Source organism: Triticum aestivum, chromosome 6D (genome assembly GCF_018294505.1).
Source record: "Triticum aestivum cultivar Chinese Spring chromosome 6D, IWGSC CS RefSeq v2.1, whole genome shotgun sequence".
Lineage (NCBI taxonomy): Eukaryota > Viridiplantae > Streptophyta > Magnoliopsida > Poales > Poaceae > Triticum > Triticum aestivum.
In genome coordinates, this window is record NC_057811.1 from 485,453,069 (window position 1) to 485,525,157 (window position 72,089).

Consider the following 72,089-nt stretch of genomic DNA (forward strand, 5'->3'; position numbering starts at 1 on the left):
TCCCCTTCTTCATCTTCTTCCATTCTAACCCCTCTTTCTCCATGCTTGGTCCAACAATTATAGCTTCGCATGAAACCGCACCGAAGCAGGTGCATGTGAACCTCTCTTGAGGAGGAGTAACCCTTCAGATTCTTACAGACAGCACATGGACAGATAATAAAACCTCGCTGCTTGTTCGCATTTGCCACTACGAGGAAATCTTTCAAACCCGTAGTGAACTCGCCGGAGAGTCGGGGACCGTACATCCATTGCCGATTCATCTGCATTATTATTATATAAAGTATATAATTAACCATCATGCATTTGTTAAACTAACTAGCTAGAAATAATACAAATTAAACAATGAACTACACACATGCATATTTTATCAATGACACATGAAAGGTTCAAGTTGCTAACCGCGATCGCGGAGGAAAAATAAATGAGAAAGCTCAAGTGTGGCTCGGACACTTCAGATCATGTTTGTTTCAGGCTCTCGGGCATTTCATCGAACACCTTGTGTGCATAGGAGGAACCAAAAGCAAACCCACCACCCCCTTCTGAATATTGTGAAGTGAGCTGAGTGAAGTGAAGTGAGCTGAGTCCTATATATAGGGATGGGCCTTTAGTCCCGGTTGGCCTGGCCAACTGCGACTAAAGGCCTTCGGGGACCTTTAGTCCCGGTTGGCCAGGCCAACCGCGACTAAAGCCCCTCCCGTCCGCCAGCTGTCGACCGAGCGCGCTGGGCCCAGATAGTTGGTCGCGGGTCTCCTCCTGAACCGCGACTAAAGACCCCTTTTGTCGCGGTTCGATTATTTTAGGGATTAATGGGGGCGTATGGAAGCCTCTTTTTCTACTAGTGTATGGGCTGGTATGCGTGTGCTGCTGCATGGCTCATGCAGTCATGCATGTGTCCACCTTTGCATGTTTGGAGTTCCATATTTGCACACATTTATGTTTTGGGTCCTTCTTTGCTTGTCTATAAGTAGCTCTTTTTTAATAGCACGTGTAAACTTGACGTGTGTGATGCATGGTAATACCTTCGATCATACTCCCTTCGTTTCAAAATAGATGACCCAACTTTATACTATCTTTGTACTAAAATTAGTATAAAGTTGAGTTATCTATTTCAGAACGGAGGGAGTATCTCTTTATCCACCTCGGGCCTGCAGCATTTTTCAGGTATGCTTTCTTAAGCGGTTGGCAATTTGACTGGGCCTTCTGGGTTGTTCGTGTCATGTCCTGCGAGTTCGTAGATATTTTCCTTGTGTCTCTCGAAGCCTCGAGTCCAATCCCGTGACACCGCTGCACCGCCCTTTCCGGATATAAAAGGCATCCAGACGGACTCTCGCCTCATCTCTCGGTGCCCCGCTCCTGCCGCGTCCCCATCCCCATCCCCTCTTCTTTGCGGATGCGCCCGCCCAGGCCGCTGGTTACCCTCACCATTGGATCTTCCACCATGTCGTCGGAGGAGGGAGTTTTCGCCTTGTCTAGGCTAGCATCGTGCCGAGGCATGGAGGCGCCCCACCTCCCCATCTCCCCACCTCAGCGATGGAGAGGTGCGAGATGGATGTGGGGAGGAGCGGGCATGGTGCAGTGGCCGAAGGAGGTGTTGGCGTGGTGGCGGCGTCGGGAGTGGTTGGAGGTCGGGCATCCATTCGTCACGGCAGGGGGCGATGTGGTTGCTCAAGGTCTGGTTCATCTTGGATGTCACGGAGGTAACTCATATCTGAGCAGTACTTCACTCCAATCGCATGACACGCTGCTCCCACCTGTGAGGCCAAATCCCCATATTATCCAACCAAATCTGTCGTGTTCTCCAAATGATGTGCTGTGAGTTTTAGGGATGGATGAGTGATGTGACTGATTTGTTTCTGAAAATTCCAAGGTTCCAATGTGGATTCAGTGAAATTCGTTGATCAAGATAAGTTTGATTGATCTGATGATTTTGTTGTTTCTTACTGTCAAGAAAAGGTTATCTCATGTTATTTACTTTGAAGTACATTGGATTTATTTTGCAGGATGGAATTTTGCTGTGGACAGAGTGGTAAGAACTGACAATTAATCGAATTAATTAGTTATATATTTAGTGTTTGCATCATACATCAGTTCAGTTTTTATGCAAAACTAGCAAAATTCCCGTGCATTGCACGGAACACCAAGATGTATATTTTTACAAAACACATGTTGTGATTGATCCATGAGGGAGTAATCCCATGTATAAAAACTAATGATATCTCGAGAAAGAGGAGAGATAAGGTGAGGAGGAGTGGGGCGTGGTGGTGATTTGTGGTCGGACTGAGCGGAGGCACGGGGATGGACGACACCGGCAGCGGCCATCATGCCAGATTGTTCTAGAGACTTTCTTTTTTAATTGCGCAACAATGAGGTTGTGGGAGATAAGGATGAATGAGGGAAGGCCTTGTCTACAAATGTGGAGAAAGGTGTGGGTATCTTTTTATAAAATTGCTATAGTTTGCTTGCTTTCTGTCAGATATAGATCAAGCGGTCTATATTGCAAGATGCCAGGCACACTATTATCACCAACTCGGTTTTTTATAAGAGTAAAGATATCCATTTTATAAGAGTAAAGATATCCATTGCACATGTGTTCATCTGCTCCTCTGACCACTCCACGTCATGCTTACGTGCAATCCTTGCCTCATTGGACATGTTCACGTTCATGGCGAGCCTCGCTGGCCTGGGGCTGATGGTGTGCCTGGTCGGTGCCGTCCGGTGCAAGCAGGCCTTGACAGGGCGGATGGCGGCCTTGTACGCTGGTTTTTGCCTGCTCTGTCAGAATTTCCATAATAAGTTTTCATGAGTTCTTACGACGAGGATACCACAATACCAAGACGTGGGAGGTAACTCAATGGCTAGTCTCGGTAGGCAAGTAACACAAAATTGGCTGGAGTTAATAATGCACTGGCAAGGATACCACAATACCAAGATGATATAGAGGTTGTCATCCTTGCTTACGGCGAGGAGTGTCAAAATGGTGAATGGTCGATGTCGAGCCCTTGCCAAAATGAGTGGCGGTGTCGTCGATGTCGTACTGTCCCTAGTTAGCCGAAACACCCTAGGAATCAGAAAACCACAACTCAAATTCACAAAGACAATCGGTCAAAATCGATGGGTTTGCGGAAAGCTATGGTGTGTATTCGGAGGTGGCAATTCGGAATTGGTGGTAGCGACGCTGCTAGTGTGGCACACGGTCTTCAGTACGTTGGCGAAGATGTCGTTGCACGAGGTCGGAGATGAAACAGCTCGATAGAAAAACCAAACGCAGTGAAAAAGTCTCTGTCAAGGCTGGAAGTTCTGGTGGAGAACAGAGTTTCTGGGGGGGGGGGGGGGGGAAGGTCCGGGCTATGGCCGGAAGTTCCGATGGTCGGGGAAATCAGGAATAGAGAATTTTAAGGTCGGATATTTGGGTGGAGAAATTGAAGGAAAAGCCCAAAATTAGACAGGGAAAAGACTAATTGGGAGGTATTTGAGGGTGGGGAAGCTAGATCCACTCATAACACTCGAAATCCATGAATCAAAATCATCAAAACATCATCAACCCAACAGATCACAAAAAAATTGGTATGGCTATTTTTGTGGGGATTTTTGAATTAGGTCAAAACAAAGCAAAATTAGGCTAGAAAGACAGTCTGCAGACCCCGAAATTGTGATCAACGTGGCTCATGATTCCAAGATGATGTAGGGTGGAACTCTAGACGGTCGGTCTTTCACGATTGGAGTGGATTCCTATGATGAACATGAAGAACATGAGGGTGGCGAGAGGAAACACTCGAATCAACGAGATCCAGCCACACATGCGCTAAATCCACATAACACAAAGAGGTACACGGATCCAAATTCAACACGAGAATGATACATAGGTAGCTAGTTCTTCCCAATCCTTGAAGGAGTTGAGATGTTGATATCCGGATGTGGATCTTCCCTTTCGGAGTCTTGAATCCCTAGGATCTTCTCACATGGAGGTCTTGATATCCATGGCAGTAGTCTCTCTCGCAAGAGGAGAGGATACAAGGAGCAAAGCTCTCTATCAAATGAGCCAACACTTTGCTAACCCTAAAACGGAGGTGGAAGACGAGTATATATAGTCTAGGGGCGAAGGGGTACATGGCCTACGGCCCAAGTCACTTCATGCAGGCAGGCTGGAAGTGTCGAGCAAGGCCGGAAGTTCCGGTCCGAGGTCCGGGAAGGGATTAGGCTTGGCCGAAAGTGTGCACGTGCTCAGGTGGTATGTGTGTCGATGGCCCGAAGGTCCGAGCAGGCCGAAGGTTTCGGGCCAGGTTCCAGGTAGGTTCCGGGCTGGACGGAGAGTTGGCACGCCTTGGTGGTCGACTTGATGTAGGAGGCCGGAAGTTCTGGGCCGGTCAGAAGTTCCATGCGTCGGATGTTCTGGACAGGTTTCGGGCTAGAAAGAAAGTTTGCACTCTTCTTGATGTTGTCCGGTTTGCTCCTTTATCCTCCGTTGCTCGTACTTGCTCCTTAGTTTCTCCATGGCTATCTCCCATGTAACTGAGTACGCATAGTGTCCTTGTTTGAGGTAGTAGCCATGTCTCACATGAACCATAGGGAAGTTGGGCAAAGAGTGATGTCACCTCGGTTTCGATAGCTCTTTCACGTGAGCGTGTGATAGGTCCACTTGACACTTGGGAAGACAGATGTAGGTTCATGGGGATGACCGTAGGATGCTCCACATCAGGAGTCCTAGTCTTGATCACCAAGTCTTGTGGAATCTTCCTCGAATATGTCATGGGCTACCCGAATGGGCCCATTAGTGAACCGCCATGGGGGTCCTCGGCCTGGCCCTCCTGATTGGGAGACAGTGTGGTGAGTGCCCGCTAGTCTAGGACACCGTCACTGCCTCTCGCCAGCGCCGCCACAGGTCCGCCTCGTCCCCGGTTGCCCTAGGGGGCGCGGTGAATCCTGGCAAGGGCCGACGGGACGACTCAATTTTTAGTCGTTTCGTTAAGTTCTGTTAGGTTTTGTGTTCTGTTTAAGAAGGCGAGATGGTGGCGGCAAACAGAAGGCGAGATGGTGGTGGCTCCCTAAAGATGGAATAAAGGTCTCACCGCATAGCCCCTATTTCGGCGGTGCATCTAGCATTGTTCGTGTTTGTGGAGGTGTGTCTCCGATGGATCCATCTTTGGTGGATTTGCTCAGATCTCGTCGTTGTTGACTTCCCAACTGTTTACTACCACTACAAGAAATATATCAACTAGTGACCTTCTGTCAGTGACCCTGGAAGAATTGGTCATAGATCTATGACCATTTGAGACCAATTGGTCAAAAGCTGTTCGGGGGGCTCCAAACCCTAAACTATAACGACCATTTTGGTCAGAAAGGTCGTAATTTCCTTACACGAAATGGTCATAAAGCAGATAGCACTGGTCCGCTGCCTTATTTCTAGTTGATCATGACCAATATAGATGGTCATAACCTTGTAAATTGTGGTGGGTTGCTATGACTAGGTGCCACCTTATCAGTTTTGCCTATGTGTCATGTCCATGTGGCAGTTTTTGCCCCAGGTTGTGAAGCAACCTATATTTCTGTCATTCTCAAAATTCCCAAAAAAATCTCATAAATTCTTTGGGTCATATCTTCGTCAAATATGTAAAAAAACTTCCTTGCCTAGTTCAAAAATAATTCAAAAATATTCATTTTCCTATTCTGTTCAGAAAAACACTTTGTGAAGGAAGTACCACTTTGGCATGTCCAAATGGTATCCATTTTCTACAGTGCTTTCCTGTGCCCAAATAACCATCCTCCCCCAAATGCCAGCTCAATCCATTCATTATTTTGAGCCCAGCTTCAACATTCGTATTTATGTCCAGTGTGGTACTTTGCAAAGCAAGTACCACCTAGGCTCCTCCTTTTGAGCTGAAAATTTGTGAAGACGGTCTTCTTAGTAACTAATCATGCTCAGCCAAAACTCACGCCCATTAGCCATGTGCATTTCCCGTACCGCTAATCAAACACTTGGCTGCTTATTCATGTTTGAGCATCGATCGGTCTCCTCGTGAGAATCTTATGTTGTGAGTTTCTTCCTAGCACCTACCTGGGGAGTGCCCAACCCACTAGACATGCCTAGGCCTCCCAGAACACATGGCAACGCCACGGTCACGGGGTGACCAAGCGGCGGGCATGCGAGTTTACGCGTTCTAGAGTTGGGGCCCTGGGCCACCATCCAAACCTCGACGTATCGCCACCAAACCATGTATTTATGATTAAATAGGTACTTATTTAACTAGAAATGATTTTTGGAAAAAATAAAGAGCAAACTATGAGGCACCTACAGTTCAAATTTGACCCGCTTCCTGCTGAATCGGCGGGAATTTGTGTTTTTCACCAGAGGTGGATCAAAACTTTTGACACCCTACCATTTTGTCAGTTCTGCATTATATATGGCCTAGTATTTTATAAAATTGATTAGCTCAAATTTTGCAACAAATATATGGTAGGTCCTTCACAAAAAAACTCATTTTGGGCACTTGAAAAAATGGAAAATGAATTTTTCGTCCAAAGAAAATGAAAACTACCTTAGAAAATGAAAACTATGCGATGAATGTGGCCATAAAATTGATCATTTGGCTTGAAAGCCATGAATCTTCACACATGATAGCTCATTTCTGAAAACACTTTTTAAAAATAATTACCGTATTACAAGTTTATTATTTTTTCTGAAAACTTGGTCACATATGATGACACAATGCGAAGGTTTTCCAATTTTTTGATTTTTTTTGAACTTTTTATGCCAGTTTCGAAATGCGGTCAAAACGGCGGGAATGACCGTTCCTAACTAGTCGTTGAATCTTGGATTTTTTGGTGTTTCTCTGATTAAATAGATACTTATGTACCTATAAATAATTTCTGTAAAAAATAAAGAGCAAACTACAAGGTAGCTGCAGTTCAAATTTGACCCGCTTCCTTCTGAATTGGCGGGAATTTGTCTTTTTCACCAGAGGTGGATCAAACCTTTTGACACCCAACCATTTTGTCAATTGTGCATTAAATATGTCCTAGTATTTTAGAAAATTGATTTGGTCCAATTTTGCAACAAATATATGGTAGGTCCTTCACAAAAAAAACTCATTTCGGACACTGGGAAAATGGAAAATGAATTTTCTATGCAAAGAAAAGGAAAACTCCCTTAGGCAACATTGTTTGGAATTCCAAGATGCACCCTTGTGCACAATATGAGATCATTTGAACAAACTATGCCATGAATGTGGCCATAAGATTGATCGTTTGGCTTGAAAGCCATGAATCTTCATGCATGATAGCTTATTTCTGAGAACACTTTTTTAAAATAATTGCCGTATTACAAGTTTATTATTTTTCTTGGTAACTTGGTGACATATAATGACACAATGCGAAGGTTTTCCTTTTTTTTGATTTTTTTTGAATTTTTTATGCCCGTTTCAAAATGCGGCCAAAACGGCGGGAATGACCGTTCCTAGCTAGTGGTTGAATCTTGGATTTTTTTGGTGTTTCTCTGATTAAATAGATACTTATGTACCTATAAATGATTTTTGTAAAAAATAAAGAGCAAACTACAAGGTAGCTGCAGTTCAAATTTGACTCGCTTCCTGCTGAATCGGCGGGAATTTGTCTTTTTCACCAACCAAAAGGTCTTACATTTAGAAACAGCGGTAGTACTGATAATAGCTATGACTGATGTTGGTAAAATTTAAAACCTTCTGATGCTTGACAGCTGTAAATAAATGGTGTGCTTAAGTTCTACTCTTGATGATGCTTCCTTTCAGTTGATCTACGTTTGATCCATGACACTGCTGGTATATTCAAGGGAAACTAGCAGGCAATCTTAAGATAAAAGCTTCAAGGTTGGTGATTCTGGCTACAGTTCATCTATATCTATGATACTGCTCCTCTAGAAGGGTAGGGGTGTTAAAGTTTCAGCGATTGATTAGTTAAAGATTCTTTCGTAAAAGAAAAGAATAAGTAAGCACTGTAAATAAATTAGAAAAAAGAAATTACCTGTAGAACAATGGGCACCCAGGTTAGTAGCGGTTGAAAATTGATCTCCGGGCAGAATTGAAAAAGAAGAAAGATAATTCCCGTCCGGCGGGTGGATAGATGTTGGAGCGGCCGGCAATCGACGCGCCCTGAGTTGAAATCTTCCCGCCGACGCCTCCCCCGTGCGCTTGATCCATGTTGCCGCCGCCGGCGAGCGGCAGCCTCAGACTTCATGGAGGATCCACTCGCGCCCTAGGAGGGCGTGGGACGGGCCTCGCCCGTGGAACGGATGGCCTTGCCGCTGACGAGCACCACGCGCGCCCCGGGAGGCGGGCGCGGGTTCTCGCCGGCGGCTTCTTGGTCTTGATCCGGGAGATGTAGAGCGCGGCGGAGGTAGCTACCTTGGAGGATCTCCTTCTTCGGATCTTCGGGCGGCCTTCTTCTCCGATTGGCCTTCTTCTCCGGTTGGCCTTCTTCTCCGATTGGCCTCCTGCCGGTGGTGTGGTGGCGGCGGCTCGGATCTAGGGTTCCGAATCAGGGCAAGGGAAACGCCTAACTTGATTTATGAGGCTGGATGCATCCCGAATATATTGGGCCTCAGTTGGGTTGGCCCATTAGAGCAGGAAACAGCTCTATTCCGCTCCTTCTTTTTGTTTTTTTCCTTTGTTTTAGGGTTTTTTCCTCCGTTCAGAAATACTTGTCGAAAAAATAGATGGACGGAGGGAGTGTAAAAAAAAATATTTATATTAGTCCTTATCCTTATCCTTACCTAATATTAAAGGGAGGATTGTTTCTCCAGGTTCTTTCGTTTACGGTAATTTTTTGTTCGTCCCGGGTGTTTCCTCGTGCGGGCGTTTTCTCATTCTCCCGATTCATTTCGGTCAAAAAAAATCACAGGACGCGCGGGGCCACAATCGGCCGGCCCATTAGCGTACAAACAACCCGCGCCAGTAAAAACAATGCGCGGCCAGGAACCGAACCCAGCCGCTCACGCTAGAGGGCTCAGAATGCTAGCCACTAGAATCAACAAGACTTGATGTTTAATTAGCAGCACCGAATTTTAAATTAAGCTCGGAGTCGCGCCAGATACTGACACGAAAATATTTTTTTAAGTGAATATATTTTAGGACGAGAAATTTTTGCATAGTTTTTAATAAAAAATTAAGCCCAAACATTTCTTAAAAAATAACAATATTTCTCTCTCTTTTTGAAACCTGAGTATTTTTTAAACTATTTTTAAAATTACGAGGTACTGTTGTGATTATTTTTCTAATTTGCACACATTTCAAAAACATAAAAAAATTGAACTTTAAATTTGAAAAGGCTAACATTTTCTTAAAACATGATTTTTTTAACACTGAGAGGTACTATAGCTAAATTGTTTTAATCTATGCCTATTAATAAAACTAGGCAAATTTTTGAAATATGCCCACCTCATGCATTGTTTTAGTTCAATTTATTAAACTAGGGATATGGAAGTAATCTTTTTCTCATTCGCGTCTTCACGTACGACCGGTCTCGCTCGGTCCAGTGGTTCCCATCAAAATGCATGAGGAGTCCAGCTAAGGTTTCATGGTTTATCCGCCACAAACTACTCAATTTACATGACGACACCGACATATATTATGGGTGGTGCTTTTCCCTATTATATGAGCTAGATGATTAAAAAAAATGTTCAACGCTCTTGATCTCCGCCGGACACAAAGGCCGCTCAACAATCCAGCTATTGGACCTAGCCAACCTTGGTTAGTGACAACTGGTACTGCGACCACCGGCGACGATGACGGCAAAGACCACAAGCAGAAACATATGTCTGGTTTTATCTTGAGATGGAGGATGTCGACCTAAGGATGAGGTATTAGTCATGTTTATTATGTTATGGGCATGAGAGTGAGATCTTTAGCCATGCTCCGTTAGTAAGGGCGTGTGAAGGTTGTTTTCTCCCGTTGCGATGCACGGGCATGTTTGCTAGTATTATAATATATACATTAATTAATTAGCAAAAACCAATAGGGAAAACCCAAAAAAAGAGCCATTATGGGAAAGAATACCATAACTTTACCTCTACACGTATTAAATGTTCATCTCCCATGTGTTGCAACTGGAGAATAAACCCAGTTTCTATGAATCATTGTTGGCCGAGTCGAGAAGTTGTCTCGTGGGATAGTCAATACCTAATTTAGGAATAATAGCCTAACATCGAAGGGAAGTTTATGAATAAGTTGATGTTTAGACATTTCATCAAAAATCCGAAAGAAAACAAGCAAATATGAATCAACTATCTTCAAATAAATTTATGTCTCCTTTTTTTACTAACGCTAGATATATTACTATTCAGGTTGAGCCTAACTTCCAATACCTATCTTTGGAACATTGAACAACGAGCTATCCTCCACAATTTGTACTTAAAAGTTCTAGGATTGGGCTGAAACTTTCTGGTGATTTTTTTGGAACAAAAGAGACCCCGAAACTTCGTGGGCGTTCTTGAATATAACAGACGACCCACGAGGACGCGACAAGCTCAGGGCGTGCGCCCTCCCCCCTGGGAAGAGGAGACCAAGCTTGGTCGCTCCCTCGTGGACCCCCTTGACGTGAGACTGACGCCAAAAATTTCTACAAATATAGAAACACCCAGAGATAAACCTAGAACTTCCGCTCCGCCGCCGCAAGGCTCCATTCCGAAGCGACCTCATCCAAAGCCCTTTTTCGGCAACCTGTCGGAGGAGGAAATCATTACCGAAGGCCATCTTCATCATCCCGGTGGTAGTTCACCCTCTGGGCTAAGGGTTGATACGTCTCCGTCGTATCTAACTTTTTTATTGTTTCATGCCAACATTCTACAACATTTATATGTACTTTTGGCAACATTTTATATTAGTTTTGTGACTAACATATTGATCCAGTGCCCAGTGTCAGTTCCTTATTTTTGCATGTTTTTGTTTTGCAGAAAATCAATATCAAACGAAGTCCAAAAACGAATTTTTTACGGAGATTTACTTTGGAATACATATGATTTTTGGGAGTTGGAATATGTGCAAACAGGGGCCCAATGCCTCCACTGGGCACCTGGGCGCGCCCATACCCCGTAGCCGCTCCAAGGTACCTAGTGGGCACCTGGTAGGTCGGTTGGGGTCTTTTTCGGCTGCAAGAAAGCTTATATCCGGAAAAAATCATGTTAAAATTTCAGCCCAATCGGAGTTACGGATCTCCGGATATTTAAGAAACTATTTTCGGCCAGAAAACAGGACGCGAAATAGAAGAGGAGAGAGAGAGAGAGAGAGATCCAATCTCGGAGGGGCGAGTCCCTCCGCCGCCATGGAGGCCATGGACCAGAGGGGAAATCCTCCTCCCATCTAGGGGAGAGGCCAAAGAAGAAGAAGAAGGAGGAGGAGGGGAGCTCTCTCCCCCTATCTCCCGATGATGCCGGAGTGCCGCCGGGGAAACCATCATGACGGTGATCTACACCAACAACTTCGCCACCGTCAACACCAACTCTCTCCTCATCTATGCAGCGGTGTAACACCTCTTCTCCCTGTTGTAATCTCAACTTAAACATGGTGCTCAACGCTATATATTATTATCCAATGATGTGTGGGTATCCTATGATGTTTGAGTAGATTCGTTTTGTCCAATGGGTTGATTGATGATCGTGATTGGTTTGAGTTGCATGTTTTATTTTGGTGCTGTCCTATGGTGCCCTCCATGCCGCACAAGCATGTGGGATTACCACTGTAGGGTGTTGCAATACGTTTATGATTCTCTTATAGTGGGTGGCGTGAGTGACGGAAACACATACCCGAGTAAGGAGGTTGTTGCGTATGGGAGTAAAGAGGACTTGTTACTTAATGCTATGGTTGGGTTTTACCTTAATGATATTTAGTAGTTGTGGATGCTTGCTAGAGTTCCAATCACAAGTGCATATAATCCAAGTGTGAAAAGTATGTTAGCTCATGCCTCTCCCTCATATAAAATTGCAATAATGATTACCGGTCTAGTTATCGATTGCCTATGGACAAATCCTTCTCTTGTGTTACAAAAAGCTCTCTACTAAAAAAACTAACTTTATTATCTTGCAAATTACTCCTAGTTTTATTCTTGCTAAGTACTTCTAGTTTTATTCTTGCAAACTATACTATCACACCTACAAAATAGTTTCATACTTGTTCTACGTAAAGAGAACATCAAGTGTGCTTAGAGTTGTATCGATGGTCGATAGAACTTGAAGAGAATATAAATTGTACCTTTAGATCCTCACTGGGTTTGACACTTATTTATCCAAAAAGCTACAATTGATGCCTATGCTTGTGGGTATCAAGACCTTTTTCTGGTGCCGTTGCCGGGAGCAATAGCGTGGGGTGAATATTCTCGTGTGTGCTTGTTTGCTTTATCACTAAGTAGTTTTTATTTTCTGTTCAAGTTGTTCCCTATCTTTAGTTATGGATATGAAACACGAAATACTAAAAAAATTAGTTGTACTTGCAACTCATGGAGATGGGGAACCTCTTAAAACTCTTGATGCTCGTAATGTGGAAAATATTAAACACTACTTTGATAATCCTGATACATTCCCATTCAACTTGATAATGGCAGACACGTTGGATCAACGTGAACACTTTAGGGATTATCGCTTGTCTCAAAAAGGGAAACTCTTATGGGATCAAATTGATTGTTTGCAATGGTATGCTTGGAATTTATGCTTGACATATGATTATACTTGTTGTTCTAGGATGAAGGCTCCACACCATCCTTTTTCATGTGAATTTAATGATAATGAAACGTTGGCTTCTTATGTTAATGGTATATATGATTAACATGATATGGAACGAATAGAAGAATTTTTCGCTTTTAAGGGTGCTTATGAAATTGAATCTTTGTTTTAAAAGTGTGAAAATTGTGATGCTGTTGTTTACAGATCTAAAAATTATGCTATACTTAAATATTGCTATGATAATTATTAATACAATGCCAATATTGATGAATTTATTGAGAAAGTCTTCGATGTCCAAGAAGAGACTGATATTTTGCAGCAATATATGAAAAACGAAATTGATGACACCGTGAGCTCATTGGATGAAAAAGATGAGGAGGAGAGCGAAGAACAAAAGGAGGAAGAGCGGATTGATCACCCATGCCCACCTTCTAGTGAGAGTAACTCTTCAACTCACACATTTTTAATTTCTCTTCGTGCTTACCGAAGGATGAATACTATGATCCCTTGGATTCATTTGAAATATCCCTTTTTGATGATGCTTGCTATGCTTGTGGCCATGATGCCAATATGAATGATGCTTATGGAGATGAACCTGCTATAGTTCCATATGTTACAAATGAAATTGTTGCTATTGCAGCCACACATGATAATCCCATTATCTTTTTGAATATCCCAACTACACTATATCGGAGAAGTTTGCTCTTATTAAGGATTATATTGATGGGTTGCATTTTACTATTACACATGGTGGTTTTGATGAATATAATAGGCATGTGCTTGCTGCTCCTAATTGCAATCATTATGAAATAGGAACTACATCTCCACCTCTCTATGTTTCCAATACGATAAAATTGCAAGAAACTGTTTATATTATGCATTGGCCTTTAGTTGATGTGTACAAATTGTTCTTTTTATGACATGCCGATGCATAGGAAGAGAGTTAGACTTCATCATTACATGATATATGTTGCTTTTTGATCACTACTAAATTACAAATCATTGTTAATTAAAATTGGCTTTGATATACCTTGGGATCCGGGTGGATCAACTACTTGAGCACTTTATGCCTAGCTTAACGGCTTTGAAGAAACCGTTGCCCGGGAGACAACCCGGAAGTTCTAGAGAGTCATTTTATTCTGTTGTGTCCTTTTAAAAAAGTTTAAAACCAAAAAAATATAGAGGGGAAACCAAAAGATTTCAAAAAGAAAAGTGAAACTAAGAAAGACGAGCACCGTTGAAGTGGAGGGGTTCCTTGAACTTTGTTCATGCCCATGGAAACTTTGCAAATCTTGAATTACAGAAACTTTTCAACAAAACTAATTGTCCCCTTGTATAAATCCATTGTATTATAAAAATAATGTGCCAAGATTTGCCTTTAGGATGTTTAAATTTCTTGTTTGGTGTGTGCGGTGCAAAAATAGAAACTTTAGCCGTAGTGCATGATTTTCCATTTTTACTAGAACATCAAAAGTTTCTGAATTTTTTAAACAATACTGCTATGCAATGATTTTATTTTTTCTTAATTTTTCAGAATTGTTTGAGTTACATAAGTATATGTACCATCTGCATCTTTACAGATTGTCCTGTTTACACAGATTGTTATTATAGTTTTGTTATTTGCTTATTTTTGAAATCTTGTTGAACCCTGTTGACTTGGGAGCCATAGAATTGTGATAGCATACAACGGTTAATGCTTGATTATAATTATACAATAATGTTACAGTAGGACATCATGGGATTTGATGTTATATATACTAACACCCCTAATAAAAAGTTTCGGAATGCCCAAGGCACCCAAGTAATTATTCAAGGAGACTCAAGTCGGTAAGCTTGGGGATGCCCCTGAAGGCATCCCATCTCTCTTCGACAACTATCGGTATGTCTCGGTTTTGTTTTGTTAACATGATATGCGTAAATTCTTGGAGAGTCGTGTGCTTATTATTTTGCTTTTAATAATGCACCATGCTGGTATGAGATAGTACTTGGTTGATTTATAGAATGCTCTTTGCACTTCACTTATATCTTTTGAGTATGGATTTATAGAATGCTTCATGTGCTTCACTTATATCATTTGAAGTTTGGATGCATGTTTCTCTAGATATAGAAAACTGTTATTTGTAGAATGCTCTTTTGCTTCACTTATATTTGTTAGAGCGTAGGCAAGTGTTTTGTAGATTTTTTTTAAATCTCATGCTTCACTTATATCTATTTAGAGAGTCAACAGGAATTGGTCATTCACATGGTTAGTCATAAAATCCTACATAAAACTTGTAGATCACTGAATATAATATGTTTGATTCCTTTCAATAGTTTTGCGATATAGAGATGGTAATATGTGGGAGGTACTAGTGAATGATTGTGGTTTAGTAAGAATATTGGTGTTAAGGTTTGCGATGCCCGAAGCATGCACGTATAGTCCCTCGGTATGCGATGAAATTGGAGCACAATTTATCCTTGATTGTCTTCCTTTGCGTGGAGGTCGGGGGCGCGCGATGGTTAACTCCTACCAACCCCCCCCCCCCCAGGAGCATGCGTAGTAGTACTTTGTTTCGAGGGCTAATAAGCTTTTGCAATAAGTATGTGAGTTCTTTATGACTAATGTGAGTCCATGGATTATACGCACTCTCACCCTTCCACCATTGCCAGCCTCTGTAGTACCGCACAACTTTCGCCGGTGCATAAACCCTCCTTATACCTTTCTCAAAACAGCCATCATACCTACCTATTATGGCATTTCCATAGCCATTCCAAGATATATTGCCATGCAACTTCCATCACCATCATATACATGACTTGAGCATTCATTGTTATATTGCTTTGGCATGATTGTAAGATAGCTACCATGATATTTTCATGGCTTGTCTATTTTTTAATATCTTTGCTATGCAAATCATTGCACACTCTGGTACACTGCTAGAGGCATTCATATAGAGGGAGCGATTCCGCGGGAGAAACTTCCCTTCAGGAGGGGGAAATTGAAGCCATCGTCATCACCAATGATCCTCTCATCGTGGGCGGACCAATCTTCATCAACATCTTTACCAGCACCATCTCATCTCAAACTCTAGTTCATCTCTTGAATTCAAGCTTTGCCTCAAAACTTCAGATTGGTACATGTGGGTTGCTAGTAGTGTTGATTACTCCTTGTAGTTGATGCTAGTTGGTTTATTTGGTGGAAGATTATATGTTTAGATCCTTAATGGTATACCCCTCTGATCACGAACATGAACATGTTTTGTGAGTAGTTACTTTGTTCCTGAGGACATGTGAGAAGTCTTGTTATAAGTAATCATGTGCATTTGGTATTCGTTTGATACTCTGATGAGTTGTATGTTGTCTTTGCTCTAGTTGTGTTATGTGAACGTCCACTACATGACACTTCACCATGATTTGGGCCTAGGGGGAGGCATTGAGAAGTAATAATTAGATGATGGGTTTCTAGAGTGACAAAAGCTTAAACCCTAGTTTATGCGTTGCTTCGTAAGGGGATGATTTGGATCCATATGTTTCATGTTATGGTTAGATTTATCTTAATTCTTCTTTTGTAGTTGCGGATGCTTACGAAAGGGGTTAATCATAAGTGGGAGGCTTGTCCAAGTAAGGGCGGCACCCAAGCACCGGTCCACCCACATATCAAATTATCAAAGTACCAAACGTGAATCATATGAGCATGATGAAAACTAACTTTGACAGTAATTCCCATGTGTCCTCGGGAGCACTTTGCTTTACATAAGAGTTTGTCCAGGCTTGTCCTTTGCTCTAAAAAGTATTGGGCCACCTTGCTGCACCTTTGTTACCCGTTACGAATTATCTTACTATCAAACTATCTGTTACCGACAATTTCAGTGCTTGCAGAGAATACTTTGCTGAAAACCGCTTGTCATTTCCTTCCGCTCCTCGTTGGGTTTGATACTCTTACTTATCGAAGGGACTATGATTGATCCCCTATATTTGTGGCTCATCATACATCCTTGTTGCCGGCATGGCCGGAGTAAGTCTTGGAGCAGCAGGTCCTGTCACCAGCGTTCGATACGAGATGGACACAGACGGTCGTATATCGTTCTATGAGGTCGGCTGGCGGGAATTCCTGATGGGAAAGAGATGACTAATGGTTGACACAACAGTGCTCATCACGATAAGGAGCAGCAGGAACAACAACTTCCAGATGATGGTTGTTGCAGATCTTATTTAGAAATAAGGTCCATTCAAATATCTCCTAGCCGATGAACTCGTAGTTACTTTGATGTTGGTTTGTTAACTGGAACAAACTTAAGTGTTACTAGATGTTATGAAGAGTACTAATTACCTAGTAAACTTGCATGCCTAAGCATACAATGCATGCTTCATTTGCGCTTATATTGGATTTATGCAAAATGCATCCAAGGCAACACAATTGGTGTCGTGGTTGCAAAATTTTAATTTGCATGAATAAACAATCAATGGTGGACGCGCCAATACGCCCGCCATTGCAACATGGATGCGCCAATCGTTCGCATGAATATGTAGTGGCTGGCAAACAAGCACGCCCGCCACTGCAGGAAGATAACCAGTGGCGTGCAAGTTTGCTTGCCCGTCACTACTGCGCTATACCAGTGGCGGGCCGCCCGCTCGCCACTGATGGCAATATAGCAGTGGCAGAAGGTCAATGGCGGGCGCCCCTGGGAGCCTGGCCCGCCACTGCTGGTCATTTGACGCCCGCCACTACTAGGCATTCCTGCAGTACAAGAAAATCTGCATGTAGAGACATCAAATTCCATAGCTAGAGACGTGCTATTTCATCTCCAGGCAATAGTAGAGTCGATTTGATAAAGCATCCTTGGAGCGTCTTCCCATGGACCGTCTCAAAACATGTAGACACGCTTGCTAAAGCGTGTGTACATGACATGAGACGTTCTATTGAGACGTTCAAAATCGTCTCTATACATGTCTGAGACGTTATGTTATACACGCTCATCCACATCTCTACGGGAGTAGAGGTTATATCATGGGCCCAATGCTTATGCATGCTATGTAGAGACGCTATATTCATTCCTAAATATACACAAGTTTTTCTCTCGCTATGAATTATTTTACATTAAATATTATTTGGTTTATTTCAATTTTGTATTTCAGCATTTCAAATTCGAATACTTTATCATGACACATATGCATGTGCAGTCTGATCAAATGTCATTATATGAAGGCCTCAGTCCACATCACCAATAATCGTATTCGCACAATTAGCATCCTCGGTAGCAAATCCAGTGGACTATTTAGTAGGAACAAATACATCTTTTAAAAGTGTGTAGAGTTCACAACTGAATCAAATCAGATATTTATATGAAAAATACAAATAATTAATTAATAAAAGTCCCTACAGACTAGAACTTAGTTTTCCTATGAAGCTAAAATCTATACATAATTCAATATATTTGTTCATTTAAAAATTAATCCATGTGCAGCTGCTCCTGGATCCTGCAATGCACATCTCTAAAGCCTTAGCATACCCTGAAAAAGAAAGTGAACAAAGAAAATTTTACATGAACATAAGCTTTTGGACTAGTGCACAATGAAATGTTCTTCGATGAATTGTAAGACATGTACCACACGAATGTCTTGTGGTCATGTTGGAGTACGAATCTTTTGTGGTGTTGTTGGAGCGATTGGCTTAGGTATTTTGACCTAAAAACTACAAAGAATCTTCATAAATGATAAAACCTTAATGGAAATTGGAGCATACCCGATGCTTGTATGGAAGTGGACATGCATGTAATTGAGACCAAGCAATAATATAACCAATAGCATTCCTTACTGTCTGGATTGATTTTTTCATACTGTCTAATCAGTCTGTCATCTCCAAGACTTGAAATGCTGCGGTGAACAGAAACACGAACATATTGCTCCCCAAGCATGTTTCCTCAAACCACATATGTTATATCTTTATTCATTAAAGCTCCTTTGGCCACAACTTAACTTTTTTTCCTCGAGTTAATCGAAAAGAATTACTTCCATTTTCCTCTATTATTTCAAGAAATAACATACTTATTTCAGTAAAAATACGGGAATAAGGAGACACTAATCAGGGAATATAATTTATAGGTCTTTCTCATGAATAACAAATGCACTAAATCATCAACCTTATTATGTACATATTGATTCTATCTGGTTCCTAGTTGTACTATAGACACTTCTAAACTGAACTCTTTTCTATATATGCCAGCTCCAGGATATTATATAGTGCAATTGCTCATCACTGATATTATTACCATGACAAAGAGGCAAACTCATCTTATCATGTAGTCCGGATTTCCACGGTTATCCCATTTTGTTGCATTAGGGTTACCTGCTACTACTATTGGGGATCGTAGCAGAAATTTAAAATTTTCTACGCATCATCAAGATCAATCTATGGAGTCATCTAGCAACGAGGGAGAGGAGTGCATCTACATACCCTTGTAGATCGCGAGCGGAAGCGTTCAAGTGAATGGTGTTGATGGAGTCGTACTCGTCGTGATCCAAATCACCGATGACCGAGCGCCGAACGGACGGCACCTCCGCGTTCAACACACGTACGGAGTAGCGACGTCTCCTCCTTCTTGATCCAGCAAGGGGGAAGGAGAGGTTGATGGAGATCCAGTAGCACGACGGCGTGGTGGTGGAAGTAGCGGGGATCTCGGCAGGGCTTCGCCAAGCTCAGCGAGAGGGAGAGGTGTCACGGGAGGGAGAGGGAGGCGCCAGGGGCTGTTGTGCGGCTGCCCTCCCTCCCCTCCACTATATATAGGGGCCCTGGGGGGGGCGCCGGCCCCTGGGAGATCCAATCTACAGGGGGGCGGCGGCCAAGGGGGCGGCTTGCCCCCCAAGCCAAGTGGGGCGCCCCCCCACCCTAGGGTTTCCAACCCTAAGCGCAGGGGAGGCCCAAGGGGGGCGCACCAGCCCACCAGGGGCTGGTTCCCTTCCCCACTTCAGCCCATGGGGCCCTCCGGATAGGTGGCCCCACCCGGTGGACCCCCGGGACCCTTCCGGTGGTCCCGGTACAATACCGGTGACCCCCGAAACTTTCCCGGTGGCCGAAACTAGACTTCCTATATATAATTCTTCACCTCCGGACCATTACGGAACTCCTCGTGACGTCCGGGATCTCATCCGGGACTCCGAACAACTTTCGGATTTCCGCATACTAATATCTCTACAACCCTAGCGTCACCGAACCTTAAGTGTGTAGACCCTACGGGTTCGGGAGACATGCAGACATGACCGAGACGACTCTCCGGTCAATAACCAACAGCGGGATCTGGATACCCATGTTGGCTCCCACATGTTCCACGATGATCTCATCGGATGAACCACGATGTCGAGGATTCAATCAATCCCGTATACAATTCCCTTTGTCAATCGGTACGTTACTTGCCCGAGATTCGATCGTCGGTATCCCAATACCTCGTTCAATCTCGTTACCGGCAAGTCACTTTACTCGTACCGTAATGCATGATCCCGTGACCAACCACTTGGTCACTTTGAGCTCATTATGATGATGCATTACCGAGTGGGCCCAGAGATACCTCTCCGTCATACGGAGTGACAAATCCCAGTCTCGATCCGTGTCAACCCAACAGACACTTTCAGAGATACCTGTAGTGTACCTTTATAGTCACCCAGTTACGTTGTGACGTTTGGTACACCCAAAGCACTCCTACGGCTTCCGGGAGTTACACGATCTCATGGTCTAAGGAAATGATACTTGACATTGCAAAAGCTCTAGCAAACGAACTACACGATCTTTGTGCTATGCTTAGGATTGGGTCTTGTCCATCACATCATTCTCCTAATGATGTGATCCCGTTATCAATGACATCCAATGTCCATAGTCAGGAAACCATGACTATCTGTTGATCAACGAGCTAGTCAACTAGAGGCTCACTAGGGACATGTGGTCTATGTATTCACACATGTATTACGATTTCCGGATAACACAACTATAGCATGAACAATATACAATTATCATGAACAAGGAAATATAATAATAATCATTTTATTATTGCCTCTAGGGCATATTTCCAACAGTCTCCCACTTGCACTAGAGTCAATAATCTAGTTACATTGTGATGAATCGAACACCCATAGAGTTCTGGTGTTGATCATGTTTTGCTCTAGGGAGAGGTTTAGTCAACGGATCTGCTACATTCAGGTCCGTATGTACTTTACAAATATCTATGTCTCCATTTTGAACATTTTCACGAATGGAGTTGAAGCGACGCTTGATATGCCTGGTCTTCCTATGAAACCTGGGCTCCTTGGCAAGGGCAATAGCTCCAGTGTTGTCACAGAAGAGAGTCATCGGGCCTGACGCATTGGGAATCACCCCTAGGTCGGTAATGAACTCCTTTATCCAGATTGCTTTGTGCTGCCTCTGAGGCTGCCATGTACTCCGCTTCACATGTAGATCCCGCCACGACGCTTTGCTTGCAACTGTACCAGCTTACTGCCCCACCATTCAAAATATACACGTATCCGGTTTGTGACTTAGAGTCATCCAGATCCGTGACGAAGCTAGCGTCGACGTAACCCTTTACGACGAGCTCTTCGTCATCTCCATATACGAGAAACATATCCTTAGTCCTTTTCAGGTACTTCAGGATATTCTTGACCGCTGTCCAGTGTTCCATGCCGGGATTACTTTGGTACCTTCCTACCAAACTTACGGCAAGGTTTACATCAGGTCTGGTACACAGCATGGCATACATAATAGACCCTATGGCCGAGGCATAGGGGAGGACACTCATCTTTTCTCTATCTTCTGCCGTGGTCGGGCATTGAGCTGTGCTCAATTGCACACCTTGCAGTACAGGCAAGAACCCCTTCTTGGACTGATCTATATTGAACTTCTTCAATATCTTGTCAAGGTACGTACTCTGTGAAAGACCAATGAGGCGTCTTGATCTATCTCTATAGATCTTGATGCCTAATATATGAGCAGCTTCTCCAAGGTCCTTCATTGAAAAACACTTATTCAAATAGGCCTTTATACTTTCCAAGAATTCAATATCATTTCCCATCAATAGTATGTCATCCACATATAATATGAGAAATGCTACAGAGCTCCCACTCACTTTCTTGTAAACACAAGCTTCTCCATAAGTCTGTGTAAACCCAAACGCTTTGATCATCTCATCAAATCGAATGTTCCAACTCCGAGATGCTTGCACCAGCCCATAGATGGAGCGCTGGAGCTTGCATACCTTGTTAGCATTCTTAGGATCGACAAAACCTTCCGGCTGCATCATATACAATTCTTCCTTAAGAAAGCCGTTAAGGAATGCCGTTTTGACGTCCATTTGCCATGTCTCATAATCATAGAATGCGGCAATTGCTAACATGATTCGGACGGACTTCAGCTTCGCTACGGGTGAGAATGTCTCATCGTAGTCAACCCCTTGAACTTGTCGATAACCCTTAGCGACAAGTCGAGCCTTATAGATGGTCACATTACCATCCGCGTCTGTCTTCTTCTTAAAAATCCATTTATTTTCTGTGGCTCGCCGATCATCGGGCAAGTCAGTCAAAGTCCATACTTCGTTTTCATACATGGATCCTATCTCGGATTTCATGGCTTCTAGCCATTTGTCGGGATATGGGCCCGCCATTGCTTCTTCATAGTTCGAAGGTTCACCGTTGTCCAACAACATGATTTCCAGGACAGGGTTGCCATACCACTCTGGCGCGGAACGTGTCCTTGTGGACCTACGAAGTTCAGTAGGAGCTTGATCCGAAGTACCTTGATCATCATCATTAACTTCCTCTCTAGTCGGTGCATGCACCACAGGAAAATTTTCCTGAGCTGCGCTACTTTCCGGTTCAAGAGGTAGTACTTCATCAAGTTCCACTTTCCTCCCACTTACTTCCTTCGAGAGAAACTCTTTCTCCAGAAAGGACCCGTTCTTGGCAACAAAGATCTTGCCTTCGGATCTGAGGTAGAAGGTATACCCAATGGTTTCCTTAGGGTATCCTATGAAGACGCATTTCTCCGACTTGGGTTCGAGCTTTTCAGGTTGAAGTTTCTTGACATAAGCATCGCATCCCCAAACTTTTAGAAACGACAGCTTAGGTTTCTTCCCAAACCATAATTCATACGGTGTCGTCTCAACGGATTTCGACGGAGCCCTATTTAAAGTGAATGCGGCAGTCTCTAAAGCTTAGCCCCAAAATGAGAGCGGTAGATCGGTAAGAGACATCATAGATCGCACCATATCCAATAGAGTGCGATTACGACGTTCGGACACACCGTTGCGCTGAGGTGTTCCAGGCGGCGTGAGTTGTGAAACGATTCCACATTTCCTTAAGTGCGTTCCAAATTCGTGACTTAAATATTCTCCCCCACGATCTGATCGTAAGAACTTTATCTTTCAGTCACGTTGATTCTCCACCTCATTCTGAAATTCCTTGAACTTTTCAAAGGTCTCAGACTTGTGTTTCATTAGGTAGACATACCCATATCTACTCAAGTCATCAGTGAGAGTGAGAACATAACGATAGCCTCCGCGAGCCTCAACACTCATTGGACCGCACACATCGGTATGTATGATTTCCAATAAGTTGGTTGCTCGCTCCATTGTTTCGGAGGACGGAGTCTTGGTCATCTTACCCATGAGGCATGGTTCGCACGTGTCAAATGATTCGTAATCAAGAGACTCCAAAAGTCCATCTGCATGGAGCTTCTTCATGCGCTTGACACCAATGTGACCAAGGCGGCAGTGCCACAAGTATGTGGGACTATCGTTATCAACTTTACATCTTTTGGTATTCACACTATGAATATGTGTAACATCACGTTCGAGATTCATTAAGAATAAACCATTGACCAGCGGGGCATGACCATAAAACATATCTCTCATATAAATAGAACAACCATTATTCTCGGATTTAAATGAGTAGCCATCTCGCATTAAACGAGATCCAGATACAATGTTCATGCTCAAAGCTGGCACTAAATAACAATTATTGAGGTTTAAAACTAATCCCGTAGGTAAATGTAGAGGTAGCGTGCCGACGGCGATCACATCGACCTTGGAACCATTCCCGACGCGCATCGTCACCTCGTCCTTCGCCAGTCTCCGTTCCGTAGCTCCTGTTTTGAGTTACAAATATGAGCAACCGCACCAGTATCAAATACCCAGGAGCTACTATGAGTACTAGTAAGGTACACATCAATTACATGTATATCACATATACCTTTGGTGTTGCCGGCCTTCTTGTCCGCTAAGTATTTGGGGCAGTTCCGCTTCCAGTGACCACTTCCCTTGCAATAAAAGCACTCAGTCTCAGGCTTGGGTCCATTCTTTGGCTTCTTCCCGGCAGCTGGCTTACCGGGCGCGGCAACTCCCTTGCCGTCCTTCTTGAAGTTCTTCTTACCCTTGCCTTTCTTGAACTTAGTGGTTTTATTCACCATCAACACTTGATGTTCCTTTCTGATCTCCACCTCCGCAGATTTCAGCATTGAATATACCTCAGGAATGGTCTTTTCCATCCCCTGCATATTGAAGTTCATCACAAAGCTCTTGTAGCTTGGTGGAAGCGACTGAAGGATTCTGTCAATGACCGCGTCATCCGGGAGATTAACTCCCAGCTGAGTCAAGCGGTTGTGCAACCCAAACATTTTGAGTATGTGCTCACTGATAGAACTGTTTTCCTCCATCTTACAACTGAAGAACTTGTCGGAGACTTCATATCTCTCGACCCGGGCATGAGCTTGGAAAACCATTTTTAGCTCTTCGAACATCTCATATGCTCCGTGTTGCTCAAAACGCTTTTGGAGCCCCGGTTCTAAGCTGTAAAGCATGCCGCACTGAACGAGGGAGTAATCATCAGCACGTGATTGCCAAGCGTTCATAACGTTTTGGTTCTCTGGGATGGGTGCATCACCTAGCGGTGCTTCTAGGACATAATCTTTCTTGGCAGCTATGAGGATGATCCTCAGGTTCCGGACCCAGTCCGTATAGTTGCTGCCATCATCTTTCAGCTTGGTTTTCTCAAGGAACGCGTTGATGTTGAGGGCAACGTGGGCCATTTGATCTACAAGACATATTGTAAAGATTTTAGACTAAGTTCATGATAATTAAGTTCATCTAATCAAATTATTCAATGAACTCCCACTCAGATAGACATCCCTCTAGTCATCTAAGTGAAACATGATCCGAGTCAACTAGGCCGTGTCCGATCATCACGTGAGACGGACTAGTCAACATCGGTGAACATCTTCATGTTGATCGTATCTTCTATACGACTCATGCTCGACCTTTCGGTCTTCCGTGTTCCGAGGCCATGTCTGTACATGCTAGGCTCGTCAAGTCAACCTAAGTGTATTGCGTGTGTAAATCTGGCTTACACCCGTTGTATTCGAACGTTAGAATCTATCACACCCGATCATCACGTGGTGCTTCGAAACAACGAACCTTCGCAACGGTGCACAGTTAGGAGGAACACTTTCTTGAAATTATTATAAGGGATCATCTTACTTACTACCGTCGTACTAAGCAAATAAGAAGCAAAACATGATAAACATCACATGCAATCAAATAGTGACATGATATGGCCAATATCATTTTGCTCCTTTGATCTCCATCTTCGGGGCGCCATGATCATCTTCGTCACCGGCATGACACCATGATCTCCATCATCATGATCTCCATCATCGTGTCTTCATGAAGTTGTCACGCCAACGATTACTTCTACTTCTATGGCTAACGTGTTTAGCAATAAAGTAAAGTAATTTACATGGCGTTATTCAATGACACGCAGGTCATACAAAAAATAAAGACAACTCCTATGGCTCCTGCCGGTTGTCATACTCATCGACATGCAAGTCGTGATTCCTATTACAAGACATGATCAATCTCATACATCACATATATTTCATTCATCACATCCTTTTTGGCCATATCACATCACAAGGCATATGCTGCAAAAACAAGTTAGACGTCCTCTAATTGTTGTTGCATGTTTTTACGTGGCTTCTATAGGTTTCTAGCAAGAACGTTTCTTACCTACACCAAAACCACAACGTGATATGCCAATTTCTATTTACCCTTCATAAGGACCCTTTTCATCGAATCCGTTCCGACTAAAGTGAGAGAGACAGACACCCGCTAGCCACCTTATGCAACTAGTGCATGTCAGTCGGTGGAACCTGTCTCACGTAAGCGTACGTGTAAGGTCGGTCCGGGCCGCTTCATCCCACGATGCCGCCGAAACAAGATAAGACTAGTAGTGGCAAGAAAATTGACAACATCTACGCCCACAACAAGTTTGTGTTCTACTCGTGCATAGAAACTACGCATAGACCTAGCTCATGATGCCACTGTTGGGGATCGTAGCAGAAATTTATAATTTTCTACGCATCACCAAGATCAATCTATGGAGTCATCTAGCAACGAGGGAGAGGAATGCATCTACATACCCTTGTAGATCGCAAGCGGAAGCGTTCAAGTGAACGGGGTTAATGGAGTCGTACTCGTCGTGATCCAAATCACCGATGACCGAGCGCCGAACGGACGGCACCTCCGTGTTCAACACACGTACGGAGCAGCGATGCCTCCTCCTTCTTGATCCAGCAAGGGGGAAGGAGAGGTTGATGGAGATCCAGCAGCACGACGGTGTGGTGGTGGAAGTAGCGGGGATCTCGGCAGGGCTTCGCCAAGCTCAGCGAGAGGGAGAGGTGTCACGGGAGAGAGAGGGAGGCGCCAGGGGCTGTGGTGCGGCTGCCCTCCCTCCCCTCCACTATATATAGGGGCCCTGGGGGGCGCCGGCCCCTGGGAGATCCAATCTCCAGGGGGGCGGCCAAGTGGGGTGGCTTGCCCCCCAAGCCAAGTGGGGCGCCCCCCCCACCCTAGGGTTTCCAACCCTAGGCGCAAGGGAGGCCCAAGGGGGCGCACCAGCCCACCAGGGGCTGGTTCCCTTCCCCACTTCAGCACATGGGGCCCTCCGGGATAGGTGACCCCACCCGGTGGACCCCCGGGACCCTTTCGGTGGTCCCGGTACAATACCGGTGACCCCCGAAACTTTCCCGGTGGCCGAAACTGGACTTCCTATATATAATTCTTCACCTTCGGACCATTCCGGAACTCCTCGTGACGTCTGGGATCTCATCCGGGACTCCTAACAACTTTAGGATTTCCGCATACTAATATCTCTACAACCCTAGCGTCACCGAACCTTAAGTGTGTAGACCCTACGGGTTCGGGAGACATGCAGACATGACCGAGACGACTCTCCGGTCAATAACCAACAGCGGGATCTGGATACCCATGTTGGCTCCCACATGTTCCACGATGATCTCATCGGATGAACCACGATGTCGAGGATTCAATCAATCCCGTATACAATTCCCTTTGTCAATCGGTATGTTACTTGCCCGAGATTCGATCGTCGGTATCCCAATACCTCGTTCAATCTCGTTACCGGCAAGTCACTTTACTCGCACCGTAATGCATGATCCCGTGACCAACCACTTGGTCACTTTGAGCTCATTATGATGATGCATTACCGAGTGGGCCCAGAGATACCTCTCCGTCATACGGAGTGACAAATCCCAGTCTCAATCCGAGTCAACCCAACAGACACTTTCAGAGATACCTGTAGTGTACCTTTATAGTCACCCAGTTACGTTGTGACGTTTGGTACACCCAAAGCACTCCTACGGCATCCGGGAGTTACACGATCGCATGGTCTAAGGAAATGATACTTGACATTGGAAAAGCTCTAGGAAACGAACTACGCGATCTTTATGCTATGCTTAGGATTGGGTCTTGTCCATCACATCATTCTCCTAATGATGTGATCCCGTTATCAATGACATCCAATGTCCATAGTCAGGAAACCATGACTATCTGTTGATCAACGAGCTAGTCAACTAGAGGCTCACTAGGGACATGTTGTGGTCTATGTATTCACACATGTATTACGATTTCCGGATAACACAATTATAGCATGAACAATAGACAATTATCATGAACAAGGAAATATAATAATAATCATTTTATTATTGCCTCTAGGGCATATTTCCAACAACTACTGCTGCTACTAGTTCATGAGTAGCATTTATTCTTTTGTGAAACTAGTATTAGCAGTTCTTTGAAAATAAATAGTGTTAGCACTTGCATTACCAAAATCTTGGAAATAATTATTTCCATCATGATATCATGTTGCTTGCAAAAAAACAGCAGCAGGCAAATACCCTACTTGTACAAAACAGGACACCACATTTCTTGTGATATGTAGTTTGAATATACCTGGCTAATGAACTGCTCATCTTTGTAAAGTTGATTCTGCACCTTGACTAGCCCTATCAAAATTTTCAATGTGCGCATCTACAGTTGAGGTTCCTTGCAGTTGTAAGTAAAATTGTACAAAAATAGGCATTATTTAATAACGAAGCAGAAACTTCTGTACACACAGACATTGTTTGACACCTTAGCAACAATGTGTTCATGTTGTAAAGAGGATCTGGTGTAACCCTCTTTGGTTCTCGCACAACTGCTAGGGATGCAATTCCTGCAACTTATGATGAACAATTGTTTTTAAGTATGAGAAAAATCTAGCGCTAACTTACTAGTGAAGAAACTATTGCATCACCTGCATAACATTCTGTGGAGCATGCACACTGTCAGGTTATATTCTTCATGTGGTAGGTCACTGCCAACAACTCTTCCGCTGAAATCAACCTGAAACAAGAACATGATTGTCACACTTGATCCTCCTGTTCAGTTTTCTGAAACGGATACAGGGTGACAAGGATGCACTGGAGTGCTGGGCCAACTGTTGGGCTGAATTGGGCCATCGGCCTTGTAATCACCAGGCCCACTCGGGCGTGTACTTAAACTCCTGTAAGCCACTGTGAGAGGGCATGACTTGAATAGAAAGTTGATCGATCTATTCCTCACCCCCTTCGTCCCTCTCATCTCACCTGCTCCCTCTCCCCACCTACCAACTCTCGATCCCCTCTTCCTCTAGTTCATCACAATCTGGTATTCATAGCCAATTTTTTCCCACAAATCGCTGCCGCTATTGATCTCACACGCTCTCGATCGATCGGTAAAATTCCACCGGGTCAGGTGAGAGCCGCTCCGGTGAGCTCGCCCGAATCCTGCTTAGGGTTCGATTTGATTTGGAGCGAGACCACGGCGCCCCCGTCCAAACCCTCGGCGCAGACCTGCCGCGTGCTCGACGCCATGTCGGAGACCACAGATAAGCTGCAAAATTTGCTCGAGTCGGTCATCCGTCGGCTCGACGCGAACCAGAAGACGGCCGACGAGGGCCACCAGGCGCATCTCTCCTACAACAGTCAGGACTCGGAGGAACTCAAGCTCCTGTCCAATGACAGTAAGCTCCTTGAAGTCGCTAGTACTGTTTACAGAGTAAAGTGATTGCCCATGCAGTTGTTTAGTACGTTGATCAGCATTAAATTGTTCAACCTAACTAGCAGATATAACAGTGTTAATAGCACACTAGCTAGCTTGTAAAGAATAATTGGGTTCATCTAAATCTCGGACAATTGTGTTTTTTTTTTCTCAAGTCTCAGCCGGCTGATTGTGTGCAAATTGCATTTATCACTAAATGGAATGCAATATTTGTAAATTGGTTGAGACATACCGAAAAAAATTAAAAGAGATTTAACGAGATAAAAAAATTATGGAAGAATGGATGCATGCATATAAATACACTAGAAGTCTGGACAATGTCCGTGCGTTGCAACGGGATATAAATATTCTAGTACGTTAGCTTATGATTTACCTGTCAATAATAATGTGGTTGTATACATAAATGTTCATCAAATTCTGACTGTGAATTACCTTATACTCCATTTTGCTTAGAAGTTTAGGAAGTTAATTAAAGTGAAATTGGTTCAAAAGATAAGTAAATTAAGGTGATTGATTATCATATACATAAAATGTTGGATGAAGGGGTGGTAAGAAGAAAGGTGAAATGAGAAGCATACTTTTTTAATAAGTATAGTACATTGCCAATTTCCGATGAGATAGTACATACCACCAGTTTTCGTTGTTTCCTAGAGATAACACTGTTGGAAAAGATCGATCAATTGTGCTAGCAGCCACCGTCGTGACCCACGGCAAGGCATTTCTCACGGTCTGTGGCACAGGGCCGTCGTTTCCGCCTGAGAACACGACGGGAATCCCTTCCAACACGGCATGCAACGACAAGAATATTTCACCAAGACCTCCCAACGAGAGCGACATAACGTCCACTCCATCACGTACGGCATGGTCATTGGTCAAGGGGGATGATAAGCGCCGGCGCGCCGGCCCAATACCCCAGCCATTCGATGCGAGCTGCACGGCCGTTAGATTTTGCTCGAAGCGCGGCTCACCCTACGCCCTTGCCCTTCCTCCTGCTCGCGCCAGTTGACCTTATCTACAGATCGGTCGCTGTGACGCTGCTCCTCGCCGGCGGCAGCGCCGCTCCTCCTCGACCGGATTAGTCACTGCACCGCTGGCCTCAGCACCAAAAAGGACTCGTCTCTTGCTCACCGGCCACCCGTGCCACCTGCGCTCATCCCTCGGCCGCCATATGACCTTGATTCTTGCAGCTCACCCGTCGGCCGGTTCCATCTCTAGTCGCCATGGTTGCAATATCCCCGAGCCACCGCCAGCGCCTCCGCTCGTCACCGTCGTTTGGTTCGAACCACCGTGTCCTCGACAAAAACACAAACTCCATTAGTTTGCCAGCAGTAGCAAAATCACATGCCGGTTGCAGCAAAAAAAAAATCATCAAATCCAGCAAAAAAGAACCACCGTCGCGCCGGTAGCTGCAAAAATTCTCGTCTATCCTCCCAGCAAAAATTCTTACGGATTTCAGCATTTTTTTTGCCGGTTCCAGCAAAACACATCTCGACGCCGTCCCATTGCACCACCGATCGATGAGGTTGCAACTTTTTCTCCGCCCGCTTCCAGCAAAAAAACTATATGTGGTAGTAGCACCGTACCTCGACGTTTTCACCCCGGTAGCTGCTGGTTGCAGCAAAAATAGAAGATGGTTCCAGCATCTCCAGGATCCGGTTCCAGCAAAAAGACTCTTTGGTAGTAGCACCGTATCTCGCCTTCTTCACCCCCTGGCGACTGCTGATTGCAGCAAAAATGTACGATGGTTCCAGCTCCAGGGAACACTGCTTCCAGCATATTGTGTGGCCTGTTGCAGCTTTCCGGACAGTGGGGTTCTGGCCTTGCTGGTTGTCGCTCATCGCTTGAACGGCTCCAGCACCGCCACCGTCGCCCGGGATGCAGCTCTCATGGAAGGAAAACGGAAGCCAGCCATGGCGACTAGCGCGTTCGGCTGCGGCGACCATGGAGAGGAGCGCTCGAATCCAGCCATGGCGTTCGCTCGCAGCTGCCGCAAGGTCGCATGCAGCGGCCAGGGCACGTCGCGCGCCACCATTTTTTGCCCCTCCTCGTCTTATTTTGCTGCAGGGAAGAAGAAAGGGGATGGGCAGCGGAGGAGATGGAAGGAAGAGAAGAAACACGGCGCAGGGAGGGGTGTGGCTGAAGGTAGGGGATGAAGTGCGCGGGGGGGGGGGGGGGGGGGGGGGGGATAAGGCAGGAAGGGGCGGTCTGCGTGGGTCCACCAAATACACGCGTCTCGCGCTGGGAGCTGCTTGCGTGGGCGCACGATGCCAGCGCGTACGACGTGCCGTTCTGAAATGATTCCCCATGGTCAATGGCCTTAATGACAGCTGTGTCACTACTTCTCAAACCGTGGCCCCAAATAACCTTGTACTCCCTTCGCTTCATAATGTTCTGCTTATAGATTTTTGCAAAAGTCAAAATTACAAACTTTGACCAAATTTATAGAGAAAAGTAGGTACGTCTAGAATACCAAATGCACATCATTGAATATATCATGAGTTATATTTTTAGAATGATGTTTGATATTGTAGATGTAGACAGTTTTCTCTATACACTTGGTTAAAGTTGGCACGGTTTGACTTTCATAAAAATCTATAGGCCCTGACTGTGAAACGGACGGAGTAAATAGCAAGCCCAGCACGTGGCGCTCCCCCGCGCGCCACACCAAAGGCCAGACTTTCGTAGCTCACATTCCACACGCGGTTTCCAGCGATGGTCGAGGCTGCATGCGTGCCATGGCCACTCAAGTCCCTTGGGGACATATACTCGCCCTTGAGGTCCTCGGGGTCAATACCTTTGGAGTACCAGCGTGCGCCGATGATCTTTCTGTTGCAGCTCGTGGCATTGAATTCCGCACCTGTCTGGCATGTACCCTTCCACCGTGCCTACACAGGGCCGACCCGGTGTCATCAAAGCTTCGCGATTCTGGGATTTTCTCAATGCACAAAATTTAGTTGTGACTATACATAGAAGTTATGTCTCGACACAAACCTGAATCGATGACACCAATGATGATATCTTCGCCGTACTTTGCTTTCTGGAGGAGGCCGGCAGAACCACGTGGTGACTGGTAGTAGTCAAGACCAAGAAAATCCCAGCTCCGAGTTGTTTGCCCCTTGTGATAAGTGTTTGGCTTTACGGATAGAACTTGAGGAAATTCTACATTTGTATTCATGGCATGCTAATTAGTTTGTACCAATCATGCAAGTAAGGTGTGACGATCCATAGAGCATGTAAACTGAATTAGTATGCACCTGCAGGGAACTCAGCTTGTGTTTCAGTTAGCATCGCTGCAAAACCGGAAAATCCGTGCCGGTAACTGTATACTATAGACTTCAGGGCTTCATCCTTACTGCACTTTGCACAAAGAGACGCAAACAACGACCCCGTCATTAATTTCAGAGAAAGTACAAGATTATGAAGCAACAACAAGGACTGCATGCAAGTACCTTCCGAAAACAGAGGTCAGTACATCATGGTGTGACGCGGTAACCACGGATGGATCATCATGCTGCTTCTCTCCCATATACACAATATAGAGCTGAAAATTCAAAACACAAGTAGTTTTCAAGAAAATGATAGAGAAAAATGATCAAATAGAGTTTAATTAAGTTTCATGTGTCGATCTTACTTTGCTCGACGCATTTGCGGAAAAAGGAAGCAGGAGCACCAGAAGCAGCAGAGTAGAACGCATGGCTGGTCTCAAATCCATGTTTGATCTTGTGATTTGGTGTATTTGTTGTGCTGGTTCTTGGCATGCATGTATGTATTTATAGCATGAGGTGCAATAATAGTTGCAAAAGATCCATTAAATTTTCTTGTTTACGTGTTGTTCGATTGCATGGGACAAATTAATGGTAAAAGGTCAGTTTCACACATTGAAAGGAGCACTATTGTGCTTTGATTTGTCAACTAGGACAAGAATGGCAGGCGGGAATATGTTTGCCTCCCTCAATAAAAATATCAGATATTGTCTGCACCTATAATTACACTTCCAAATATACAAAACTCTTTTGCGGTGTGAAAATTTCGGGGTTGTTCTGCGGGTAAGTTTCTACGGATTGAATACAAGTAAAAACTAAGATTCTTCAAAGAGAGCTCTTATTCCAGTCTTGTCGCTGTAAATATAAAGAAAGATTTTGCGTGTTCCAACTTCCAATGGCATGATCTGGAATTTATCTGGTTCCAGGACGCACAAGTATGGACACGGACACTTTTTTTTTAGAACGAAGACGCACGGACGCGTCCGGCTTTGAATTAATAAAGCCACAACGGCAGCGTGAAACAAGTCATAACACAACCCCACAGGCCTATCCGACCAGCGCCAAAAGATCATCGGAAGTTCCATGCGCAGCTCAACCAAACCAAAGACATTACAGGGCATAACCTGTACAGAGCACGCAGGCTCGTCAAGCAACAAAAGGGACCATGGACATCACCATAGTCAAGGCTCCCTAGCCATCACATAGACTTGCAGCAGACGTTGTTGAGCGGTGTTGGTCAACTCAGTATCCCTGCGCCTCCCCAACGGACTCCACTGCTGCAATAGAAGGTTACATTTGAAGAGGATGTTAGCCGGATGCGAAGGAAAGCAACCCTCAATAGTAAATTTGTTTCTAGTAAGCCATATAGACCAGAGAAGTGCCCCGACACATCTCCACATCACCCGTTTAGCACTCCCGTGTATCGTATCTAAAAGGTGAGTAAGCTCTGCGGCCGATCTGGGATCCCACTGAACACCAGCCGCCGCCCGGACCGCGCTCCAAGCAAATCTAGCAAGGGGACATCTGAAGAACGCATGGCTGGCGTCCTCAGGCTCCCCACACAACGCGCAGGGGCCAGTGGCCGGCCCATTGCGTTTGGCCGCATTCAAGGAAGTCGGCAACTTATCGCGAAACAATTGCCACATGAAGAGTTTGATCTTCAAGGGCAACTGCGCTTTCCATAGCCCCGCGAGCGCCTGCTGTGCCGTCCCTCGACACAGCCTACGGTACAGAGAGTTAACCGAGAACTTGCCCGAACTGGTAAGCGCCCAGCTGACCGTATCTGGTTCGTCCTGAAGGGTGATCGGGTTAATAAGGTGCATCAGGGCCAAGAGGTTGGACTGCTCTAACCCGTTTAGTTCTCGTTTGAAATAGATCACGGGAGGACTAGCCGCGAGCGCAGCCGCCACCGTGATGGATGGATCGACGGCCAGCTCGTACAAATCCCGGAATTCCATCCATAAAGGTTGGGCTCCCAGCCACCTATCCGTCCAGAAACGGGTCGAGCGTCCGTTCCCAATCGAAAATTCGCCCCCATGGCGAACGCCGGTTTGACCGACTGCAAATCGTTCCAGAAGGGGGAGCCCCGTGCCCGCCCATCGAAAAAGTTCCCTCCTGGGAAGTACTTGGCCTTGAGGAGATCAACCCAGAGGCCTGAAGCACCTTGAGTGATTTTCCAAATCCACTTACACATCAAGGCGATGTTTAAGAGTCTGGAATTGGTGATCCCGAGGCCCCCCAAGGCCTTGGGCCGACACACCGAGGCCCATTTAACCATATGATATTTACGGTTTGGGCCGGTTCCTTCCCAAAAGAACTTGGCTCGGGGCGTGTCGAACTTCGCATGCACCCCTTCTGCGAGAAGAAACAAACCCATGGCGAACATTGGCAAGGAAGACAGACTTGAATTCGTAAGAATGAGTCTAGCCGCCTTGGAGAGGAATTTCCCTCGCCAGGGGCACACCCTCCCGCGCACCTTGCCGCACAGCGGATCCCAATCCTCTATCGTGGGTCGTTTGGTATCAATCGGGAGCCCGAGGTACGTAAAGGGAAATTTGCCAACTTTGCAATTAAACCAATCCGCTATACGTCTACCCTCGTCCGGCTCCACCCCCATCGCCATCAACTCACACTTGTGAAAGTTGATTTTGAGACCGGACATGAGCTCGAAGCTAATGAGAATCGCCTTGACCGAGGCTATACTCTGGAGGTCCGGGCGAAACATCAAAAGTGTATCATCTGCGTATTGCAGATGGGTCACTCCCCCTGGAATGAGATGGCCTACCAGCCCTTGGATATGGCCAGCCGCCGCTGCTTTTGATAGCATAGCGGACAGCGCGTCAACAACAAAGTTGAACAGAAGCGGCGACATCGGGTCACCCTGCCTAAGGCCGCGTTTGTTCCTGAAGAAATGCCCTATTTCTCCGTTCACCGACACTGCAGTTTGGCCACCCGAGACCAATTGCAAGACGCGATGAACCCACACCGCGGAGAAACCGCGTCCCAGGAGCACTTGGCGCAGGAAATCCCAATTAACCCGGTCATACGCCTTCTCGAAGTCCAGCTTCAACAAAACGGCTGGTTCCTTTGTGCGTTTAAGCTCGTGGACGATTTCCTGTAGAGCGAGCGGACCCTCCAGGATATTACGCCCACGGATAAACGCAGATTGGTTACGCTGGATCGTGCGGTGGGCAATCGGACCTAATCGCGTAGCGCACGCTTTGGCGCAGATCTTAAAAGGCACATTAATCAACGCAATCGGGCGATACTGTCTGATGTTGTCAGCCCCCTGAACCTTCGGAATTAGCGAGAGCACTCCAAAGTTAAGGCGGGAAATATCTACCTGGCCCCGCATGAAACCGTTACATATCTCGAAGATCGGCTCTCTAAGGGTGGGCCAAAATCGCTTAAACATAGCAACCGGCCATCCGTCCGGCCCCGGTGCTGTGTCCGCTTTCATCCCCATGAGAGCGGCGTCGATTTCTTCGGGGAGAAACGCGAGCCCCAACTCGTCGTTCTCCGTTTCTAGCACGCGTTGGGATCCCTCCCACACGTCCTCACGGAGGCCCGCTCCCTGGGCCTCACTAGTTCCCATCAGGTTGATGTAGAACTCGTAAATGTGTCGCGAAATGTCTTCTTGGCGCAGCAGGAGCCCCTGCTCCGATTGCAGCCTGAGTATAGCGCATTTACGGCGCCGACCGTTGGCGTATGCTTGGAAATACTTGGTGTTGGCGTCACCCTTAAGTGTCCATTTGAGCCCACTACGCCGCCGCCAGTATTCCTCCTCGGCGCGAAGTATGGCCTCGACCTGCCCCTCAAGAGCGTATCGATGAGCCCACTCCTGCTCCGAGAAGACACGAGCATCAGCTTGCGCATCGATCCTGGCAATCTCTGCCGTGATCAGCGTTCTGTGCTCCTTGTCCATCCTCCCTAGGTTGGCGCCCCACCCCTTGAGGCTCGCTCTCAGTCGGCCCCCGACAGCATTCCAAAATTCCATCGGGCCACGCTGGGGTCCGACCTGCTGCACGCACGCGAGCCATTTCTCCTTGAAGAGCGACTCGAAGCCTGGTACTTCAAACCAGGCCGTTTCAAAGAAAAACCGCGGGCTGCGACGCAGCCTATCCTCCCCCGAGGAGTAGACTAGCGGAACGTGGTCTGATCCAATCCGTGTCTCCGCGACCAACGCGCACAAAGGATAGCCCATTTCCCACTCCGGCGACATGAAGACCCTGTCAAGCACCGAACGAACCGGGGCAAGCTGCTTATTAGTCCAAGTAAAGCGTGCTCCCGTTCTGGCCACTTCCCTAAGTGCCATGGCAGCAATTGCCGCGTTGAACATGGCCACCCCCGGCCAGTTAATGATGCCATTATTCTTGTCCGCTCCGGACCTAATTAGGTTGAAATCCCCTCCCACGAGGACCGGGAGTGCCGCGGCCGTCACCGAAGTGACTTTTTGTTGGAGTTCTCCCAAGAACTCCGCCGATCTGGAATGATCGGCTGGTCCATAGACCTGAATAAGTACTAACTCGCGAAGCGTAGCACGAATGCGAAAATGAGCAGCTAAGAAGAAAGAGCCCCTATCCCAGCTGATAATGTCATACACATCGCGGCTTAGACCCATCAACATGCCCCCCGAGCGACCTACCGCGGGAGTAAAGTGCCACTCAAAACGTTTTAATGGGTCTAGCGAAAGCAGCTCATGAAAGTGGAAATCCGTCTTAATCGTTCCTTGCAAACCTACGAAGTCCACGTCCTCTTTGCGCATGTACTCTTTGAGGAGGGTGCGCCGACCCAAGTGGCCAAAGCCACGGATATTCCAAAACAGCGCTCGCATCTAAATGACACGGTTGCGGAGCCGTACACCCCTAGAGGTGACCGCTTTCGCCACGCGCCTCACCTTGCCCCTGCAAGGCGAGGGAGAAGGGGCAACCCCTGTTGCCTGTCCCTCCTCCTCGGGCACAGAAAGAACCGCGACGGCCCCTCCCTCGGGGCCCTCCGTCCTCTGTTCGGCACGCGCTGCAGCAGCAGCCGCGAGCGCGGCCTGCGCCAACTCCTTAGCGCGCACCAGAGTAATCAGCTCTCGATGACCACCCACACACGCGGGTTCGACACCACTTGCATCTAACACCTCCATCAAATGCTCATCCGAAAAAGAATCAAGCACCGTAAAACGGGGGGGTGGATTACCTGAAATTTCCATATTCTTCTGGGCCTGGAGGAGTTGCGCCCGCTGCAAGGAAGGCATGTTGCCCTTGGCGCCCTTGGAGCGCGAGCTCGTGCGCACCGGCATCGCCGCCACCGTCTTGGTACGCTTGGCCTTGGAGCTCCGCGCCATCAAGGAGGCCTCCTGCAGCAGCGGATCAACGGCCGGAGGAGCCGTCGGGGCCGCCAACGCCATGACCGACTGCCTTGGGGTGGGGGGGCACCAAGAGGATCCATCGCGCGTATCGCCTCCGCGCTGACCTTGCGCACAGCCGTCTTCTTCATCATCTTCACTGAGCCACTTAGGGAGTTGCCGCGTCCGCCCGAGGCCGGCGACCCGCCTGGAATCATGCGCGAAGGGCTGGGAGAGAGGGCGATCGGCGAGCGCACACCGCCCACTCCTGCTGGTCCCAACGGGGCCGCAACCCTGGGTGGAGAGGACACCGACCCCAGGTTGGACCCGTACTGGTTGGGCACCGAAAGCACCATCTCAGCCGTGCCCATCCCAGCACCAGCGCGAGGCACCTCCACCCCCTCCGCTGGCGCCGCCGCGCCCGCCGTAGAGATCCCCAGTTTGTCCCAAGCAGCCGTATCAATTGAATCGTCCTCCTCCATACTCGCCTCTGGCTCCGCATCCTTGTCCTTGTCCTTGGTCCTGTCTTTGTCTTCGTCACCCGGGTCCCCTCCTCTGGGTGGATGGGGCGGGGGAGAGCAGGGGCCTCTGGGCGCGGGGAGCAAGCTCCGGCTCGAGCTTAACATTGTACCCAGCCCCGTTGAACCAGATCTGCACGGACCCCCGCAGCTTGGCCGGCGCCCGGCACGCGAAGAGCATGCGCACCGGACCCGCACGGATCAGGGACAGCTCGTCCACCACCAGCGGGCGCCCGATCATCGTCGTCGCCGCCATCAGCCTCTCCACCCGACGCTGCTTCGGCGGAATACCCCAGAGCTTCACCCACACCTCCGGCATCGACAACGCCTTGGGCTCCGCGAGAGCAGCGTCCCGGATATCGGCCGTGATGTTGTGGATGGAGAGGAAGAGCTTTCCACTGCGCGTCGCCATCCTCAGCATGGCCGGATCGGGAAAAGCCACCGAGAAGGAGTCCGCGTCAAAAGGGGTGACCATCCAATCCCACTCGCCCTCGAAAAGATGCGTTAGCTCCTTCTCCAGAATCTCCTTGGACAGAATCCCCGGCTCTGCCAAGACCAGCGCCGCGTTGGCCCCCAGCGAGCCCTCCGACGCCGCGTCCGTCTCCTCGGGGTATTGAAGGCAGAAGAAGCCCCCGCCCGCGAACGCGTGCCCCATGGATTGGAGCATCAAGGGCTTGCCGCGCGAGGGGCAGTAGGCCGAGGCATGTCCCTCTTGGCTGCAGATGACGCAGAGTTGCTTGAAAGCGCACTCGTTTTGGAAGTGCCCCGTGCGCCCACAGCGAAAGCAGTCCGGACCCTCCTCCACTTTGACCGGAATCGGTTCCGCCGCCGTGCCCTTGGAAGAAGAAGGCTTCGACTGCTGCTTCATTGCGGGCTTGTGCTTCTTCAGCTTCTGCTTGGCGTAGGGGTCTCCGACGCGGTCGCCTCCGGGCGGCAGGAGCGACTCCTTGCGCTTGAGCTCCAGCCCCTTTCTCTTGTACTCCTCCTTCTTCTTCTTTTTCCGCTCCTGCTCCTTGAGCCACCATGGGGGAGGCGGCCCCCAGCCGCCGTCGCCGCCGGCGCCGGCCCGCTCCTCCGCCCGGATCTGCGCCTGAGCCCGCAGCTCGCGCTCACGCCGCCGCTCCGCCTCCGGATCCAGCGCCGCCCTCTTGTCAGCACGTCGCTCCCCCTTCGAGCCCATGGCTACGACCTCTGCGAAGGATCGATCCAGGGGAGGTGGGTGGGTGGGATGGGAGAACGAACGGGCGGAACGGCCGAAGCGCCGCCCCTCCGCAGCAGTGGCAGGAAACCCTAGTGAGCAGTCTAGGGCGCCTCGGCGGATCCACATCCACTTATGTGCTGGGCGCTCCCCCCGCGGGCCTGGGCTCCGGGCCGGGGAAACTGGCCTGGGCTGCACCGAAATAGCCCCTGTCACGGGCGCCCCTCCCTCCGCAATGGGCGTCAACTGGGCCGCGAGGCCCGAGTGGCCCGCGGCTGCAACCAGGCCCATCAGCCCAGCCTGGCCGTCTGCGCCAACCCTAGGCCAGGGATCGGGCGACACTGCCGCCACGTCCCGCACCTCTGCCGGCGCCGCCGCCCCCGCCACCGGCTCCGGCGCGGTCCCCGGGACCTTCCGGAAGGGGCCGCCGCCACCACCTCCGTCTCGGCACACCGGACCTCCCGACCTGCCAACGGCCGCGGCTGCTCCGCCACGGACCGCAGCGATGCCCTCCCCGGCCTCCCTAGCCGACGAGCACCGCGGCCACCAGGCGCGAACGCCCGGCGCCACCCCGCTCTGAGCGAGCCCCCTAGCTCCTCAGCACGGGCCACAAAATCACCAAACGACGGCAGCGCCCCGCCACCTCGCCTGTCACCACACTCGCCGTCCACCGCCTCCGAAATCTCGCTGTCACTTACCTCCGAAAGCGCCCAGAAGCGGCTCCCGCCCCATCCCAGGACCGTCGTCGCCGCCGCACCTGAAGCCGGCGACCAGGGGGGGGAGGAGGGCGCCGGCCGCCCCGACGCCCGCACCTCCGCCCAAGCCTCTGCCTCGCCGCGACCCGCGGCCCCGGCCGCCCCACCAGCCTCCGCGCCTCCTGCGTCGCCTGGACGCCTCAGAGCCGTTGGAGCCATCGACACGGACACTTGCAAGAAGGATAACAAAAGGCTGGTGCTTTGCATTACGAGTGGAATTTTCTTCACGCTGAGAGGTTGTGCTCCATCTTGGCCTACTAATCGGCCGGTCATTTCACGTCCATTTTATGCTTGACTGGAAGTCATGTGAATTTTATTATGTGACTGTTCAAAAATTCTATAGTGAGAATTTAAGTGGCTGTAACCATTTTGACTATTCCTCTTCAGAATACTTGTGTTGCCACGCACAAAAGACGTGAGTCTGTGCTGGCAATATGCATCAGCAAGTACTTATGCGAGACAATTAAGCGTACCTTTGGTGAGACCTAAACGACATCCACCTTCAGCTCTGGATAAACGCCAACAGTGTCCATGGTTGGTGGGTCGATCTCGGGTGTGCCCTTTTCTAATTGTTACTCTTTGGAATACCACTCCCTCCCTTTAGGCAGAGAATTTTGTACCTTCGGACTCCATCATGAAAGAAAAGGCTCGCCATTTTCATCACGCCCTATCTCCCACCATTTGCATAGTTGTTTTTTTGAAACCAACATCTCATATATTAATCAAAATGAGATGTTACAATCATTCGTTACAGAATTCACCACACAGTGCGGTACATCATTTACAAGAATCCCATCCGCTCTATTATTAAAGCTAAATTTCGCTAATAAATGGGACACCACATTGGCCGACCGCCTAATCTTAGCGATTTTGAGCGTAGTGATAAGCTTAGAGATACTCCAGGCTTCTTTCTTCAGGTCATGCAGAGGTGATTATCAACCCCTTCCTCTGCAATAATTGCAGCAACACTAGCATAGCCAGTCTCAATAATAATAGGAGAGTGAAGTATTATACCTATATAGAGGCCGGCAATGCCGGCTCGGAGTTCCGCCTCCTCCACGCTTTTACAACTTGCAATGTAGTTCCACGAGGAGACCCTGACTTTCCCATCAGAATCCCTTGCCACCACACCCACACTTGCCGCCTTAATGCTCTCCACGAAGCTGACATCGACATTAATCTTAATATAGCCTGAAGGTGGGGGAATCCAAATCATATGAGCATCTGAGCTAGTAGGAACACTTCTCAGTCCACTCATCAGATTTTTACCTTTATTCTCCGGGTCCTCCATCAACATGGAATGACAATTGTTGTAGGTTGCCCAATAATTATCCACAAAATTAACCGAGGCTGTGACTGATTCCTTGCCCGTACCAAAAATTAAGTCATTTCTTAAATGCCACGCTCTCCAGAAAATAAATATAATTTTATCCCGCATAGAAGGTCCCAGATGACTTAGGAGAACAAGAAACCATTCTGCGGCAGTATACCTGGACATTTCCTCCGCAGGTAAATTGCAAATGTCCCTCATGGCCGTACGAAGCGCAAAGGCCTTCGGGCATGTGACAAGGGCATGATACATATTCTCCTCCTCCATTCCACATATAGAGCATGTACTGAGAGTGGTTTGGTGGTGCATCACACGGTTTACTTGGACCACCAAACTATTGGTAGCAACCCGCCATGCAAAAATGATCTTCTGAGGAACATTGGCCTTCCAGATGGTATCCAACATATTCCTCTCCCCTGATATATCAGTACCGTGCTGCTCCTTGTCTTCTTTTGTTTCCTTCAAAGTAAGCGCAAGCTGGTACACACTCTTAAACCGAGATATCCTTGACTTCTCAGAGTGCCAAGCAACAAAATCACCATCCTCTGAAGCCGGAATAAGCAAATCAAGGATCTCCTCCGCATCGTGTGGATAAAAAAGGTGCCTAACCAAGTTCTCATCCCATTTCCTTTGTCCAGTCAGCATCAACTCCGACACCCATTTCATCCTCGTCCTATTCCTCCTTGCAGTAATTTTAAGATTAGAAGACCCTGTGATCCAATTGTCTCTCCAAATATTAATATTAGACTCTTTAGACAATCTCCAAATTACTCATGCGTCGCCTTGATCACTTTGGCCCATAAAGAATTAGTGCTAATCACCAATCTCCACGCCTGCTTAGCTAGGAGAGCTTGGTTAAATAGGCTTAGATCGTGGAACCCCATACGTCATTCACATTTCGTCCTTGTCAATTTACCCCAAGCCAGCCAATGTGTCTTTCTTCTATCCTCATCATCACCCCACCAAAAGTTCCTTATGATCTGCGACAACTCCTCACAAAGCATTGCCGGAAATTTAAAAATACCCATAGCATACACTTGGAGGGCCTATAGCATAGATTTAATCAAAGTTTCCTTCGCTATGCAGGATGCATATTTTTCTATCCAGGCTGATAAGATTTTGAGAGTTTTTTCTTTTGTAGATTGAAATTTACAAGCATTCATTCTACGTACCTTGAGGCACTGGCAGCCCAAGATATTTGTCCTCAAATCCCTCTGCCGTGATGCACAATATTACCATGGCCACTTGATCTTCCATACTACGCTTCTTCCCAAACATAATCAAACACTTATCTAGGATCAGTAACTGACCCGTTCCCCTCTCAAAGGTGGATATAACATTTGCATCATAAATGAGCTCAAGCACCCTCGCGAATTCTCACACGAAGCTCCACATTCACTACTTTGATGATTCCATGCAGGTCCTATCCGTGGAGAACACTGGTATCCTCAGTCCACCGGAGTTCAAGTTATAGACTTGACATTGGTGCTTGCATTATTTCTGAATTTATTTTAGGCTTCTGGCAACGTTCGTTCAGTGGGAGGAGACAATCCCGTCGACTACGAGGCGCCTACGGTGACTTCGTAAAATCTCAAGATGTTATGTTGGCTCAATCTCTCCGATGTGCTCATAGGGGTAGGGTGTGTGTGCTTGCGTTCATAGGGGTGTGTATGCTCGTGTATGTGAGCGACTTCGTTTGTACCGTGTTAAAAAAAAGATGATAAAGTGTCGAGATTGACATTCCAGTGCAAAGTAGTATGGCGTTGTATATCAGCATATATATATATTTCCAATATTTCTTTCATGGTGCAAAAAAGAACATAAATATTTTTTTCAGCATATATATGTTCCGCTCCACCCAGGCACATCATATGCATGATGCATCTGGATGCATTCACGGGCTCTTTAGACTCTTTCTTTCTTTTCGAGGAACACGGGCTAGTTAGATTAGAAACCCTAGCCGGCCGGGTGTGAGTCTTATTTTTCAAACCGAGCTCCAGATCCAACGAGAAATCAGCCTGGAATCGATCGATATCCAAACATGTATCAACGGCCAGCTTCTGCGCGTGCATGCAGCTAGTAGAAGAGAAACCCTAGCAGCCGCACAAGGATCGATCTTTCTTTCTCACGGACAATAACCAAACCGATCGAGCTACGTACTCCACTCCACCCAAACATGCCCGCGCCACCGCCACGGTGGGCGGAGCTCCCGTCCGAGCTGCTCGCCGTCGTCTCCTGCCGCTTGCACAATCCAGCGACTTTGTCCGCTTCCACGCCGTCTGCACCTTGTGGCGGGACTCTCTGCCCCAGACGACCGTGCTCCGCCCCGTCCTCTTCCCCTGGCTCGTTGCCCCGCCGTCAGGCCGCCGATTCTCCGTCATCAGGCCCCGCTGCGTCTTCTCCAAGACAAGCTACAACGCAGAGGTATCCTCGAGCTTCCACAAGCTCGGGTGGGTGGCGCGAGCCGATGGCACGGCTGACTGGTTCTTCAGCGCACGGGACAGGCCTAAGCTCATCGACCCTCTCACCGGAGACACCACCCCTCTGCCGCCTTTCCCGTTCGGTGATAAGCGGAAGATGGTTGAGAAGTCCCATGGCATCGTCTATGGCAATGACACCGTCTTCCTCTACAACTTCTCCAAATCTGACAACAACCACACCAACCTCCGAGCGGCTATTCTTAGTCCCGGTGATACCACATGGACAGTCGTTGAGAGAGGGTTCAGGCTGGGGAGGAACAACATAGCATTCGAAAACAATCATTGCTTTGCCGCATACCATGATGGCAAGATCTTAGCGTGCGTGGACGGGGACCATTGCAATGACATTTGGCACCTCCTAGCACCCTCGGCAGGTGGCGTCCACACCAGTGTCGTTGAGAGTGAGGACATGTGGGGTCTCGACTCTAGCCACGTCCTTGAGTCCCATGGCAAGCTGCTGCGAGTGTCCATCCTGAAGCGCGGGGTTGTGGTTTTGGGCTAAATTTTTTTAACTAATACAATTTTTTTATTAAATTACAGAAATAATACGCAGAAAATTTTTTTTACAAGAATAATACACCGTCGGCCCACTGCAGGCCGACTGAGCCCAGTCGGCCCACAGCAGGCCGATCGGCTATCAGGAGGCCGACTGCAGGCCGGGCAGCCACGCGGCGGCCTGTGGTTGGTCGCGCCACGTCGCGAGGGGGGAGGCAGCGGCCCTGTCGGCTTGCCGCTAGCCGATCGGCCACCTGGTGGCCGACAGGGTGCGGCCGACCTGACGCGCACTGGCCAGCCAGCCCGCCCTTATCCTCTCCCTCTCTCTGCATTATTTTGCCTGGCACGCGCACTGGCCTTCTCTTCTGCCCGCCCATACCCTCTCCTTCCTCCATTATTCTGCTGTGTTCTTGCTCCTCCTCTCTCTACAGAAAAATGGCACACATTTGTACACCTAAATGAGCTACATTTTCGCGATTTTGGCAACGTGAATGGGTTCAACTCATTTAGGGCAGCCAAAAGAGGTGTCGATCTACTGACGGGGTAGCTCGTGGTGGTCGTGGCGAGCATTTTGATGGAGGTGGTGGTGGTGAAGTTGGGGCAGTGTTCGTCGTTGGGGCAGTTGGGGTGGTGAGGTGGTGGTGGTGGTGGAGGTGGTGGAGGTGGTGGAGGTGGTGGTGGTGGTGGAGGTCGTTCGTCGTTCGTCGTTCGTCGTTCGTCGTTCTTCGTTCGTGGTTCTTCGTTCTTCGTTCGCACGCACGCTTCAAGGGTATATTTCAGCCCTCATTTTATTTTTCGTAGGTGCTCCGGGAGTATACGTAAATATTGTTATTTGCCGCGGTAGTAAACGTAAATATTTTTGTGCGATTATTGTTTTTTGGCCCGGTAGTATACGGAAATATTGTTATTTGCCCCGGTAGTATACGTAAATATTATTCGTTCGCACGCACGCTTCGTTCGATGTGAAAATAAATTTGTGTACGATTATTGTTATTTGCCCCGGTAGTATACGTAAATATTTGTAGTTGCTACGGCAAATATTCGTAATATAGTTGTAGGTGTGTGAATTGTATTAGTTGTTAGTGGGATAATAAGTTGTTGCTTAATACTTGACACGTACACAGGTGCGGGATAAAAAGTTGGAAACATGAATAAAAAGTTGGAAAGAAGAGACAATTTTTTTTTTGAAGAGTTGGGGTCGGCATGTGCATAGCATGTTAGTTTGACGAAAATTTAATAAGCAAGCAAAAAATAGGAAAAGTAGAACTACATGTTAAAAAACGTTTCAGTCCGTACCCGATGCGAATATGAAGCGGATTACCCGCTAACCTTTATTATGCATATTTTCTAAAGTTTAACCCATAACAAGCAATGCCACACTGTTTTTTTTAAATGGCCACGCTGTAGTTTAACAAAAAAACTTCTTAGCAAGGAAGAATTTTACATGATCGTAGAAATAAGACGCATGCCTTTTTCTAAATTATTTTAACATAGATTAAAATAAAAAATACATCAACATGGCCATATAATTCAAATAAACTGAATTATCAACATGACCTATTTATTATTAGTAAACATGGGCCTATTTATTATATTATTTACTATGGTCCTGGTAATATATATATAGTCATGTCTAATACTTGTATTTCTATGTTGAAAAAAAATAGGTGAGTCAAGATGTCCGATGTAGTGAAGTTGAGATTTTACTATGGTCCTGGTACTGTCCAAACAAATGAGTTGGGAGCAGATCTGAGTGAATTTACTCACATAGAGGTTGCAATCAGCGCACCACAAACATGGTCTGTTAGTCAGTTGAAAGAATGGATTGCGGCAAGTTTAGGTCTTGATACTGAAACACACACCGTCGGTGTTCATGCATTGTGGACACGGTCAAGTTCAAAAATTTACTTTTATTTGAGGCCAATAGAGGGAGACTCCGATTGGGTGCGGTGGTTACAAGGTTGTGAACGAAGGGGATGCAATCCTGTTGCTTTAGTGCTTCCCGTCGTGAAGGAGGTCACTGCACATGAAGGGGAGGGTGGCTACGAAGGACAGAGCAGTCATGTAGAAGGAGGAAATGCTTATGGTTACGACCAAGGACAGAGCAGTCAGGTAGAAGGAGGAAATGCTTATGGTTATGAACCAGGGCAGAGTAGTCAGGTAGAAGGAGGAAATGCCGATGGTGATTACAATGGCGAGGTGGACGCTGACGAGGTAGATGGGCACATGCAGAACCAGATGGAAGAAGAAGACACCGATGTTGAAAGGGGTCATGCCGATGATTCTGACGAGTCAGATGAAGAAGAAAATGCAGAGGAGGTCCCGAATCCTGCATGGTGGAATCATGACTTATCATCTGCAATGACCGTGAATGATGGACATGATTCAGCCTGGCAATATCACCAGAACAATATTGCGACGGGTGCTATGTATCCGAACAAGCAAGCCCTGAAGGATGCAATAATTAATTGGGCAATGTCCACGCAAAGGGTTTTCAAAGCTGAGGTGTCCAGTCAGAAATTCCTCACAATGCTATGCAAGAATGCAGATTGTCCCGCAAGGGTGCACGGCTTTCTCCCTAAGTATGGCACAAGTTGGGTGATAAGTGACTTAGTTAATCACACTTGTCTTATTCCCTGCATCCCTCAAGATCATGCCAACCTTTCATCCACGCTTATTGCTCGACTGTTTTACGATGAGATAGTGCAAGGCAAAGCTATGGAAGTGAAGGCAGTGCAGACAAAAGTGTTCGCCAGGTTGAAGTACAGAATTTCTTATGGCAAGGCTTGGAGGGCTAAGCATGCAGCGCTTGAGAGGAGATTTGGTTCTTATTTTGATGCATATGACTCTGTTGTCCACCTCCTCCACACCCTGCAGCAGCGGAATCCAGGCACCTATATCGATATCCAAGACATGTTCATGCCAGAGTTCCCAACTGTGAGGGTTTTGCATCGTCTCTTCTTCTCTTTCGGTGTATGCATCGAAGCTTTCAGGCATTGCCGACCGGTGATATGTGTTGACGGTACTTTTCTCACAGGCAAGTACAAGGGTCAGATACTGACAGCCATAGGTCAAGACGGCCAAAATCAAGTCGTCCCACTGGCATTTGCTTTTGTGGAGAGTGAGAACATTGAAAGTTGGACATGGTTCTTCAGGCAGTTGAAAATATCAGTTGTCAAGGAGAAGCCGAATGTGTGCATCCTTCATGACAGGCATGCAGGTATACTCAGTGCGATAAGGACACTGACAAACCCAGGCCCTGAGGAACAAGTTCCATGGCAGGACTTGCAGAGCCGTTGGTGCATGCGCCATCTCGGGGCTAATTTCTTCTCGCAGTTTAGAAATAAGAACCTGATGAATCTGTTCAAAAAACTCTGCAAGCAGAACCAGTTATGGAAGTACAATTTGATACGCGACAGACTTAATGTGTGCACGCAGAGACACGTGAGGGACAGGAAAGCTGCAAGAGATGCAGCGGTGAGGGCACATGTTGAAGCAGTAGCTGCACAGTTGGCAACAGGAACAGCGGCCGTGGAGGAGGAGGCTGTTGGGCTATGTGACCTGCCAGGCTTTGACCCACCTGGTACTAGGAGAAGGCTCGGGAGGTCGATTAAAACCTTCGAGCAGTGGGTAGAGCATGAGCCTCTGGAGAGGTGGTCTTTGCTACATGACACACATAGAGCAAGGTACGGTGTCATGACAATGAACCTCGCGGAAACATACAACTTTGTCCTCAGAGGAAACCGGGCATTGCCACTTACAGCCATCGTTGAGGGTATTTTCTATGGCACCGTCAAGTATTTCAGAGACAGACGTCAAATAGCAGAGCAGCATATCTTGAACAACCCAAATACACGGTACTGTGAAAGAGTCACGAAGTACATGGACAACAAGATGCAAAAAGCTAGGTCACACACTGTAGTCGCCATCGGTAATCAAGAAAGAAGGTTTGAGGTCCGCTTAGCCAACAACAAATTCGGATGTGCAAATGAGTTGAGGACGCATGAGGTGAAAATTGGCAATGAAGCCTGGCCAACGTGTGAGTGCACATGCAATAAACCGAAATTGCTTCACCTACCTTGCTCACATGTACTTGCTGCTTGCGGGCAGCTTGGAATGGACGCAATATCGTTTGTGTCTCCATATTTTCTGAAAGAGGCTGTCCTCGATACCTGGACAGGTGAACTGATGGGTTTTCGATCAATGGGTAATTTCAACAGCGTCAACCCCGCCGATAGGCGTTACATTCCAAACCCAGAGCATATGCGTACAAGTAGAGGCAGACGGCAGTGTCAGCGCATCCGAAATGATATGGATGAATCTGAAGCAGGAGGTCCGACTAGGCAATGCATTCTATGCAATGAATTTGGCCATAGGGACACTAATTGTCCCACTTTCGTCACTGGGCGTGGACGAGGCAACCGGGGAAGAAGAGGAGGTAGAGGTAGTAGAGGAGTAAGGGCGAGAGGAAGAAGCTAAGCTAGCACTAATTTGTTCTGAATTTATATTAAGTGTGCTGTGGCACTTTGTTCTGAAATTTGTATTAAGTGTGGCACTATGTTCTGAATTTTTATTAAGTGTGACACTATGTTCTGAATTTGTATTAAGTGTGACACTATGTTCTGAATTTTTATTAAGTGTGGCACTTTGTTCTGAATTTGTATTAAGTGTGACACTATGTTCTGAATTTTTATTAAGTGTGGCACTATGTTCTGAATTTTTATTAAGTGTGGCACTATGTTATGAATTTTTATTAAGTGTGGCACTTTGTTCTGAATTTTGTAAGTGCAGGAATGTCGGGATTGTGGTTGCTGAATGGGGACATTGATAAGGGTCATCGTGGTGCGATATGGTATGAGCGCAAGCTTGAGCCTCTCGTCACTCGCACTCCTAAGGAAAACTGGAAGATACACTCAGGATGGCTTCAGCGGTACGTGCTTTATTAATTTGCACACTGACATGCATATTAATGGTTGAAATGGGAGACAGTAACTGAAAAGTTCTCAGCGGTACGTGCTTTATTAATTTGCACACTGACATGCATATTAATGGTTGAAATGGGAGACAGTAACTGAAAAGTTCTCTGATGAAGGTTGAAATGGGCCGGCCTTTTACCTTTCGCGCGTCTGGTTGAGTCTATCCCGGGTGAGAAACGCGTCGCCATCGATGGGTCTTTGCTGAGCTGCTTAGTGGACCGTTGGAGGCCAGAGACCCACACGTTTCACTTCAGATGGGGAGAGATGGCTCCTACTCTGGAGGATGTGTCACTTTTGCTCGGACTACCGTTGGCAGGTCATGCCGTAGGTCCGTTGGACGCACCGGCTGGTTGGGAGCGAGCTCTTACAGAATGTTTTCACGGTGTTTTTTCGGATGCTCCCGATCCGGTATGGGAGCATCACGGACCTAAGTATGAGTGGTTGCTAAATTTCCGGGTAATTTCCCCTACCTATTCTCTTCAAGTTATCGCGCATAAAGTTTTACAGAAAATAATTGCGGCTTACTAAAACTTTCTCTTCGCTTAATGCAGATCCAGAACTTCCGGGCGCCCTTGACTGCGGAACAGATCACTCGGAGCCTCGAGGCCTACTTACTGTGGCTTTTCGGCAAGGTGATGTTCACGGAGAACCATGTCACCACTATTAGCGCCCTCTACATCCCTATGGCACTCGAGATAGCGAGCGCTCAGACGGCGGATCAGATCAGACAGAGGAGTTGGGGTTCGGCGCTGTTAGCGGCAACATACCGAGGTATGTGCAACGGTTGCCAGCTTACATCGAGAAAGCTAGCCCTTCTTGGATGCCCTCTATTCCTACAGCTGTGGTCGTGGGAGAGGTTCTCTATAGGGCGACCAGATGTACGGGTTCATGAGCCTATAGCCGCCATGTTTGATGTTGACGGCATCGACATGCCTACTTTCGGTCTGTGTTGGACTCGTCGCAAGGTATGCACCGTGTTGTAGTTTAATGCAACTTCTTCTGCACAAGAGATCGATCGATGCTAGCGGCTACTAACTTTTATTCTCTGCAGAGACGCTTTGCTAGTGATCAGACCAGGAAGGCGTACACAGCATTGAACGAGCAGTTCGATGCGTACACCGGGGTCATCTGGCAGCCCTACACGGAAGCAGCCATACAAGCGAGATACCCTGCTGGTATGTCTGTGCTATGCACAAGGGACCGAGATTATTGGATGACAAAATCGAAGATCATCTTCGATGTCTTCGTCGAGGAGATGGCACAACAGAGGGTTATGAGGCAATTTGGTCTTCTGCAGATGGAGCTACCTCCCCCTATAGAGAACCCGGTGCCAGCACACATCCATAGGTATTAACCAGTTTTTCAATGTTGCATTTTCTTTCATAGTACTCCATTCGAAGCTTTAGGTAATTGTTGAACACACACCATAATTTTAGGACGACAAGGAAGGGCATGAACAGGACAACTGCTGACTGGCTAGTTAGACTAGGGCCGTATGTTATAGAATGGGAGACAGCAAACACAAATCTATGGCACGAGAATCACAATTTCGATCTCGATGAATTCAATCTCTATTTGCGGCGCTACATGACCGGAACACGGTTACGCATTGTTGAGTACTCCCACCCAGAGGAGTTACCGGATCCTACTCCGTCGGATATGTACCCGAGCTATGATACTTCGGGCTCTAGGCAGTACGCGGTAAGATATTTTTTCTTTACGTAATGTTGTCAAATACTTTGACGTGCAAGAGACAGACATTATTAATCGTCATGGAAATTTGCAGGTTACCTTGACACGCGAACTGTACGACGACGTGACCACGTTTGGACGATCACTATCGTCTGGACCTCTTCTTCAACATCGTCCAGTGGTACAGTCCTTCTTGGAAAGAATTCAGAATAAGATACGGACGGTGTACGAGGCTATCACGTGCACCCGAAGAACCGATGTTGTTCAGCACGAGCAGGAGCAGCCGCGTCACTCCATGCAACGACATCAACCACGTCCACGCCTAGCACAGCAGCCGACAACCAGGCCACCCCGTCCTGACCAACCTGGCAGTTCTACGTGGCACCCGCAGCACTTTGGTCCCACGTCGAGCTTCGTGTTTTCTCCACAGCCACAGCAACACGGTCCCTCGTCGAGCTTCGTGTTTTCTCCACAGCCACAGCAGCACGGTCCCTCGTCCAGTTTCGTGTTTCAGCCAGAGCAGACGTCACACCCAGCAGGTATGTGTCTTCATATTTATTGTTTGCAATATTAATTGACGCGACCTCATTCTTCATGATGAACCGTTCCATCGCGTAGGGGCCTATGGATATCAGGCGTCTATGTCGGCATCACATGATACGTGGGGGAGTGATCAACATCCCGAGGACAACATACAGGCTCAGATGTCGCAGCACACCCAGTGGATGAACATGTTTTCGACTCCTCCACCAGGCCCCACACAGGATACACAGCATGACCAGGGAGAGTCTGAGATTCCTCCTCGTCACGTTAGGGCACCCGACAGGTTGGGATGGTCCCCGATTCCAGATCCGCCTCCCCGCCAGGCCAGACGTCGTCACTGACGCTTCTATGTATCTGTATCAGTAGAGACATTACCATCTATTTCTGTGTAAGACTTATGTCTATTCTATGTATGAGACAAATGACTATGTACTTATGTACGAGACATATGCCTACTCTATTTTAGTACTCTGTTATCGGAACTACAAGATCATATGTAGATAGAACACAATATTCATACAACGAGACATTGCAAGCAAATAGATAGAACTACATCTAAATTAAATGGTACGTAACTGAACTCACAACATACAGCCTAAAAACTACATGAAGTCATCATCGTCATATGTTCGCGCCATATGTTCCCGCCATATGTTCCCGCCAACTTTTTCCCGCCACCCGTTTCCCTCCTCCCATTTCCCGCCAACCCTTTCCCGCCATATCGCAGTCGTTCTTTCCCGCCATTTTCTTCTCTCTACCTATAAAACCCCCTTCAGACGGAGCTGCATAAGCATTGCAGTGTGCTGGTGGTGAAATTGGAGCACTGTGGTGGAGAAGAAGCTGTTGTTCGTCGTTCTTCGTTGGAGCCGGAGCACCGGCAGTTTGGTGGCCGCCGTTCGTCCTTCATCCTTCGCACGCTTCAAAGGTATATTTAAGCCCACATTTTATTTTTCGTAGGTGCTCCGGTAGTTTTTGTTAATATATTTAGATGTCAACTAATTAATCTGTCAATATTTGTAGTTGCTACGGTAAATATTCGTAATATAATTATAGGAGGGTGAATTGTATTAGTTGCTCCGTTAATATTCTGTAATATATAGCGATTTGTGTGTTGCAGATGGCTGAGAGTACTCAGTGGGTGCTCAGCCCTATTGTTCATGTCCAAGGCTTGTCTCCAAGTGTTGTGCAAGTTAGTGAAGTGGACCTCACTTTTGATTGGTTGAAGACTAAAATCATGTTGAAGCAAGGGTTGAAGGAAGACGATTTTGTGTACTACGTTAGCAGGAAGCATTCAGATGGCCCTGGGGAAAGAAAATTGATTGACATAACTGATGATGGCAAGATTCAAGAAATGCTGAGCGAATGGGAATGGAAAAGGGTTGTTCAGTTGCATTGCTACAGGAAACCGAGTTATATGTGATGCATTTGTCATTCGAGATCCGCCTCCCCGCCAGGCCAGACGTCGTCATTGCCGCTCCTATGTATCAGTAGAGACATTACCATCTATTTCTGTGTGAGACTTATGTCTATTCTATGTATGAGACAAATGACTATGTACTTATGTACGAGACATATGCCTACTCTACAAGATCATATTTAGATAGAACATAATATTCATACAACGAGACATTACAAACAACTAGATAGAACTACATCCAAATTAAATGGCACGTAACTGAACTCACAACATACAGCATAAAAACTACATGAAGTCATCATCGTCATCCTCGATCGATGCAGAACTCTTGCCCTTCGACGATGTCTTGCCCTTCGACGATGCAGAAACCTTGCCCTTCGATGATGAAGAACTCTTGCCCTTCGATGATGCAGAAACCTTGCCCTTCGATGATGAAGAACTCTTGCCCTTCGACGATGCAGAACCCGAAAGCGGCGGCATGAAGATATCATCTTCGTCCTCGCTCTCCTCAGTCCATAAACATGGATTATTTGCTGCAATCCTTCTGAAAGTTTCACTCTTCGGCACCACTACCTTCTTCCACCTGTCATGCAACCTAAGAAGTTCTTTACGTACCTCCTCATAGGTCCTTTCAGGCCACCCAGAACTACGTAATTGGTGAGCCAACTCATTCATTATGGTGTCACTACCGGTGAGTTCGTCCCATGGAACTATCCTATTATCCATCCTGAAATCGGTAGCTAGCCTCAGAAGAGTCCTGCTCATCCCAGGGTGAAAACTACGATCGAAAGGATAATGGGACATCTCAACTACACTACACTGCAATGCTTATCCAGCTCCGTCTGAAGGGGGTTTTATAGATAGAGACGAGAAAATGGCGAGAAAGAACGACTGCGGTATGGCGGGAAAGGTTGGCGGGAAATGGGAGGAGGTAAACGGGTGGCGGGAAATTGGTTGGCGGGAAATGGGTGGCGGGAAATGGATGGCGGGAAATGGATGGCGGGAAATGGGTGGCGGAAAATGGGTGGCGGGAAAAGCGCAGTTTGGAAATGTCGATAACTTTCAAAACAAATGTTCATCACAATGGAAAAAGTTTCCCGCCTTTCAAAAAATGCATGCAATTTTTTTGGAAAATATGATAAGAAATGGTTCCTGCCACTAAATGAATGTACGTCACCTTTGTTCGAAATATTCTCGTGTTTCCAAAAAATATCCATGACATTCTACAAAATGGTACTCCCTTCATCCCATAATATAAGATGATATTACAATCAATATACTCACATATCACGTGGGTTAACAAATGTTTAGATGGATCATGACATTTTAAGAAAATATTCGCGTGTTTCTAAAAAAAGTTTGTGAAAATTTCAGAAAAGCATTTTAAAAAATGTTGTGTGGTTTAAAAAAATGGTATTTCCATTAATAATGTATTTGAATAAATGTTACCATGTATTCATAACGTGTTAAAATATATACTTTTAAAAAATATTCGCCTGCATTATTAAAAGTGGGCATGCACAAGTCGGCCCACAGCAGGCCGACAGAGCCCACTCGGCCCACTACAGGCCTATCGGTGTACTGGTGGCCGACTGGACCCTGTCGGCCAACTGCAGGCCGACTCGGCTTGAATCTGGTGGCCGACAGCCCAATCGGCCAGCAGCAAACTGATGGGCCACCAGTCGGCCTGCTGTGGGCCGACTGGGCTCTGTCGGCCTGCAGTACGCCGATGGTGTATTATTTTTGAAAAATCTTTTTTTGGCGTATTATTTCTGTAATTTTTTTTAAAAATGTATTATTTAAAAAAAATTAGCTGGTTTTGGTGCATGCGCTAGAAGAAGAGGTGGGCACACACAGCAGACGAATGGTGCGGTGGGCGAGGAAGGACGGCCTGAGCTTCGCCGACCGTGCCATGTTTCTAGGGTTCCCAAGCAGCTTCGCGGTGGATGCCGCGAGGTTCCATGGCGTGGAGGACGACGTGATCGGCGGGTGTGTTTACTTCTTCCAGCGATGTTCCGCCCAGTCGACGCTCGGTGTGTTCAGGCACAACCTTATCGACGGCAAAACCAAGTTCATGGAGTACCTGCCATCCAAATGGAGCGACCGTAAAAACGGCGCTGGTATGTGGCTCGTTCCCCAGCCTGCCATTGCTCCAGTCCAGGTATATATCGCACAAGCTCTTGCCATCGTTCAATTTGAAGCCCCCAACCTTGTTGTGCGATCGCGTCACTAGTATTGGGTTGATCACTGGTGTAAAACGTAGGTTTTGGGGGAACTGGTTCAACCCTCAAAGGGGTGGCCTATCACGTATATATAATGATGACATACAAGTCCAATACCAATAAGGTATGGTTTACACAGTAGGGCTACAATACGAAGTCTAACACCCTCCCTCAATCTCAACTCACTCCTGAAGTATCTAGGAGGTTGATATTGCGCCTACAGACCTCAAACATGGGAGAAGGTAGAGGCTTGGTGAAGATGTCCGCAAGTTGATCTTTTGAAGAGATAAACCTGACTTCTAGTAACTTCTGTGCAACACGTTCCCTCACAAAATGATAGTCAATCTTAATGTGTTTAGTCCGTGCATGGAACACCGGGTTTGACGACAGAAACGTAGCACCGATGTTGTCACACCAAAGGATCGAAGGATGTGGCTGAGCAACTCTTTGCTCTCAAAGTAGGGACTCAATCCATATAAGTTCAGCAGTTGCATTGGCAACCGACTTGTACTCAGCTTCTGTGCTGCTGCGGGAAACAGTGGCTTGCTTGCGTGCACTCCAGACGATCAGATTAGGACCCAAGAACACAACATGTCCCCCCGTGGATCGCCTGTCATCTGGACACCCAGCCCAATCAGCATCAGAGAATGCAGAAAGAACTCTGGAGGAACTGGGGCGCAGGTGAAGACCAAAGGAGACAGTGAGACGCACATAACGCAGTATGCGCTTCACAGCAGACCAGTGTACATCACTTGGAGCATGAAGATACCGGCACACCCTGTTAACGGCAAAGGAGAGATCAGGACGCGTGATCGTCAGATACTGCAGGCCTCCAACAATACTCCTGTACTCAGTAGCATCCTCAGGAGAGAGAAGAGCACCATCAGCAGCAGAAAGGGTGTCAGTGGAGGACATGGGCGTAGGCGATGGCTTGCACTTGAGCATACCAGCACGGCGCAAGAGATCAAGAGAGTTCTTCTTCTGGGTGAGAGCCAAACTGCCACGAGACTGATGAGCGACCTCAATACCCAGGAAGAAATGAAGCTGTCCCAAATCCTTAACTGCAAAATCACGACCAAGTGCAGTCACAAGAGCATCAGCAGCCGTCGGAGATGAGCTCACGAGGACAATATCATCCACATACACAAGGAGGTAGATGGTCACACTCGGTCGCTGAAACAAGAACAGTGAAGTATCAACCGTCGAAGGAATGAACCCATGAGTGCGTAGAGCTGAAGCCAGGCTAGCATGCCAGGCACGGGGAGCCTGCTTTAGTGTATATATTGGCTTCGTCAGATGACAGAGATGATGAGGCTGAATGTGATCAACAAATCCAGGTGGCTGCCGCATGTAAACCTCTTCTTCAAGCAATCCATGAAGAAAAGCGTTCTGCACATCAAGCTGGCGGAGAGACCATCCGCGAGAAACTGCCAGAGACAGAAGAAGTCGAATAGTGGTAGGCTTGACAACTGGGCTGAATGTATCCTCATAGTCCAGGCCCTGACGTTGTTTAAAGCCCTTAGCCACGAGGCGCGCTTTGTAGCGCTCAATGGAACCATCTGCATGTTTCTTCACCTTGAACACCCACTTCGAATCAATGATGTTGACGTGAGACGGAGGGGGAACAAGTGTCCAGGTCTTATTCTTCATAAGAGCATGATAATCTTGTTCCATAGCAGCCCTCCAATGTGGAATACTCATAGCGGCTTGATAACTGCGTGGTTCGGTGGTTGGATCATCCACAGCATGAGCCAGGCAAGCAGCAAGATAGGTGACCGTGCCATCGGTGCGCTCCTTGGGACGAACAATGCCACTGCGGCTGCGAGTGTGTGGACGCCGCGGGGAAGCAAACACCGGGGCCGGCGGGATGTCTGGAACAGGTGAGACTGGTCCACGGGACTCCGGCGAAGAAGGACCGGGTGATGTCGGGTCGGGCGACGGCGGACCAGGCGACAGCAGGCCAGGCGACGTAGGCCCCGGCGGCGTGTGAGCCACTGCAGACCCGGGCGAAGTAGGCACCAAGGACGCCCGCGCGGATGGCGAGGGCGACGATGGAGGGGAGTTCGGGCGAGGAGGTGGTGTTGAGGATATAACCATTAGAGTCACCCGCCCAGGAGGGGCCGGGTTACTCATAATGGTCATCACGCGAAGCCCAGTACCAAACTTGAAGACGGCGGATCAAAGATGGGCTTAAGACCCGGAGATGGCTTAAGGCCCGTAGAGATAAACCGCCGTTATGGCAAGGCTTGTAGTGTAAGGCAAGAATAGTTAAGAGTCCGAGCCGGACACCGTTATGAGCCGGCCGGGACTCTGAGAACCGCTGGGCGTCAACCTCTCTATATAAGGGGACGACCCGGCGGCGGTTTAGGGACAAGTAAGACCAAATCGATAACCAGGCAGGACGGTTTAGCTACTGATCGTCGAAACCTTAATCAATACCACCTCAACTGGACGTAGGGGGCCGAACCAGTATAACCCTCGTGTTCCTTGTCCCGTTTAACCCCTTTAAGCTTCCTAGTTGCGATGGCTCCACGACTAAGTCCTTCCACGAGGACATCTGCCGTGACAATTCCACGACAGTTGGCGCCCACCGTGGGGCAGGCGCACGGTGGATTTGAGTTCTTGAAGGGCAGCTTCGAAGGGCTCAAGGGATACGCTGTGGGCCGGATGACCAAGAGTCGTCGCGGCAAGCTCTACATCGACGATGCAAGCTGGGGCCCCGACGCCGGCTCAATCGAGTATGGGTACCGGGTCCCCTTCGGCGGAATCCGTGTCTTCATTGGCAAGATTGGTGAGCCGGGCCCTGAGCCGGACCTCTGCGCCGATCTCATCGAGACGGCTCAGCGTGCGCGACCCGCCCGGGCTCTACCTGCCTTGAAGCATGCTTTCGTGGGATGTGTCCATGGAGGACTCTCTGAAGGGTCGGGATCTGGTGATGAGATGGCCGCCGGCTCTGACGGCGAGTCGGCTACGGATGAGTCAAACTCGTTGTATCAACTTCAAGATGGCAGGCTCAGGGGTTGTTCCGATGGCGACAGCATTCCGGACTCCTTTGAGCCGCCGAGCCGGGTTGGAATCTTCATGGCCGGCGCACAACCTGTTCAAAACCCCACCGCCGGGTCAGGAAGCCCTGTGCCCTCGCCGGCTCAGGTACTGATGGGTCTCACAGACAAGATGACGACCCTGTTGACCGCTACGGTTGCCCTGCCGGATCAAGCTCAGCATGACGCGGAGGTGGCACAGTTGAAGTTGGATCTAGTAAAAGCCAAGGAGGATCTGGCGGCGGAAGGGGTCAGGATGGCTGCAGAGAGGGCGGCTCTCGATGCCCAGACTCACCTGCTTCAGGCACAGTCGTTCCGGCTCACTATGGATCAAAACGCGTCCAATGAGGTCATGAGAAGGAGGCATCAAAAGGCCCAATCTCGACTCCCTCCGGTTTACGATCCTCGAAACCTCTTCAACACGCCTGGTGCAGGGCCTAGTAACCCGCCAGAGGTCATAGCACCCGGGGTTGGAACGCCAATTCAACCCCAAGTGATGGGGCCTCCCCGGGTGAACCCTGCCCCGCCTCAGTACGTGCCAATACCACCGGGTCATTATGCCAACCCGTTGGAAAACGGTCGCCGCCGCGGCGCGGCTGGCGGCTCTCCCAATCGAGGGTGACTCTCCAATGGCGGTTGAAACCCGCCGGGTCAGAGAACTCCTTCAGACGGCTCTGGCGCAGCAAGAGGCATATTCTTATAGCCGGGACAGGATTCATTCAACCCCTCGTCCAGGCCGGAGCCCGAGTTATAGCAGACACATGGTCTCAGCGACCGGCTCAAGCAATGTCCGACGCCATGACTTGCCTCCTGGCCACGGTCCGGCTCATAACGGAGCCTGTCACGCGGTAGACCAAGACAGAGTATGGCAAGAGGCGGAGCAGGTGCCTCAGTTGACGGCTTACCAGCCGCCCCCGGCTTATCCGACGGCTTCTGTCGATGTGGGCATACCTACGAGGACCGGAGGTGTCCCTTGTCTGGTGCCAGCTCTCCGTAGTGAACGTCTGCCCAAAGACTTCAAAGGGCCTAGGAAGGTGCCTAATTACACGGCTGACTTGCAACCCGGAGCATGGATCGAGAGTTATGAGATGGCTATGGAATTGCTGGAGGTCAGTGAGGCGGCAATGGCCAAGTACTTCACCATGATGTTAGATGGGACTGCCCGCACTTGGTTGAAAGGGTTGCCACCGAATTCTATCGGGTCTTGGGCTGAGTTAAAAGCCCGGTTCATCCAAAACTTCAAAGATACCTGTAGGCAGTCTATGTCCATAGTGGATTTGACTAACTGTAAACAGCAAGAAGGCGAGTCTACAACTCATTGGGTCCGCCGGGTCAAAGAGATAATACATTCATCTGACAAGATGGGTGCCGGCTCTGCAGTCTTAATGTTGGAGCAGAATTTTCGTTTCATGCCCCTGAAGATGAAACTCGGGCGGCTCAAGCGCGATTGCAATGATATGGGTACGCTGATGGCAGCTCTCGTCAAGTACGCCGACTCTGATAGTACCAAGGACCCCGCGTCGGATGATGAAAGGACATGGAAGGGAAGGAAGAACGGCAATGGCAAGGGTCCTCAGCATAACCCGGTGAACCAAGGAGGTAGCAAGCGTAAGGCCGATGGCAGCATAGAGTTTGTGGCTAACGCCAGCTCACAGGGTAACAATCAGCGACATACGGGGAGGCCACCTCCCCGAGCCGGCGGGTCATGCCCGACGCTTGAGCAGTTGTTGAATGAGCCTTGTCCAAGGCATGGCTCTATGGAGAAGCCAGCTACTCATCTGTGGAAAGATTGCGCAATCATGAAAGCCTTTAAGAATTCCAATGACTTTAATGGCAACAATGGCTCGGAAGGCTCAGGCGCCGGCAGCTTTCATGGCCCGGGCGGCGGCTCAAATTCCAATCCTCAGAATGTTCAAGGGGGCTTTAATCAGCAGTCTGGCCAGGGTCATCATCAGCAGCAGGGGGATACCAGACCAATCCAAAGCAGCTCAATGGTGGACAGTATCATGTGTTCACCACCAGTTTGTGCAAGCGAGATCAGAAGCTTCATAAGAGGGCTGTAAATGCTGTTGAGCCGGCGGTTCCACGCTATTTAAGATGGTCTGAGCAGCCTATTGTGTGGAGTAGGGAGGATCACCCTCCCCGGGTTGATAATCCGGGTCACCTGGCCCTGGTGGTGGCTCCTCAGATGGGGGGATATAAGTTCACTAAGGTGCTCATGGATGGAGGCAGCAGCATCAACATCCTCTATTATGAGACTTTCCGTCGTATGGGGCTGATTGATAAGAACCTCAGCCAGTCCAATACTGTTTTCCATGGTGTGGTGCCTGGTAAGTCGGCATATCCAGTGGGTAAGATCGAGCTGGAAGTGGCCTTTGGAGATGAGTACAAATACAGAGCGGAAAAATTGACCTTTGAGGTGGTCAAGATAAGAAGTCCGTATCATGCTATATTTGGGCGGCCGGCTTACGCCAAGTTCATGGCACGGCCGTGTTACGTGTATTTACAGCTCAAGATGCCGGGTCACAATGGGACCATTACGGTTCATGGCAGCCGAAAGATAGCCTTGGAGTGTGAGGAAGGTGACGCGGCTTATGCAGAATCTGTTTGTGCAACAGAGGAGTTGAAGTTTTACAAGGACAATGTTGACCCAACAGATATGACATCTCTGAAAAAGCCGACCACGGAGCATGAGCCGGCAATGAAATTTAAGTCAGCTGATGAGACTAAACTTGTTGATTTCGTTCCAGGTGACTCATCTCAGCAGTTTAGCATCAGTGCCAATCTGGATCCAAAATAGGAAAGCGCGCTCATCGAGTTCATCCGTGAGAATAGGGACATTTTTGCATGGAAACCTTCTGACATGCCAGGTGTACCTAGAGAACTCGCTGAGCACACTCTCAATATTGATCCGAAATTTAAGCCGGTCAGGCAATTCCTTCGGCGGTTTAATGAGGAGAGGCGGAAAGCCATTGGTGAGGAGGTGGCCCGGCTCTTGGCGGCCGGGTTTATTGTCGAAGTCTTTCATCCAGAATGGTTAGCTAACCCGGTGCTCGTGCTCAAGAAGAATGGCACCTGGCGGATGTGTGTGGACTACACGGACTTAAACAAGGCGTGTCCGGCTGATCCTTTTGCTCTCCCCCGTATTGATCGAATCATTGATGCTACGGCGGGTTGTGAGCGTTTAAGTTTTTTGGATGCTTATTCTGGATACCATCAGATTAAAATGGCAGTTAAGGACCAGGAGAAGACGGCGTTCATCACTCCCTTTGGAGCCTTCTGTTATGTGTCTATGCCTTTTGGACTCAAGAGTGCACAGGCGACTTATCAGCGTTGTGTGCAAAATTGTCTTCATAACCAGATTGGGCGCAATGTTCATGCCTATGTGGATGATATCGTGGTTAAGTCCAGGGAGAAGGAGACCCTGGTCGATGACCTTAGAGAAACCTTTGATAATCTCCGGGTTTACAAGATGATGCTTAACCCGGCCAAGTGTGTTTTTGGTGTTCCCGCAGGCAAGCTCTTGGGTTTCCTGGTTTCTAACAGAGGCATTGAAGCTAACCCGGAAAAGATAAAGGCAATCACCTCTCTGGCTAAGCCGGCGTGCATCAACGACGTCCAGCGTCTGGCAGGCCGCATCGCTGCTTTGAGCCGGTTTATCAGCCGTTTGGGTGAAAAGGCCATGCCACTGTACCAGTTGATGAAGAAAACAGATGACTTTGTGTGGAATGATGCTGCTAATGCTGCTTTTGAAGATTTGAAGAGACAGCTGGCTGAGCCCCCAGTTCTTGCTGCTCCGGTTGACAAAGAGCCCTTATTGCTGTATGTAGCCACTAACACACGAGCCGTCAGTGTGGCTGTGGTGGTGGAGCGCAAGGAAGAGGGTAAGGAGTATCCAGTTCAGCGGCCGGTTTACTACGTCAGTGAAGTGCTCATTGAGTCCAAGCAACGGTATCCACACTGGCAGAAGCTTGTTTATGGGGTATTCATGGCAAGCCGGAAGCTCAAGCATTGCTTCCAGGGTCACCCTATCACTGTGGTTAGTTCTGCTCCCCTAGGAGATATCATCCAAAATAGAGAAGCCACCGGGAGAGTGGCTAAGTGGGCTATAGAACTTGGGCCTCATGGTCTGAAATACGTGCCACGCACTGCTGTCAAATCTCAAGCATTGGTGGATTTTATCAATGATTGGACAGAGCTGCAGGCGCCTGAAGAGAAACCCGATAATACATATTGGACCATACACTTCGACGGATCTAGGCAATTGGAGGGCTCGGGGGCTGGAGTTGTATTAGCTTCCCCTCGAGGTGACAAGTTTTGCTATGTGCTACGGTTGATGTTTCCCTGTACTAACAATGCAGCTGAGTACGAGGCCTTGCTCCATGGTCTTCGGATGGCTAAGGAGATGAGCTTGAGCCGGGTAAGGTGCTTTGGCGACTCAGATTTAGTGGCCCAACAAGTGTCAGGCAAGTGGGATTCCAAGGACCCTCTCATGGCGGCTTATCGCCGCGAAGTTGATGCCATTGCTGGACACTTTCAGGGTTACCAAGTAGAGCACATCGATCGCAGGAAGAACGAGGCGGCTGATGCATTAAGCCGGCTGGGCTCTCAGCGAAAGCCGGTGCCGCCTAATACTTTCTTGGACATCTTACATAACCCTTCTGTTAAGTTGCTTACAGAGGAAGACTTGGCCGTTCCTGACCCGGAGGCACAGTTGGTGGTGGCTCTCCACATCACCCCAGACTGGACAATACCATACTTGGCTTACATGACCCGGGGAGATTTGCCTAAGGATGAAACTTTGGCCAGACAAATAACCCGGCGGTCTAAGTCAATGGTCATTATCAATGGCGAGCTGCATCGACGCAGTGTTACTGGAACTTTCCAGCGTTGTGTTTCCCCTGAGGAGGGTCAAGAAATCTTACGTGAAATTCATGAAGGGGATTGTGGCCATCACGCCGGCTCAAAATCCCTTGTGGCCAAGGCTTTTCGTCATGGTTTTTACTGGTTGACGGCTCATGCTGATGCGGAGGACTTGGTCAGTAAATGTGACGGTTCTTAGAGGTTCTCGCGACGGGCTCATGTGCAGGCTCAGGAGCTGAGGATGATTCCAATTACGTGGCCATTTGCGGTCTGGGGGCTTGATATGGTTGGGCCTTTTAAAAGGTCCAAAGATAAGAAGACCCACCTCTTGGTGGCAGTTGACAAGTTCACAAAGTGGGTTGAGGCAGAGCCCGTTAGCAAGTGTGACGCAGCCACAGCGGTTCAGTTCATGAAAAGGGTGATATTTCTCTTTGGTTTTCCACACAGCATAATAACTGACAATGGTACCAATCTGTCTAAAGGCGCCATGGAGGGGTTTTGTCAACGAGAGCATATTCGACTTGATGTTTCATCAGTGGCTCACCCTCAGTCCAATGGTCAAGCTGAGAGAGCTAATCAGGAGATCTTGAAGGGCATCAAGTCCCGGCTTTTGGTCCCTTTGCAACGGACGCCGGGTTGTTGGGTGGAGGAGTTACCCTCTGTCCTATGGAGCATCAATACTACTCCTAACAGATCTACGGGTTACACGCCTTTCTTCATGGTTTATGGAGCGGAAGCAGTCCTCCCTAGCGACATCCGTCATGACTCGCCTCGAGTGGCGGCTTATGTTGAGGCGGATAATGAGCGGGCGCGCCAAGATGCTCTTGACTTGTTGGACGAACAGCGCAATGTGGCAGCAGCTCGTTCGGCGATTTACCAACAAGACTTGCGCCGTTATCACAGCCGCCGGGTTAAGTCCCGGGTCTTCCAGGAAGGTGATCTGGTACTCCGGCTCATCCAAGATCAAACAGATGCACACAAGTTATCCCCGCCTTGGGAAGAGCCCTTTGTGGTCAGCAAGAACTTGCACAACGGGTCATACTACCTTATCGACGTTCGGGAGCACAAAGATTCACGCAAGTCGGAGGAAGAGACCCGTCGGCCGTGGAACATAGCTCAGCTTCGGCCTTATTACACTTGAGCCACCGGCTCTCATAATGTACATATTTCTATAGCCATGTATATATTATGATAAATAATAAAGCAGGACCTCTGTCCTTTTCTCCTCCAAAGGTAAACGTGTTATTTCCATTACAACATCACATGGTCACTTGGAGGTGGATCCGGCTTATGCTCGTATTCGAATCTAGCCGTAAACAATATGATCACCTGGGGGCTTCCTGTTCAAACATAGGTCGCATTCGAACCAAAGAGAACATAGCTGTCGATACCCACTTGATTGGCAAATTGCCGAGCTCATTGGGGAGTTTTCTTTGATCATATTTGAATCATAGCTCAACCCCCTTTGGGAACCGACGTGGATCGTATTCGAATCAGCGTCGTTAAATAACTCTTAAGGTCATTTGGGGGCTTCCTATTCAAACATGGGTCGTATTCGAACCAAAGAGAACATAGCTGTCGGTACCCTCTTGATCGGCAACGCCAAAGCCACTGGGGGCTATATGATCGCATTTGAATCTTAGCTTAACCCCTTTGGGACGGTTCTCTGGTCGTATTCGAACCGGAAGCCCCTAAGTTTTGATCTTCTGATTTACAACTTCTTTTGGTCATATCAATAGTGTGCAAGGGCGGTTTTTACTTCGCCGACTTAATTTTGATTCACAACGTTGATAACACATAGTAAGTATTATTGATGCTGGTGAACCGGAGTCGAGATCTTCACCTCATTATTCGGGTTACATAAACCGGAAGTATACTTGAAGGCTTGTAAGTATGCTATTATGGTTACATCAAGGATATAATTGAGGGCCAGTCTTTGGTGACTTTGATTCATATTCCGGGTTATATGTATAAGGTCTATGATTCTCAGTGCGGTAAGTGTTGGGGAACGTAGCAGAAATTCAAAATTTTCTACGCATCACCAAGATCAATCTATGGAGTAATCTAGCAACGAGGGGAAGGGGAGTGCATCTACATACCATTGTAGATCGCGATGCGGAAGCATTGCAAGAACGCGGATGAAGGAGTCGTACTCGTAGCGATTCAGATCGCGGTTGATTCCGATCTAAGCACCGAAGAACGGTGCCTCCGCGTTCAACACACGTGCAGCCCGGTGATGTCTCCCACGCCTTGATCCAGCAAGGAGAGAGGGAGAGGTTGGGGAAGACTCCATCCAGCAGCAGCACGATGGCGTGGTGGTGATGGAGGAGCGTGGCAATCCCGCAGGGCTTCGCCAAGCACCGCGGGAGAGGAGGAGGAGGGAGAGGGGTAGGGCTGCTCCAAGAGAGACGTTCTCGTGTGTATGGCAGCCCCAAATACCTCCAATATATATAGGGGAAGGGGAAGGGGCTGCGCCCCATCTAGGGTTCCCTCCCCAGGGGTGGCGGCAGCCCCCAAACCCATCTAGGGTGCGGCCAAGGGGAGGAGAGGGGGGCGCCACTAGGGTGGGCCTTAAGGCCCATCTGGACCTAGGGTTTGCCCCCTCCCACTCTCCCATGCACTTGGGCCTTGGTGGGGGGGCGCACCAGCCCACCTGGGGCTGGTCCCCTCCCACACTTGGCCCACGCAGCCTTCCGGGGCTGGTGGCCCCACTCGGTGGACCCCCGGGACCCTCCCGGTGGTCCCGGTACATTACCGATAACACCCAAAACTTTTCCGGTGACCAAAACAGGACTTCCCATATATAAATCTTTACCTCCGGACCATTCCGGAACTCCTCGTGACGTCCGGGACTCCGAACAACATTCAGTAACCACGTACATACTTTCCCTATAACCCTAGCGTCATCGAACCTTAAGTGTGTAGACCCTACAGGTTCGGGAACCATGCAGACATGACCGAGACGTTCTCCGGTCAATAACCAACAGCGGGATCTGGATACCCATGTTGGCTCCCACATGTTCCACGATGATCTCATCAGATGAACCACGATGTCGGGGATTCAATCAATCCCGTATTCAATTCCCTTTGTCTATCGGTATGTTACTTGCCCGAGATTCGATCGTCGGTATCCCGATACCTTGTTCAATCTCGTTACCGGCATGTCTCTTTACTCGTTCCGTAACTCACATCATCCCGTGATCAACTCCTTGGTCACATTGTGCACATTATGATGATGTCCTACCGAGTGGACCCAGAGATACCTCTCCGTTTACACGGAGTGACAAATCCCAGTCTCGATTCGTGCCAACCCAACAGACACTTTCGGAGATACCTGTAGTGTACCTTTATAGCCACCCAGTTACGTTGTGACGTTTGGTACACCCAAAGCATTCCTACGGTATCCGGGAGTTGCACAATCTCATGGTCTAAGGAACTGATACTTGACATTAGAAAAGCTCTGAGCAAACGAACTACACGATCTTGTGCTAGGCTTAGGATTGGGTCTTGTCCATCACATCATTCTCCTAATGATGTGATCCCGTTATCAACGACATCCAATGTCCATGGTCAGGAAACCGTAACCATCTATTGATCAACGAGCTAGTCAACTAGAGGCTTACTAGGGACATGGTGTTGTCTATGTATCCACACATGTATCTGAGTTTCCTATCAATACAATTCTAGCATGGATAATAAACGATTATCATGAACAAGGAAATATAATAATAAGTAATTTATTATTGCCTCTAGGGCATATTTCCAACAGTAAGCCGCCCAGAGACTTGTGACTTGTTTTCTATGCAGGATGGTTAAAGACAGCTATTCGAGCTTAAGGAAAATAAATGATCAATTATGACCCGGAGGAATAGGAAGAAGCAGCTTAAATGGAGTTAAGCATTCAATACGTGCACGATGGCACGACAAAATTAAGTGTTTGTCCTACTCTATTACAAGACTCCCCGAGTCCAAAAGGTGAGGCATTGTTTTAAGGTGTAACCATGAGCCGCCTAAAAATCAAGGTGCTTGTTGAGTTGAAGCTTCCGGCTCATCCCTCTCCGCTCCTCCGGCTGATTCCATGACCTGGACGGTTGATGATTTCCAGTCAATGCCGCTCAAAGCTTCAAATTGAGCCTCGTCATCAATTAACCCGGCCGGGTCAACTTCTGGGGCGAAGGTATGCTTACGAGTCGGAGGGATCAAGCTGATGGCTTCATAACGTGGAGTGGGGATCCTCTGATTTTCCGCGTCGTAGCCCGGCTGATACTTGGTAAGGTCGGTGTCATTCCCAATCAGGGTGGCCACCGGGCGCACACTCTTCACACAGGCAGCAAAGTGTTTTTGGTCAAAGGGGGTGCCGTCTTCTTTCAGGCTGGGGTATCCAAGAGCGATGTTGGCCGGGTCTAGCTCCGGGAGAAAAGCCTTGGACCGGCTCAATGCAGCTATAGCTCCGGCTCTTGCGGAGGCCCGTCTTAGCTCTTGGAAGCGCTGAGGAAGAACGGCAAGCCGCCTGAGTACATCAGCCAGGTGAGTCGGAACCTCGTTGGACAGAGCCAAACGGCTAACGCACGCTGTGACCCGGTGTAGAGTTGCTCCACCAAGGTGTACACGGCCTTCAGCTTGGTCAGAACATTCTGATTAAGGTTGGAGCTTCGGGGACCTGTTTAACAAAGTCAGGTAAGCCAATGGCAATAGTGGGACTTATAAAACATAAAGAATGTAAACTTGTTAAAAGCTTGCAGAATGACTTACCGAAGATTGCGGAGACCATCTGGGACACATGGCGTTTTAAGCCGGCAAGTTCGGCGGTTCTCTCCGTCAGAGCAGCCTCTGCCTGTTCGGCCCGGCTGAGCAAGGCCGTCTTCTCCTCGGCCCAAGTCTTTCTTTCTGCTTCAAATTTCTTCTTCAGTTTTTCTTGTGCAGCAACACTGAACTCAAACTTGGCATTGGCCTTCCGGGTCTCAGTTTCCTGAGTCTTCAGGCGGTTCTTTAGCTCGGAGATTTTAGACTCAAATTTCTTGCAGGCAGCCTGTACAAATTCCGGGTTACAATTTGAGTAGTTATCATACAATATTAAAGTCCCAAGCACTTTGCAAGCAAAGACACTTGGCACTTGGGGGCTAATGCATGTTGAAAGATTCTATTTACAAATTGCCGGATCATGAAAGTAAGCCGGAAGTTAAGTCTACAACATATTCTATCATCAGTGGTAGACTTGGGGGCTAGCACGGTAAGAATGACTATGGAGTAAGCAAGAGAGTGGTACCTCAGATTTTTGTTGTATCTGCTTTACCATGTCAATCTCTAAATCCCGGCTGTTGTGCACTTGACCAATGTAACCAGAAACAATGTCTCCAATGCTCAAGTTAGCATAGTCAGTGATCTCCAGTCTGGCCCTGCGGCGCTCCAGCAGTTCTTCTTTGGCAGAGCATTTGGCCAGCACAGTGGGTCTCCCCGGCTCGACAAACTCTGTCCGGGTGATTACAACGTCCGGGTCATCGGCCGGCTGAGCTGGGCTGGGGATCTCCGGGTTAGTAGAAGCCTCTATGACCGGCTCGTCAGTTGGAGTGGTGGCTTCAGGAGCTGAGGCAGATGGCGGCTCTTGAGCTGAAGCCTCCGGTTCAGTCAGGACCGGTTCTTCGACTGGTGTATTCTTCTTCGCCCTCTTGCTGAGCTTTGCTTGAGCACTGAAAGGACAAAAGGTTAGTACAAAAGCATGAGTAAAGATAAGCACAACATAAGATGATCGTCATTACCCGGGTGCGGTCTTGAAAGCCGGCAGGTTAGATTGCATAGAGTCACCAGAGGAAGGTGAAGTTTCCTGGTAATTTGAATCAGACGAATTGAGCGATTGACGAGTGACGCCCACTAAAGGATGAAAAGGGTATAAGTTGGCGATAACCTCGGTCCGGCGTTTCCTTGATGCTTCAGGTAAGCCGGAGGAGAGGTCTGCGTCCTTGTTGGCCCGGGTTTGTCTCCGGCTCTCATGAATCTGTTGCTTCAAAAGAAATTGAGGATCTTGATAAGCTAAAGGATGTGAAAATCTTACTTTCCGGGTTACTCTTCGGACTTTCGGCCTTGGCAAGGGCTCCGAGTCGGAGGAAAGTATAGTTACCTCTTCAGTCACCGGGTTACTCGCTCCGGTGTCATCCTGCTGATAATCAGTGTTGATAAGGCGGTTAAGAACAAGCAAGAAACAAAGGAAGAGCCTAAAGAATCAAGGGTTACCTCTGACTCGGAGCTATCATCTAGCTGAAGCAGCTCTGAGGCGCTAGGCTTACTCCCCTTCTTGCGGGGAGCGGCTCTCCTGGCGGCTTTCTTAGCCTTCCTGGACTTTTTAGCCGCCTCATGGTCATACTTGACCTTCCAGAACTTATCATTAGCCTGAAAAATACGACAAAGATTTCTTAAGATTCAAATGAAAATTGTTAAAATGGAAAGTGAAAGTGCTCAGATTGGTAGCTTACCGCCGGAGCCGGGTTAGTTTGGCGGAAGGGGCTTAAGCCGGTCCTCCCGCGGTCTGTCAAGCTCTCATTCAAGAGGGATTTGGTCATGTCGTCAACAACGTCCTCAGGTAGATCGTTGCGGCTGTGCCGCAGAGGGTCATCTTTCCGGCCCGTGTAATCACACATTAAGCCGGGGCGGCGGCTCAAGGGGATCACCCGCCAAGAAATCCAGACCCGGACCAGATCAATGCCGTTGAGGCCATTTCCCAGAAGAGCCTTAATCTTGTTGATGGTGCGGATCAGTGGTTGACGTTCAGCTTGAGATAGCTTGTCTGGCAGGGGGTGATTTGGTTCCAGACGCAGGGCACGAAAGCCGGGCAGAGGGCTCTCATCAGCCGGAGAAGTGTCTTGGCAGTAGAACCATGTCTGGTTCCAGTCTTTGGGGTGGCTTGGCGGCTTAGCATAAGGAAAAAGGCAATCTCTCCGTCGTTGAATGGAAATTCCGCCAAGCTCCAAGCTAGGCCCGTTGGCGCACTCATTCTGGCGGTTCAGATAAAACAACTCCCTAAAAAGCAGTAGGCTGGGCTCTTCTCCAAGATATACTTCGCAGAATACTTGAAAGTTGCAAATATTTGACACGGAATTGGGTCCTATGTCTTGCGGCCGCAGATCGAAGAAGTTCAGAACATCTCTAAAGAATTTTGAGCCGGGAGGTGCGAAGCCCCGGCTCATGTGATCAGCAAATATCACCACCTCGCCATCTCTAGGTTGAGGTCTTTCCTCCGACGGGTCAGGGGCACGATAAGACATGACCTCCTTCTTGGGCAGGTAACCCGTCTTCACGAAATCAGCTAAAGTGTCATCAGTAACATTGGATCTCATCTAGTTGCATGTGATGGGTGCCTTGGGAGCCTTGGGTGGCATTGTGAAAGACGAAAGCCTATGACAAAAGGAAATGTCTGGTTCAATTATAAGCCAGAGGAAGTTTACAGTTCAATGTTCAAGATGGCAGCTTATGAAGGGGCCTAATGACATATGGCTAATTGCGTCGGGTTATCTAAGCCGCTGAGGGCATCGTGAGTAATTCAAGTTGTCTAAAACTTTATCATAAATGAGCCGGAAATTTTACAGTGCGTGGCCTCTTTTAAGCCGGAGATATGAGCCGCCATAGCTAAACAGGTGCAATTTTTTGACTAAGTGTGGCGCAAACAAGTTTCACAGATCGCAGTAATTATTTTGGATCAAACGATCGGCTAAAAAGGAAAAATTTCTAGACCTAGAAAGCTGATACAGAGAAGTTCATGAGCTCTAAGGGGATTTCTTTGCAAGTGAAGGGCGCGTGCTACTATTGAAAATGGGTGCGGAACCACAGCCGCACGAGTTTTATATGTTTTCTGGATCTAAGGGGGCCGTGTAGAAGAAACTGTGAAGAAATGGCGACGAACTGCGAAGAACAGGGGAGAACAGCAAGAACCCTAATGAGGATCTACTCTATGGAGTGGCAAGGACTTACGGGTGCTGGTGAGTCGCGGAGGTCGCCGCCGTTTCTCTGGACAGGTCAGGGTGATGCAGCGGCCGAGGTTGACGAAGACCAGGAGAGCGGCGGCGGAGCTCGAGCTCTTGGGTGTCAGAGGAGGAAGACGATGGAGGCGACAAGTGAATGAAGGCTTATGGGCCGGGCTTATTTATAAGGTGCGGCTAATAAGTGGGCGTGAGAAACGAGGAGGCCACGGCGTGATTATCGTGCCACGAAAACGCCTCGATTTTTGGGATAGCCATTAAAGATAAGACCCGTTGGGATACGGTGGAATAAAAAATAAACTTAATGGAAGATGACGTCATGGCGGGTTACCAGGAATCCAGAAGATGACGTCACGGCGGGTTATAACCTTCGCACAAATATAAGCCGGAAGATTTTCTCTCAAAGGGATTGAAGATTGACATGAACCGATTCAAATCAATCTGGGGCCTAATGTTGAGGATATAACCATTAGAGTCACCCGCCCAGGAGGGGCCGGGTTACTCATAATGGTCATCACGTGAAGCCCAGTACCAAACTTGAAGACGGCGGATCAAAGATGGGCTTAAGACCCGGAGATGGCTTAAGGCCCGTAGAGATAAACCGCCGTTATGGCAAGGCTTGTAGTGTAAGGCAAGAATAGTTAAGAGTCCGAGCCGGACACCGTTATGAGCCGGCCAGGACTCTGAGAACCGCGGGGCATCAACCTCTCTATATAAGGGGACGACCCGGCGGCGGTTTAGGGACAAGTAAGACCAAATCGATAACCAGGCAGGACGGTTTAGCTCCTGATCGTCGAAACCTTAATCAATACCACCTCAATTGGACGTAGGCTTTTACCTTCATCGTAAGGGGCCGAACTAGTATAACCCTCGTCTTCCTTGTCCCGTTTAACCCCTTTAAGCTTCCTAGTTGCGATGGCTCCA

The 72,089-nt window shown here is 47.9% G+C and overlaps 1 protein-coding gene across 1 annotated transcript; it reads right to left on the bottom strand.

Annotated features, from left to right (window-relative positions):
* Nucleotides 1–30,663: 30,663 nt before the first annotated feature.
* On the bottom strand, nucleotides 30,664–32,782 carry LOC123145935 (subtilisin-like protease SBT3.9). Its single transcript, XM_044565455.1, has 7 exons — nucleotides 32,702–32,782; nucleotides 32,520–32,611; nucleotides 32,325–32,422; nucleotides 32,062–32,229; nucleotides 31,761–31,864; nucleotides 31,297–31,464; nucleotides 30,664–30,789 (listed from the first exon to the last, which is right to left on the bottom strand). Exons 1-7 carry the CDS (start codon nucleotides 32,780–32,782, stop codon nucleotides 30,664–30,666), a joined length of 837 nt encoding a protein of 278 aa, XP_044421390.1.
* Between the last annotated feature and the right edge of the window lie 39,307 nt (nucleotides 32,783–72,089).

Bases quoted from the DNA above. Each gene is read 5' to 3' on its own strand.
- LOC123145935 (XM_044565455.1), bottom strand. From the start codon at position 32,782: ATGGATTTGAGACCAGCCATGCGTTCTACTCTGCTGCTTCTGGTGCTC. The intron at 32,612-32,701 runs GTAAGATCGACA...TTGAATTTTCAG, and splicing joins CCGCAAATGCGTCGAGCAAA to CTCTATATTGTGTATATGGG. The intron at 32,423-32,519 runs GTACTTGCATGC...TGCAAAGTGCAG, and splicing joins CTGACCTCTGTTTTCGGAAG to TAAGGATGAAGCCCTGAAGT.